This window comes from Schistosoma mansoni, chromosome 1, assembly GCF_000237925.1.
Source record: "Schistosoma mansoni strain Puerto Rico chromosome 1, complete genome".
NCBI classification, from domain to species: domain Eukaryota; kingdom Metazoa; phylum Platyhelminthes; class Trematoda; order Strigeidida; family Schistosomatidae; genus Schistosoma; species Schistosoma mansoni.
The window spans coordinates 36,548,302-36,620,390 of NC_031495.1; the positions used below are offsets into that span (position 1 = coordinate 36,548,302).

Genomic DNA, 72,089 nt, shown 5'->3' on the forward strand with positions numbered 1-72,089 from the left:
GATCATATAAATTAAATGAATAGAATATTGAATTACAAAATAAATTGTTGAATTTAGACATTAACACCGTTGGATGCCGGCTCAGTGGTCTTCCAGTGCTTCCAGGTTTTCCATGGTGGTCTAGCTTCAATTGACTCATGATTTCAACTATGAAAATAAGTTGTGTCATGTTCTAAAAAAATATCTTATATAACAAGAAATATATTCATACTTTTGAATCTAATTAATTACTTTAACTGTACATTTAATATTTATTTGTTATGTCCTTTGTCGACTGATAATTCACGTTCACATTGATGATTGAAGTGTTACATATGCTTTTTATGTTTTGTTAGTAATTTTGATGTTTATCAGTTTAATTATTTGATTCTATGATTAGAATCTATCAAATAAATCGATACATTTAAGATAAGCTGTAATATGGAAAATAAAATATACAGGACCAACAGTTGTTATTCTTACTTACTTACGCCTGTTACTCCCAATGGAGCATAGGCCGCCGACCAGCACTCTCCATTCCACTCTGTCCTGGGCCTTCCTTTCTAGTTCTATGTAGTTGTTGTTCATTCTTCTCATATCTGTCTCCGTTTCTCGGCGTAATGTGTTTTTTGGTCTTCCTCTTTTCCTTTGGCCTTCAGAATTTCATGTAAGGACAGTTGTTATTCTATCATAACTAAATCAGGTTCTAAATATCTTACAACTTTGTAACTCAGTAATGTCATTATACATGATTCGTAATAGAAGCCAATAGCGATCCTGTTGTATTTTTCTGATGCAATTTTGAGAAAAGTCAAATGAACCTGTAGAACTGAATAAGATTTCTTTTGGTTTTATATTTCTAACTTTTATCTTGTAATAGATATTATTCTTGTCCATTTGTTTGTTGATTGTCTGAATTTTCCCTCGTCTATTTCCTTCACGATATTATTCATTCTACTTTTGTGTAGCACATTCATATTGTCATCTTATAGTAACAGAAGATTTCTTATGTTATGAATAAATGAATAGTAAAATATTGAAGACTTATGCTAGTGAATGTAAGATAACAGTTAAGAAAAAGAATGGGTTAATATTTATAGTGTGTTATTTTAAAACAAACATATAAGATGTCTCCCTTCTGAACCACTGTCTTGTACTTGTTAATACTAATCGACAAAACACTTCTGTTTGCTGGAGGCAGTTCACATCACATCAAAGATTCAAATTCACTCCACACAGAAGTATGTACTACATTCAGTAAATACTATAGTTTATCGTTTATTCAGAAAGTGATTTATCGAACTGTTGTATATCCATTTACCTTATTGTACTTCAATTGAAAATTTAAAAAAAATGATAATATGATTTTTTTCTATTCACAGGTTTACTGTACATTGGAGGGAGTCAGTTGTTCTCTCGATGAAATGCAAAACTACCAATGAAAGCCTTCTAGAGTTTTCTATGAATGAATGTATATAACATTTTGTCTTTTGTAATGTTATTTTACCTCAAAATAGTATTGTTTTCCAACATTATTTTTCAAAATTAACTACGTTACCTAACTTTTTTGAATAAGTGTATTTATTATTATCATGTGAGACTTTTAATCAATATAATTGTCATATATGTATGTGAATATTTGTCAATATTTGAACGACTAGTGTTGTGGTCTATGTCTCGACAGAATACACTTTATGTACTAGTGGAGTATGCAGAGTAATGTAACTGAGGAGAGTTGGAACAGGGAAAAATAGAAGAAAGTGTGTGCTGACGACCCACCGAGCGTACAAAATGTATTTACGTTTAATAAAGAAAACCATAGGCAACAATCATTAATAACATAAGACTCAGATTAAGACAATCTGGAAATCGAATTTTTATTCATTTATTTATTTAAACACATAAATATTGGTACAAGAAAGCACCAGATATATATGCGCCGCACAAATCTCATTTGATTTCTGTGAGGGCTGTGATACTGACCAGATGCCCAGACCAAAACAGGTGGTTTTCTTATGGGGCGACATCCCGAGCTTTTGACCTGAAGGTCTAGTCCACAAGGCAGTGGAGCATTGTGAGGAGATGCAGTCCCATGGTAGTCGGTGACCAACGATTGATTCATACGCCATTTGTTCCCTCAGGATACTGGAGCCCATGTGCACCTTAGGTTTGGAATCAGGGTTTTCCCACTCCACTAGGTGGACGCACCGTGTCCACCGACCCGGTTAAAGCGCCAAATATTCGCTTTTCGTCCTCTCACTTTCGTAAACAACACCCCTGCTACGAGAAGACAGTGAGTAGGACTTCCCTGACAGAGGCTATATACGCGTGGCCATGTGAGAGCATTTGGAGAGGGAGAGCGGACTCTCTCCACTCTCGGTCGTACCAGGGCATTTTTAGACAGATAGTTTATACGAATATTGGACAATATTTTGGCGAATAGTTTAACATCGTTTGAGTACTAAATATAGAAAAGGCATTATTTATATAAATTATATTTTAAATTATCACAGTGAAATTATCCAAAAAGCTTGTTTGAACTAAGTAATAAAAAAAATCGAAATTATCAATGAATAAAGTTTTTCAGATGAAAAAGTTTATTCAATCATTTCTAGATATTGATTTTTTATCTGATGAGGAAATATAAGTCATAAGATATGGAATAACTTTATAATACGAAACAGAATGGGTGTACGTTTTGTGTGTATCTTTATGTTGTTATTCATTGAATAAATATAAAATCTCTGCCTACCACTAAAGTCATGTTCATTTGTTTTTGTTTTTATTAAAAATTAACAGTACAAATCAAAAATTTAAATCATCAAAGTTTGTGTAGAATGGAAAAAATTAAATAGTTGTGATATTAAACATTTTTAAAATTATTTTCTTTGTTTAAAACAAGTTACTAATGATATAAACTGAGTAGATCATAATAAAGTCCGATTATTCGTTAATTAGTATTTAACAAGAGGTAACTAATTGAATTACATCTTATATGTTTAGGCTGTTTTGTTTAGTCTGCCCTGGTACGGCCGAGAGTGGGGAGAGTACGCTCTCCCTCTCCAAATGCTCTCACATGGCTACGCGTATATAGCCTCTGTCAGGGAAGTCCTACTCACTGTCTTCTCGTAGCAGGGGTGTTGTTTACGAAAGTGAGAGGACGAAAAGCGAATATTTGGCGCTTTAACCGGGTCGGTGGACACGGTGCGTCCACCTAGTGGAGTGGGAAAACCCTGATTCCAAACCTAAGGTGCACATGGGCTCCAGTATCCTGAGGGAACAAATGGCGTATGAATCAATCGTTGGTCACCGACTACCATGGGACTGCATCTCCTCACAATGCTCCACTGCCTTGTGGACCAGACATTTAGGTCAAAGGCTCCAGGTGCGGCCCCCTGAGAAAACCACCTGCTTCAGTTTGGGCACCTGGTCAGTATCACAGCCCTCACAGAAATCAAATGAGATTTGTGCGGCGCATATATATCTGGTGCTTTCTTGTACCAATATTTATGTGTTTAAATAAATAAATAAACAGTGATTCTGATGTTATTTTTTCCTTCTGTATGCCAAACCCTTCCTGTAGTATATTGACTACTTTAAATTTGATATTGTGTCCTGTTGCTAATAAATGCAGTGCTATTGCTGATCTATTCTCAGGCTTATCGAAGTCAACCGAACATTGGAGAACATTTTTGAACATTATTCGCATTTTTTAAACCGTATATCCAGCTGCCTAGATATTTCTCCCACATATACTACATCGCATTCGTGAAAATTGTTCTCATGGACAAGATCCTGTTGTTCTTGGTTACTTATCCTTAAATTCGGTAAGCACCGATCTCATGGTATCATTAGTCCGGAAATAAATTTTTATTACGAGCATTGGGTTGTAGAGATTGTTGAATTTCATTGAAATCAGGGACTGATCTAAGTCAGACCACAACTGAAGACTCGGAAGAATTGAGCTCCTCAGCAGTGTGCACCCACTATCCCGCACATAGGAATCGAACAAAAGAAGTCTAATCTCGCGTGCGAACGGTTAACCTGTAGACAACTGAGCTATTATCTGATGGTGTTAATATCTAACCTCGATCAATCTGGAACGCTGAGTGACCATCTCCCATTGTCTTTGGTGGGTAACTGCCTCACACCTGACATGGTTTAGCTCCACTGGTCACGGCTTTTCACTATAACTCTGGAGATTTCCTCTCGATGCTAGTCACTAGTGAGCACATGATAATTTTCAATATGGGGTTGCGGAGATTGTTAAATTTCGTTGTATTATGGTTATTGAGAATTCCCTTAGTTTCTTGCGATGTTTCTACACGGTGTGGGTTGACAACAGATCTTTTTATTCTCTCGCTAAATACTTTAATTCAGTTTTCTTAAAAACTTTCTGAAGAAATGGTTTTTAGAACGTTTTTTTGATAATTTTTATGTTAATTATTACCAGGAATTAGCTCAGATAGGCTAGACGGAACACTGGTATTATGTAGATTCCAATCACTGAGATTATTTCAAATGTAATTTTTATACACAATATAACTAGAATTGTTTTATGTTTTTACTTGTAGATAAAAAAATTATTATTCGTTTGATCAGCTTAAGTCGACCGTCCGGTCTCATAAAACCCACTTACCTATTTAAAACATGATGGGGATGCCAAAATGTTTAGTTATCCTGTTTACTAATCACTCATCGACTGATATGACTGGGCCACGTGTTACGTATGCCTGAACACCGATTACCACGACACTCTATGCTGGCTAGTGTAGGGGATGGTTGGAAGAAAGTTAGGGGCGGCCAAACCAAAACGTGGCATCAGTGCTTGAAGTCACTAACTTCTAGTCTGAGCCATGTTGTTAGATGAAGACTACTTGGTTGAGGTCCGCGTGACTATCGTAACCAATGGTTGGAGACTCTGGGCGACATGGCCCAGAATCGGTCACAATGGCGTAGGTGTATATACTCTTTATCTTCCCTTAAACCTTGAGTTTAAAATTGTTTCATATCTGCCTTTCTTCCTGTACAATATCCTTATATTCAATCTTCCTTTTATATTTTATATATTAACTACTTCTATGAATTTGGTGTTCATCTTGTTGTGCTAATGAGGTATGGCAACTTGGACGGATGCATATATGTGCCTGGTCCTACGTTGTAGCTGACTGACTGATTAATCAGTCAACTCATAAATCTTTAGTGGCATTTCTTTTCTTAAAACCAATAAATATAATGCTTGGTCTAATTCTTGTAATTACCTAGACCATGTCTTTTAAATAATACCGATGCATTCATAATATTAAGCTGTCCTGTTTGATGAATCTTAGCTACACTTCAGGTTATCCATTCATTCAGGCTTCACTCTGCTGAAAAGGTTGAATAAAAGTAGTAAGGGACAAGCATGTACAATCTTTATGCTAATTTTGTCATGATGTGTTGAGAGAAAGAATGAAACTGTACCTAATGAGCTGTGGCATTTTGTGTTAGCAGCATTACTGGATAATCACTCAGAATTATCGGTTCTGAATTCTGCAAACTTCACTTTGTCCCATAGTCTTGCTTTGTAGTTGTAATATACTTTAAAGCACAAACAATACTTCTGAGAAGAAAGTTTATAATGCCGATCACGAGGCTCTAAAAGTACATGATTCTATTGATTCACGTTCTATTACATTTGCTTCACGAACGTATCGGTTGATAAGGTTTTAAGGAAAGAAGGTAACTATTGACCAACACACCTTTAAAGCAGTAATCCACTTTCATCATCATCAACTGCTTCTGCACTTATTTCTATTATCTCACACCAGTGGTTACAATGAACTCAATCTAACAACAACTTTATTCAACGGGATTTCATCCCCGTCTGCTAGATTTCACAAAATTAGAGTTCGAACTTGTTCTTTAGACTGAAGGTGTACGTTGTGTTTCTGAGAAGCACATGAATAATCCAAGTGTGGACATACTGTTGACATTATCTATGCAGTGTGACAAGAATGCTGAGGTAATTTTAAACTCTTTAGTATCTATTTGTAGTTTGATCTTCTACAACTTAGATAATGTAGTGATCGTAAAGTCCCAGTGAAGCGTAGTAGTATCTTCAGTCTGACGTAAAGAAAGCTACAGAGATGTTGAAATGTAATATTAGAAGCAATTTATAGATCTTCACAAAAACTGACTAGTTAACGATTACGGATATCAGATGAACAATTCCAAGTACTGACTAGTTATTTTATGAGGAAGGACAAACTGATCACCCAATATCCAATGAGCAATGATTCTAATCTATATATTCTATAAAGCCTTAGGATAAAAGAGTATTTGATGCCTCTGCAGTATTGAATATGAGGAAACCAGTAGCATTTCTACCACGATATGTTACTGGGTTCTTAGCGCTATATTTTCTTCAATATGGGGGGTTTCAGTTGCCACATTCATTCTTTTTTGCTACGGTTTTATCCGTTCGCTCCAACATTCACATTACCAATGTAGTATATGTTTCCAAAATTCAGTGTCGGTAGTCGCTTTTAGGTAATACTACGTACACTACTTACTTACTTACTTACTTACACCTGTTACCACTCATGGAGGAGCATAGGCCGCACACCAGTACTCTCCATCCAACCCTGTCCTGGGAAATCCTTTCCAGTTGTTAACCTTTTCATATCTGCTTCTACTTCCCGGCGTAATTTGTTCTTTGGCCTTCCACTTTTCCGCTTCCCTTCCGGATTCCAAGTTAGGGATTGCCTCATGATGCAGTTTGGTGATTTCCTTAATGTATGTCCGATCCACTTCCAACGTCTTTTCTTAATTTTCTCTTCAGCTGGAAGCTGGTTTGTCCTCTCCCATAAAACGCTGTTGCTGATAGTATTGGGCCAGTGAATGTTGAGTATTTTGCGTAGACATCTGTTTATAAATACTTGTACCTTCTTGACGATGTATGAAGTAGTTCTCCGCGTTTCAGCACCGTACATTAGGACTGTCTTGACGTTCGTTTTGAAGATTCTCACTTTGAAGTTAGTTGACAGTTGTTTTAAGTTCCATATGTTGTCGAACGGTAGGAATACGGTCCTTGCTCTGTCGATCCTTGCATTTATATTTGCTTCATATCCTCCTTGTTCATCAGTGATGCCTCACAAGTACGTGAATGTTTCTACATCTTCCAGAGTTTTGCCGTCAAGTGTGACTGGGTTGGTGTTCTCACTGTTATATTTAAGAATCTTGCTTTTTCCTTTGCGTATGTTGAGGCCCACTGATGCAGAGGCTGCTGCTACATTTGTTGTCACTACGTACACTACTGTATTAAATTTCAGTAGTATGGCCTCGAAAATGCACATAAAATGCTCCCAAAATCGCTAGGTGGTGCCATTAACTGGATTTTCTTTCCTTTCTGCATCATGTATTTGTTACCTTCAGTGGATACGTTTGCTCCTAAACTGGTTTTTAAAGTGAAAAGTACGATTGGTTTATCTCGGTTTGTTTGTGATTCACCTCTCTGAGAACTTTCACACTGGATTACTAGTTGGGACATATTCTGTGTTAGCAACAGAGTAGCATCAGTCAGAATCTCATACTAGATGTGTTTTCTATCTGCTAACAAAGATTTGCACAATGTTTTCAGATTGAACTTGACATAGTTTGTTTCCATACGTCAAAATACTGACTGATTGATATCTAATATACTAATCTGTGATTTTATAAATTAAAAATCTATCTAACTTGTATTAGTATTCTCATTCCTTTGTAAAATATTATAATTATCCCGAAAGAGCACATAAAAAAATTGAAAATAGTGAAGCTCTTTGGTCGGAAAGTTACTATGTTAACTTTAAATGATTTTAGAAAGTGACTCAATTAGTATACCGTAATGCTTGGTGAATTCAGAATTAGATAAGAATGAATAAATGTTAGTAATCTGTTGGTATAATCTGTTATGTGGTATTTAATTACCTACGTAAGCTATTATACTGGAGATATGCTACGTTATGTAAATGAGCAAAAGGGCTTGAGACGACTTCTCAAAACCTAATCTTGATTGTTTACTTCACAGAGTTTCATTTTAGTACTGACCACTTAGATGTTTCACTTAACGAATAATAATTAAATATAAACGTAAGGTTGGCTTTTTTCAAATAAACTGTGTCGTGATGTATCCGTATAATTTATTTGGTTACAACACAATGGTGATTAAGTCTTCAAAAATAAATGTTAACCAGCTCTAAAACTTTTGTCTGTATATTGGTATACTACTCTTTCTTGTACACGAATATTACGTTCTCCGGAAGATCGTTTGGGTATAATAAATTGAGTGGACAGTATCCACTTTCTTTATAGTCAGCCGGAACTGTCCTTTCAAAACATTTTAATAACTCACTATTCACCATTAAAATTTCATTGATTCTTTTTGTTAAAATAACTTCTTTAGTGGTTTATATGAATCGTAGCTAAAATGACACTGCTTAATCTGGTATATAAAACATCAGGTGTATGAACAAGTCCAGATTGTCAGAGCAAAACAGATGGGGGGAGGAGGTTAGTTACTTTTTAAAAGTTGTTATTTATACCATCCATTTTTATATCAAGTATGGTTATCACTAAGAACAACGGCGTGTAGTTAACTGTTGAATATTACAGTTGGGTATGGTCCCTACTTTTGAATAATACCAGGAATATATATATATACTGGTGGTTTAGAAGTTGTCAGTCAATACGTATTCTTACAAGGTTATCTCTTTCAACACGCAATTTGACGATAATCAGAATAATCCACTTGATTCTGATTATAATCTAAGGCTCCATGATCACTGAAGTATGATACGTATAACATAAACAGTATTGAATGTCATGATTAAAACACATTTCACATTTGATGACCTAAAATCATACTGGAAAGCGAATCCAACATCTGAAAATGACTGAAGGAGTGCAAATTACATCTTGATGACAAGTTCCAAGTAGAACGAAATGGATCCCATTGCCAGCTACATTCCGTACATTCTATACTGACTGAGCAACGATTTACTGATGGATTATTGATGGCTTTATTTACATTTGATAATCATGGCTTTAATTATTTCTGTGAATCAGCTAGAACCAGATTTTTAAGTGAATCATTTGAGCTATTCAATTTCATTTGTTGATATTTTCACAAATATTATTATGTGTTTAATTGCTTTTATAATCATCAAATGATTTCATTTTATTGATATTGTCTACCCTTACAAAGAAATGGACCTAGAGAAGCATACAATTATGCAATTTGATGATCAAAAACAGATTTTACGTTTCACAAAGCTGTATAGGGCACCATTTACCATTATTCCTTAATCCCAATTATGTAAGACCAATGCAGCTAACCAGCAACCTATTTACATAACTTTAAAGACCACCTATGACAAGTCTAAATAATCAACATAAGTCTTTCTAGAACAAATTATAAGGACAAATAATAATATTAAAATCATTACCTAAAATGAAATACATTAATGTTATTGTATTAGCATCGTTAGCAAACTATGTTTCGTATTAGTTTAAATACAACAACTATATTTACTACCGCTCACATACTGTTTCCTACTCATATTTCACTTATTTCTGCAATTACAATATTGTTGATTACTGAGAATCATGGTCTTTTCTGTCTAAAATATGTTTAGCCAGACACATTAAGTTAAACAATTTAATTGGTTAACTTTGTTGTATCGATTTGACAACCAGTTATGATTATGTCTATTGGTCTATGGTAATATGGAAGAAATAGGAAGAACATTTATAGAAGCAAAGAAATAAAATCTGTTTATTGTTCATTGTTTGATAAACACATAACACATGGCTTGGATATCACGTGTAATACAGTTTCATTGAATTATTTTATTTTTGGGTGAAACTATGACTAATTATCAAAAGAATGTGGGAATCCAACCTTTGAAAACATTTTTAGCTCGTGCAATATATGATAATCTGTCAGAAAATCCAAAAGAATTAAATTTTTCTCGTGGTGATTTAATCACAGTTTTGGATAGAAATCCATCTGGTTTAAACGGTTGGTGGGTATGTAGTATTCGTGGTCAATTAGGAATTGCACCAGGTAATCGTCTCGAACTAATAGGCGTTGTAAATGTAAGTAACTTATTATCTATATAATTTCATTAGTTCGAAAAAAATACTCTCCCTCTGAGTTTGATTTTTGCAAATCATTTATTTATAAAGCAAAGGAACAGCCTGTCGGTACTTAAAGTAACAATGCTCTTTTATTTATAAATTGTTACTCTTGGCTCCTCTTTCAGATGAACTAATTAAACAAAGCCACAACTGTTACACAATTAAAGTGCTTTATAGATGTACTTGTTTTTAGTTATTTTAGATTTTCCAATGCCATATGAAACAGCTTTAATGTGTTCGTCCATCATTAAAATAATTGCAGTAATAGATTTTTACTATAACATTATTTGAGGTCATGTTATTGGCAAAGACTATGAGGCTAGATATCTCCTGTTAATAAAAATGAATTCTACTTTAGTTCACACTCGTTAACCATGGAGCTCACTATCAGCCATAATGGTGGCCCAGATTCAGCATAAAACACAACTGCACAAGGGTCTTGGATATTTCATATTTTCTCAAGTCATTCAAATGCACCTGGAATTCAAATGGACTAGAATCTAGATTGTCATCTCAAGACTACTAAATTGCTAAGGAACACTAGATTTTCCTCAATACCTGTTTGAGTAGAAGTGAAACTTTAGAGTTTCTAGTGAATTAGTTGCCTGGAAATATATGCCTGTCTGTCTTAATGAACTCAGTTTTTTCCACTGCTATTGGCTCTCATCGTAAAATTATGTGGTGATTGTTTTCACTGTTTCAATTTGCTAAATTTGACTAGTGTCAGTCAAGATTTTTAACATAGTAAATTATCAGAAATGTGACTTGCTGTTCATATGTCTATTATGTTTTGGTCAAATAGTACCTTGCTAAGTCACTCAAAGATGGTAATATAATAGTATCTAATCTGCAGTTCAACCAAATATTATTTTATTACAATAATTGAGCAAAATTCTGTTTGTTCAAAACCGGTATCTATACCCTCAACCATACTTAGTCAATTATTCTCACGTGACTCTCGAGTTGACAACGGAGTTTGTTATTAATTATCGTATTCACACTTATCATTTTTGTTGCCACTTTAACACCCAGTAGTAACAATAAATTATTTATTCATTTTAACTGATAATCATTATGAGGAATGTTTGGAACATTGTTATACATTGCAGGAAACAGAGCAACCAACCCTTTCTTTAGGGAGCTTTAAATGATTTCGATTATTTCAGTGATATTTTTTTTACAATTACCCACATTAATAGGGAGACTTGTTAACTTATGTGAGCATATAGGGACTTCCTTTTGACTTCTACTGGTTTGTTGATTGTTTGTTACCCCACTACTTCAACTAAACAGATGACAATAAATGATCATCGTATTTGTTGACTCTTCAAAAATACAGTTACTTAAATTGTATTGGGTTTTGTATGATCTGGGATTATATTATCGTAATTGTAATTTATTCTTTGTATGTACATTTATGATTAGGACAAATTGTCCAGTTAACTGTATGAACCTATTGCCATTTGTCTTCTTCATTAATGTCATTGTCGTTAGCGATATTGGAATATAACGGGAATTCTCATTCTCTTTTCAGCCATCAAACATTCAAGTATACTCTCATCTGTGTTGAGGGTGATGGTTTGAGGGAGGAGGGCGCTGGTTTCAGATCAAATTTTGTCTTAACCCCTGATTTCTATTTAGACAATTTGAATTTCACTTTATGTGAACCGGTTCTGCTATGAAAGATTATTTATGATTTTTAAAAAAATGTTTCCGAACGATTTCAGTATTATCGGAGTCTGTCTTGTAGCCTGATACTATAGAGTGTAGACTTGTGACCTCGTATTTTACAAGACTCTTTGGATTTCTTGTTAGTCGAACAGAAAGACAATCATGCTCACCTATGTCGACTTTTGTTTCCCGAGAAGGTAGTTCGATGTATGTTGAGTCACGAATCGAAAATTTTGTTTTGTTGACACAATTAAATTACGAATCCTTCGGTATTATACCTTTCATATGAATTAGATTCCAATTCAATGTGTCTGATGTTCTAAACAATACTCTGATGTTGCATATATTGAGTACCCATTTGATCTCATCGGATATGTGTAATCTGTATACAACAATGACACTAGTGTTTCATGTTGTTGGAGTAAATTTTCATTTACGTTTATTATTTTCTATTTTTTAGACAAAATTTTCGGAAAGTTATTTAGTTTAAATATTTCCGTGATGTTCGTTAGTTTCTTTATCATTTCATTTACTTTTAATACGTGTGTCCTCCTAATAAAGCTGGAGAGGAATGATACTTTACGTTAATAGGTTTTGAGGATTTAAAATCAAAATGTTTTTTCTCATGTGTTATCTTTCTTTAAACAGTCATATTAACTTATCCGTTTCCTTACCATCTAATTAGGCGATGAGAGAAGGTAATTCACTATTGTCTGATTCTGAAGTAGATTTGATGTAGGGTAACTCATCGTTTAGTTTCTGCGAAAATGAGTAGTGTACGTCATGTCGTGATATTTCACAATTATGGCCGACGTATCTTAGCTGTATTATTGCTTCAAGGACGTTTATGAAGATATTTTCTTTAAATCTATTTATGAATAAATTTGTAACTATAGGTGATACAGGTAAACTCACTGCAACTTTATTGGTCTGTCGATAATCTATAGATAATATTTATATTCTTGTCTATTTTTCAATCTTTAATTATTTTTATTTAGTCAGTTATATGGATTATTGCTAACACATATTAGTAAGGTTAGTATTACTTTTACCTCTGTTGAAATTATTTGATCGTGTTTGCTTTTTTTTTAAAACAAAAGTTGTCTGGAAACACTAGTTGCCATGACAACGCCCCAATACTTTACATTATATATGCTCTAGGTTATTGGTAATTATTTAAATATTAACTCCATCTTTTGATGTAGTTTGATCAATGAACTAGTTCAGGAACACAGAGTGGTTGAATTAATTCATTTCATTAGTTTAAGTAACAAAAAGAATTCAAAAAAGTCATTGCTACAAGTAAGTATTATTTATTTTAGAATTATAAAAGTAAATATCTTAATAATTCAGTAATAATAATAAAATGTAGCACCAACTACTTAGAGGAAAATACATATGTTATAATGTTTTTCAATGTAACCCAAGTCAAATGAATAATTTACATTTTAGTTAGCTTGTTTGGTTAATATTATTTATCCAGTTAGAAAGAAATTAGGTATACTGATTTGCATAAAATGGTTTCAATTTCTTTCTCTTACTTACTTATTTACTTACATCTTTTACTCAGAGTGGACTAGGATTCTCCAACTAACTTTGTTGTGGATTTTCTTTTCCAGTTCTTTTCAAGTGATATTCATTCTTTTGAAGTTTGTCTCCGATTCCTAGCGCAATATGTTCTTCATTCTAACTAGTTCCTTTTCCTGCTTGATCAAAATGAAAAAGAGAGATTTCCAAATTCCTTATCATGAAGTGTAGTCTTTTATTTCTGATTTTTGTAGGATAATTAGCTGTAATCCTTACATCAGTAATAACACTAAAGACATTGTTTCTTGTTACCCTTCCTTTCCTATGTTACAACTATTTCTAGTAAACTATCTCCACATTTACCGTAATTCTTATTCTTAATCCACTAAAAGAAAACTATGTTATCTTTAGAACGAATTCAACATGATTATTATACTGTATGACTCAACAAAATTTTATCAGATAGTTTTAAGATAAAAACATATGATGGTAAGACAACTCTTATGTTGTAGTTAAGGACGTATTTCCATTAATCATTACTAAGTACTCCCAGATTAATTATCTCAATTATCATTAATGGTGACTAACAATCACACTTAACTGTTAAGCGTTGAAATTAAAGTTGATTTTCAAGTGTTTCAAAGTTTCATTGAAATAACACTACAAAACATTTTTATTTGTAAAAGAATATTAATTTGATGTTTGTTTGTGATAGAAAATAACTACAAATTAAATTTTAAATAGTTGGATTCATTAGTCGATCTAAACTAGACCATCTTTAAAAACCTGGAAGCACTAGGTATGGAACTCCACAGCAATGCGCATCGACGATTCTGCATGCGGAACTCGAACCCAGGACCTTTTGTCTTGCGCGCCAACTCTTAACCTTTAGACCACTGAGACGGCATCTGACGGTCTCTGGTTCGAGTGCTGCATGTGGGACCGTGGATGCTCACTGCTTAGGAGTCCCGTACTAGGAAGAGAAGATCATCCAGAGCTTCCATATTTTCAAAGGTGCCCTAGCTTAGATCGACTCATTAATTCAACTTTTTAAAATTACTACTACCACCGCAAACTCCTATTCTGATAAATATTTAATCATTCCTTCAAATTACTGATTAAATTATTAAATATAAGATACTTTGTATTTATTTATTTACAATATCTTTATTCCTTCATTTAGAAAAATAAAGAACAAAATACTTCTGATGTCTATGATGATCCGACAGGATGGTGTATACCAAACGATTGCAACAACGACAACAATCCAAACAACAACAAGAATAGCATTTTATGCACAAAAAAATCTACACCATTTAGTCCACTTGAAGAAAATCGTCTTTCTATGAATCGCAACTCATGTTCATTATATGAAAACGTAGATTATTATACAAAGTATCCTAGTTCTGTTGGTTTGACAGATAGTGGAAATTTCTCTAATCAATCAAGTGATGTTTCTTTCAGTATACATTCAATAAATGACGGAATAGTTGATCAGAGAATGAATCCAGAAAATTCATATGAAGATTATGAAGTAGGTTAAATCAATAAATCTATTTATAAATAAAAGTAGATATTGTTTTGTTCTCTGAATAATGAAAATTTTACTAACATCAAACAACTTTAATTTGAATGGTATGAAAAAAAATCATATTTTTAACAATCATTGTAGCCATTTAGTTTATTTGGTATGTGGCTAAAACTAGAACCTAGAGCACCAATTTCATTCAATGTGGGACTCATCAAATAGAAGTTCCTCAACCTATGTTGATATTCACACCAAAACTGGAACACAAAACCTTTCTCTCCTAATACCTGATGCGTTAGCCACTGGGCTGCTTAGTTTAAGCAGCCACTAATTTGTTCAACTGTTATGAAGTTATTAGTGAGTTTTTTTAATTTTTCGTTATTGATATTCAGAAATGCGATTGACCAGTCTCTGTTACCATAGGTACATTCTGAACAGATTAAATCGATATAATGTTATATCACAAGCTTTGATACATCTAAAATATGGCTAGTAGTGGAATCCAGGGATTGAGTTCTGTCCAATTGTCTGTCCTATTGTAGCCTTGTCAGTTGTATTTACGTTTCCATAATTAAGATGTGATAAGCGGAATTGGTTAGCAGTTATGGAAAGAATAAATTTTTGGATGAAAATAAAAATTTTCTACAAGTCCATCATGTTTGTCTTTGTATTTTACATACTGAATTCATACCATTTTTACATTTTTTCTTTTCTAAGTACAAAGACTGTCAGACGAAATATCTGAAATCATTAGTCGCAACATTGTACTTAACTTTTTTAACATTTATGGAATGAGATTTGAATTTTTGACGATTCCTAAGTTTCATTTTTTTGGACCTTGAAGTCATGAACTGATCTTACCTAAACCACCATTTAAAACCTAGAATCATTGAACAGCTGTTGAATGCCGGCTCATTGGTTTAAAGGTTGGATGTTCACGTGTGATTTATGTATTCGCAACTGAAACCATATTAAGTTATTCCGGTCCATTATATTCAACTATACAATACCGAATACATAGCACAACTTAGTTGCTAGAGTTTAGTTTATTTCAAAATTCCTCCTGAGATCGACTTATTCCTAATGAACCTGAGTTTATAACTTACACATTCAAGGATTTCAGTCTATAAGAGTAAATATGAGTAATTAGAAAGAAAAGATGGATTTTTTTCTCTCAAAACAATTGAAACCATTAAAAATGTAAAAATAATAAAAACAAGTAAATATAGGCTATGTGTTTTGTTTTATTTCATACTAACTACTTTTGTGTTAAGATGGATACTAAAATATTCAACTATCTTAGAAAACAGTTTATTTTATTAACCAGAGATACAAACAAAATTCCTTTATTTTTATAGTTGAAATCATGAGTCACTTGAAGCTAGATCACCATGGAAAACCTGGAAGCATTGAATGGCCTTTTGGTCCTATTGTGGGGCTCCTCAGAAGTGCGCATCCACGACCTCGCCTCGCGAGATTCGAACCCAGGACGAAATGGTGGTCCAGTGCTTCCAGGTTTTCCATGGTGGTCTAGCTTCAACTGACTCATGATTTCAACTATGAAAATACTGAAATCTCCACAAAACCCCTTCTGAAAATTCATTTAGTTTAAAGAAAACTTAATACTTTTAGTTTTTCATAAGTGATTTATCTTTTAAGTTGTTTATACTGTTTATTCTTTATATTCTGTAATTAATTAAAGTGTAAATGTAAGAAAAATAAACTTTTGTACATTAAAATTAACTTGTAAATAACCGTTGTGGAAAATAGTTTCGTAATTTATTTTTCAATTAAAGTAATTGTTGCTTGGAATGAAATGTACTAATTATCTTATGTTTTTACTGACCACGTGACCTCTAGTGTAAACATCCCTTGTATATTATTCATACATTAGGCATTATTCAGTAGATTACACCAAATAAGGCCATGTGTAAATATCGATGAAATTTGTTTTATACATCAATAGGGATCTATGGTACCATAAGTTATCATATAAATCAACACTGAAAAGTATAAATTTATTAGAGCAAATTTTGTTTTAGGTTACTGGTTTAAATTATAAATCACCAGAAGTAAAGATTAAAGGAAGAAATGAGATAATTTGGGCCTTCACCACTTAAGTAAGCATTGAGTAATCACTCTCAGCTTCATATCTTGATTGAATCTATAGAATATAAGTAACCTTGCCAGTTAGAAAAACACTCATAGTAAATTAAATTACTTTCATTACTATGGAATTTTACTGATGGCAAAAGGTAGACTAACGTAAAGACGTAAAGAATAATCATTCATTTAAACAACACATTTTTACTATCATATTCTAATTGATTACTTTTCTAAGCTTTTACATTATCCTAAGCATTTTGACTAACATAAAAAACCTGTTATACATAAACCAGTTAACTGAAATTAACTTTCGTTGTTCTGACAAATCATGAATTATTATTTTGTCAATTTATAAAAAAACGCTTACCTATCAGTTTCTTTTCTTTAAATTCAATACAGGCAGTTGTTACTAGGAGTATACTTAAGGATTTGTAATCGTGAACTATGACATTTATACTAAATATAGTTAAGATAGATTACAATATTGTATTCATTCATTTTTAAGATGAATTGAATTGTGACAACTATTTGTAAATGGTAAATAATTCAAACTGGATGGTTTTAATTAAAATGATATAAATTAACAAAAATGATTTTCATTCCAAATGAATGTGTTTATATATATAATTGATTAGCACTGTCAAACTAGTCAACTTTTATATTCATTACATCTGTCGAAAGATAAACAAACAAACATGTCATTCGAAGGGGTTTTTGTGGAGATTTAGTATTTGCATAGTTGAAAGCATGAGTCAATTGAAGCTAGACCACTAAGGAAAACCTGGAAGCACTGGCCGGTCGTTTCGTCCTATTGTGAGACTCCTCAGCAGTGCACATCCACGACCTAGACTCGTGAGATCTGAACCCAGGACCCACTAGTCTTGCGCCTATGCAAAACTATGCAAATAGTAAATCTCCACATAAACCCCCCTTATAATCATTTGCTCACTAGTGACTGACTTCAAGAGATAATTCCTGGAGTTCTAGTGAGAAGCAGTGACAATCGGTGAACGGTTGCTCAACTTCGTGGAAACATGTCATTGATTCATCCAAACGAAATTGTTCAACTAATATATCACTATTATTTTGCTTGTTTCCATATGATTAAATGATGTTTACTATAAATCAACAGTATGATGATTACTAAAATATCTTATGATATCAACTAAATATCCTGTTTTTATTTAAAATGTTTTTTTAATGAAATTAATTAACTCAACGAAAATATTCATTATAAAATTAATGATAGATGAGCTCTATAGCAGAATAGTTAACTCATATTCTTTCTCTTTCTTTTTAGATTAATTTGAGAGGAATATTTAGTTTATTTGATTTGTAACTTTGTAGCCATAAATCAAGTTGACTAATGAAAATATTTAAATATTTACAGTTACTTTCGCATGAAACTAGATAAAGAGTATTGGTGCTGTAAACATAGATTGGATTATTTCATTTTAAAGTGAATTGTTTTGGTGAAATATTGGACGAATTTAATTAACTTAATTCAAATATTTATCAACTGAATGGAATTCAATCACTATGCATCAACTTCATTGACTACAAGAAAGCATTTGATAGCGTGTACAGGACAAAACTATGGAGGCTTCTTCGGCACTGCGGCGTGCCTGAGAAGATAGTCAATATCATACGGTATTCCTATGATGGATTAAACTGCAAAGTCGTTCATGGAGGACAACTCACCGACTCATTCGAGGTAAAGACCGGTGTTAGACAAGGTTGCTTACTCTCACCCTTTCTCTTTCTCCTGGTCATCGACTGGATCATGAAGACGTCAACATCTGAGGGGAAAATACAGTGGATAGCTAGGATGCAGCTGGACGATTTAGACTTCGCAGATGATATGGCTCTTCTATCACACACGCAACAAGGAGAAGACGACCAGTGTAGCAGCAGCCTCAGCAGCACTAGGTCTCAACATACACAAAGGGAAAAGCAAGATTCTCCGATACTTGCAATGTACATCAATCGAATCTCACTTGACGGTGAAGCTTTGGAGGATGTAAAAGCCTCTACATATCTGTGTAGCATCATCGATGAACACGGTGGATATGATGCAGATGTGAGGGCGCGGATCGGCAAAGCAAGAGCAGCGTATCCACAACTGAAGAACATCTGAAACTCAAAACAATTGTCAACCAACACCAAGATCAGAATTTTGAATACAAATGTGAAGACAGTTCTACTGTATGGAGTGGAGACGTGGAGAACTACGAAAGCCATCATCCAGAAGATACAGGTGTTTATCAGCAGTTATCTACGCAAGATAATTCAGATCTGTTGGCCAGACACTATCAGCAACAATCTACTGTGGGAGAGAATACACCAGATTTCAGTGGAGGAAGAAATCAGGAAGAAGTGGTGGAAGTGGATAGGACACACTTTGAGGAAATCACCCAACTGCGTCACATGCCAAGCCCTCACATGAAATCCTGAAGGCCAAAGGAGGAGAGGAAGACCAAGGAATACATTACGCCAAGAAACGGAGACAGACATGAGAAAAATGAATAAAAATTGTATAGAACTAGAAAGGGGGGCCCAGGACAGTGTGTGTTGGAGAATGCTGGTCAGTAGCTTGTGCTCCATTGGGAGTAACAGGAGTAAGTAAGTAAGTAATTCAAATATTTCACTTTCTGACAATTACTAGCGTTTAATATCGTTACTTAACTTAAATTGATATGGTTTGCGAAGTGTTAATCAACGAGTTCACATAGTGTTACATTTTTTAAAACCATAACAGTGAATGTTATTCTTAGCTATGATTACATGTATAACCAATGAAATTACTTTAAATATCTATCGCTTTGAGTCAGTTTTACTGTGATTTTATGTATCTTTACTAAAATGTAAATTCATGAACATTAAAATTTATTTTGAAGTACGACTGTTACTTATAATTTATTTTATTTATCACATATTACAATGCAGCTCAGTATGTGCATGTTTTGTTTATCTATTCTGACTATATTGACTTCCAATGTTTCTATTTCAATTATAGGACTTACCACAAAGTATACCAGAAGAATTTCGTGATACAAATAATCCAAGCAAATATGATACAACTAATACTAATTCTGATGAAAATGAATTGACACTAAATAGCGTACATCATACTACTAATTCTTTTCGACAATTAAACAAGGAAATATTGTTCTCTCTTAATACACAAAATAAATCTACTGATACTATAATGAATTCAATTTCACAGTTTAGTTTTTCTAAAGAAGTAGGTTCAGTAAATAATTTAAATCGTAAAGAATTTCAAGAAAATCTTCTTCATTCATCCACAGAAATTATCAATGAAAAACAATCTACATCATCATTAGAATTAACTCCAAATATCTTTAGAACGGTTAAAGAATTTACAAGATATTGGTTACCGATTCAAGGACGTATACATGATAAATGTTTAAATCTAATGAAAGCATTACATAATGATGATACAATGAATTCAACACATTTAATCGCTCCATTATATACACAATTAAATAATGAATTTATAATTATTAGTCAATTATGTACAGTTATGATTGGTCTTTCTAAACAAACATCATTAGATAATGGTTTAACTCATAAGTTTATAATATATCGTCAAAATATGGAGAATTTAGCTGAATTATTTATTAAATTATCAAAAAATATCAATGGCCAATATCAAAAATTTGATAAGCAATCCATCAATGCCATTCATTTAAATAATGATGACAATAGTATTGAAGAGAATAAAACTTTACTTGAACAAACTATTCAACAATTACTTACTGAAGTCAATTTATTTTATACAACAATTTTAGCTAATTCTAAAATTCTATTTCATTATTCAATGAATAGATCTCCTGAATCCAATCGAAAATGTTCTTCTTTAACAAAAGAAAAAACAAATATGTTTCATAAATTAAATACATCAATTCCTTCATTGTCTATACCTTCTTTTAATTCTTCATTAAATATTTCAAATAATAATAAACAAAAATTTTTATCAAAATCTTATGAATTTATTAATACTTTATCTAATTCAAATCAAAAAATAATACCGGGAAATTTAAGTTTTCAAAAATTATCAAAATTTTGTTTAAATTCATTATATATTATTGATAATTATTTAAATTATTTAATACAATTTCAAAATGATACTATAAGTGTTAATTCACCATATTTTAAAAAAACTAATCTTTCTATACAATCTATTATAGAACAAACTAAAATGGTAATGGAATCATCTAGTCAATTAATACGTTATACAATGTCTATTTGTAATCAATTAAAACCATTATCATCTGTATATAATATCAATGATCATAATCATTCAGATACATTAACATATACAAGTTTATTAAGAAAACTAGAGTATATGATTGATAAACTTTGTGAATCTTTAAAAGGTTTAGTAACACTTACTAAAGAGATAGCAAAATTTCTTACAAATGAATTTGAAATTATTCCATCTAATAAAATTATTCCAATACCTGGTCCATTATTACAACGTTTAAATGGTGCGCTGAAATCAGTTCAAAATTCAATTAAAACAATTCATGAATTAACAAAAAATGAATTTCGAAAACAATAATTATCAGTATTCATCTAACGCATGGATTAGAAAAGATTAGATTTATGAAATTCCATTTATGAGGTCATCTAGTTTTCTCACAAATCATTAGTGGATGTCATGTCTAAATGACGCATGTATACATAAACATATAAATAAACTCATATCATGAATACCATATCATTATTTAAAGAATTCATGAAGTAGTTATTCGTAATTTATCTTATTGTGTCTACAATTCAATTGGGGGCTTATATCTTGAATTGTAATTAAAAAATAAACGATTATGCATTTTCATTTCGTTTTTACTTCTTTGTACTAATTTTTTTCTTCAAAAATCAATCATTAGTGAATATAAATGAGTTAGTTTTCATTTTGTTGTCAATCATCCTTTATTTTTTATTATGACAACATTTCTCCATACTAACAAACACATTTTATACTGAAAGCCGGTGGTTGTATTTAAGCCCGATTCTTCAGTATTCTATCATTATTATTTTGTCTTATTATGCATCGGGATTTGTATGTTCGATTCTTACCTATTGTGACGCTTGAGCATGTGTTAGTCCTTAAAATTTTACTGAACAGAGGGATTGGAAATAACTAAATAGCTTACATAAAGCACTCTTGTCACACGGTTTCTTCACAAATTAATTTCAAATACCATGGCTTTAGTGGCGTATAAGATAGTTATGTTCAAAAGAGACTTTTTGGTTAGACATCATAATGCATGAAGTCAGCGAAGACAGAAGAACTACAGTAACAAAGGTGGTATTGTATGAGTACTTGGCTATGTCACAGATTGATTTAAGTCAGAATGTTGAATGATCGGATCATAACTCAGTAGTCGACAGGTGTCTCGTTTTCGATCAGACATGTTATTCATTAGTTTGATATTATGTGATATTGGCAGCACACTCCTTAAGAGTCCTCAAGTAGCTCATGTAGTGTGTTCTGTATCCCCTGGTTTTGCAGACAGTTCTCCGACCAACTTCAGTTCCTAATAAAAGTTATTTTCAAATTACCTATAATCTCTACAAAACCATCTTCGGAAATAATAGAGAAATCACAAAAACACGTTTTCTCCTCAATTAATTTTGCATTTTACTCTTGTTCTTTTAGAACTATTAAAGTTATTTTATTTCACAAATAACGTGGTAGATTCAAGTTGAAGTATAGCTCAATAAAGTGATAGCAGTGGTCTTCTTCTACACTTCTTTTTGGTTACTCAAATATGCTTTGAGAAAACAAATCTAAAATATGTAAAGCACATTTGTCTTAAGAATTTCCTACATTAACCCAAAAAGTGGTATTTTATATATATCTGACCAAACCTTTACAACACATCATCAAAAGGAAAGTAACTAGCCCGCAGAAAATATCCCCGTATCTGGTTGAAAAGTGGAGAAATCTAGTTAATACACAAGGGAGAACTTACTTAGAGAGAATAATAGTGGTTTGAACTGCTATATTTTGTCTCGATTATGCCACAGGTACAAAAATGACATCTCGTAATGCCCAGTAAAAGTCGATCGGATCTCTAAGTGGAGACAAAATAAAATAGTTCATAATCACTTTGGTTATCTCAAGTAGTAGCGGTCAGTGTAATCAGAAATGTCAATATGGACACTGACATTAGTTCATAATCACTGAAGGTTTAGGATCATTAGATAAGGGTTATTGAGAAGACTTCAGTAAGTCTTACATAATTTTCTTCAGAGGCGTCTAAAATTATGGCAAGGAATTACTAACCAGTGATAATGAATTATCAGCAGGGTTATGAAAACCGTAGGACATTCTGGCTGGCTTTATTGTTTCGCGAAATACATCTGAATTCTTCCTATATTTTACATATTATAATTGGTATGTAGTTTTGTATAATTGAGGTTCAAACAATGTGTCTTTTCACTTAATATTAAGTTTCATTTTGATTTATTGTTTGAACCTACTTATGTTTGGCAACTGACCAACTTTTGATTCAAGGTTTACATTAGTTTTAATAAGAAGTCCCTATTCGTAAGGAGGCATATTTTTAGTGCGTCTTGGTTTCTAATGTATTTTTCCAACTGATCCCAGTTCTTGATAAGACCTGCCTTCAGAAGACATCACTAAAGGCTGAAAGTGAAAACAAACTAATAGCTAAGCTAACGAATACGTCTGCAGTCGTCTTTAAAAAAAATTCAAAATTCGATTGACCTCAAACGACTCAAAAATGTTCCTAAACTTTAATACAGCTAGACATCACGCTTAGATTTTATTTGCATTTTTGAACTACTCATTAGTAGTGTAAATGCGTTTGAAAAACGAATAAGCCAATTGAAATGAGTCATCACAATTAATTTATAGATATTATAAATGTCCGATCCACTTCCAACGTTTTTTCCTAATTTCCTCTTCAGCTGGAAGCTGGTTTGTCTTCTCCAATAAAATGCTGTTGCTGATAGTATCCGGTCAGTGAATGTTGAGTATTTTGCGTAAACAACTGTTTATAAATACTTGTACCTTCTTGACAATGGATTTAGTAGTTCTCCACGTTTCAGCTCCATACAATAGGACTGTTTTGACGTTCGTATTCAAGATTCTCACTTTGAAATTAGTTGACAGTTATTTTGAGTTCCATATGTTCTTCAATTGTAGAAATGCTATCCTTGCTTTTCCAATCCCTCTTCTTATTACACGATCGAAATTTATCAAAGTGACTAATTGCTTCAAATTCTTACCACATAATATTTATAGTGGAAAGTTGCTAAGATGTTTAAAACTAATGGCAATGTAATTTCTTTAGTTTTAGTATAATAGTTTACTTCATATCAAAGTGAAAAAACTAAACTTAAATGAACAATCCTTGTTTTTTCTTATCCAGAATGTATTATGTAATAAAATTTCCAACTGAATTAAACCATTAGATATCCAGCTTATCCTTAGTTGTGATTATACTATAACTATAAAATCATATAATAAGTCATGATGGAATTGTAAATATGCGTTAATAATAAACATTAGGTAATTTTAGCAACCAATTATAATTTGAATTTCTTAAAAGATATCAGTTCCTTCAAGATTGGAAGTGGGCTTCGCTAACGGATGCTAGCTATTACAAAACCTTTTTTCATAGTTTTTAACAAACTAGCTCCGATCAAGTGTTATCAAATCATAGATCATGTGGTCTAGAATTAATTAGACAAGTGCGCATATAGTCATTTGAGTTGCAAAATTCTATCTATACTAATGACTGAGCAGACATTACACTAACTATTTCTCAGTAATCATTTAATGTTCTTATACTTATCACTTATGTTTCACTATTGTTGGAACACATGTTTGTATTTAGATGATAAATAAGGGGTCAGCTACTCAGTTAGAATGGACAATATAGACATGGTACGTTTACTAATGAGAGAAATTTTAGGCAAAACATTCTTGAATTTGTTTTCATCTACATCAGTGTAATTTTGAAGTGGAACGAAGTGTCCCTTAAATACTTTTAAAATAAGAGATAATACTGATTGATAATCTTCAAAATCTTTTTATGACAGTACTGACAAGGAGTTCTGTGTGAATGATCTATTAAAAATAACTATGCATGAAGAATCCTGAAATCACACAGAAATCGAAACTATTCGTTATTTTTATCAGTCATCAATGTAAGTCTACATTCTTTATTTGTTGCATTTGTTCCCAAGTGGCTTTCTATATGTTACAGTGCAAAATTAGACAACCATTAATTACCTAATATCTAATAGAAGTGCGCGCAAACACAAAATGATGCAAGTCACATCAGCACAACAAGAGTAGATTTAAAAAATAACAAGCCCAGGACTTGATGTAATACCAGTGGTAGAGGAAAACTAAGTATAAGAAATGAAGTTAGAAAGTTCTATGTAAAAAAACAGGAAGATAACAAGAATAAAATAAAGTATAACCAAAAATTTCGAAAACAGAATGACGATGTTTAATTTATGGTTACTGATTTCGGGTCAAGACACCCAAAGCCTGTAACTATTGACAACAATCATTTCATTGAATCCACCCAGGAAGTTTTTACCTCCAAAAACGACTCAGTTCAACATTTAATGACATGAACTTATGTCATATCTTAATGTAATGTAAAAAGTAAAGCAGAGTTCTAAATAAGGTGATTTTTGACTGGAAATCAGCAAATTATATCAGCTCTTTCTATCAGGTTCTCGTTAGTAATGTAATTAGATTCGTTTAATATGGATATATTTACATTAAAATAAAAGCTGTTCAAAACAGGGATATATTCGTAGCCACAGTATTTTGATAGTTAAAAGTAGGACATTAATTTATTAAACACCAAATTCTTAATGGATTGTTTTTGGCTGTGGTTTTATCTCAATGCTTAGTACTATATTTTATGTTTACTTTTTGTAATTTTGAAGTTAAATTTTCCTTATCAAACTCTTCACCTTCAGATGCTCATCATTTTCCTATCGACTGAAAGCATAATAAAAGGACGCTTCATTTAGTTTGTTACGTTTTTCTGAGATATCATTTTTGTATAGTGCTCTAAATGGGAACAATAAGTGTATTTACACTCAATGGTGTTTAGTTAAGCTCACCTTTCTATAGTAATCATAAACTTCGATTCGAGATTTCACCTCTTTAATGACTTTGAGGCTGAGAGAAGGAGCATAAATTTCTCCAAGTCCATTAGTCATAGAGACAGAAGTTATATGAATCTAGTAGTATAATCAAGACGGATTAATTGTATAATTTATATTTATTATGAATACAGGCGTTTAAATAAACTATTGTCATAAACATAATTTTGATCACATTATTCAGACTGATGCTATCAACAAAGATATTATCGATCAGAAGGGGTTTTTGTGGATATTTCAATATTTTCATAGTTGAAATCATGAGTCAATTGAAGGAGGAGTCCCATAATAGGACGAAACGGCCGTCCAGTGCTTCCAGGTTTTCCATGGTGGTCTAGCTTCAATTGACTCATGATTTTGACTATGAAAAAAACATTATCATTCGTTTTTTTAAAATTCGCTTAAAGAGTTTGATTTATACTATAGTTCTTGTTATTTGTGTAATCATTTCTTGAATTCAGAATCTTCTGTTATATGAATCGATACATTTCAGATTCTTTCTTATCTATGAAGGATTCTCTTAATTTTCTACACTGACTGATCATTTGAATTTTAGGTTAGAGAAGCCTTCTTCATAGTAAAAAAAATTCTAATATTCATACTAATTAGTTCTATTCTATAATTACTACTTAAAAACCTGCGAGTAGCCAAAAAAATAAAAACCTAGTTACTCGAAATGCAGTTAGGTTTAGAGTTTAAACTGTTTATTGTAACATGAAATTAAATTTCCAGTTTCTGATGAGTAGACAGTTATTTGACTTTTCAGATTTTTTACAATCTCACTAAGCTGAGATATTGTGTACATTGTCTTCATTCTATTACGTAGTCTATAGTAAAGTAAATTTTGCTCGATAATCAGATCCGTTGTCTTATCAGATAGATCTTTACTAGTCACCTCATTATTACAGCGTTTAAGTGTCGATGGAGTGGTATTACGTAGGCCAAGTGCTAGAATTTTAATCTTATTGGACTTACTTAAAGTACAACAACCGGACAAATAGTATACTTTATTAACCGAAGCAGCCTATTGAAAAGAATAGTAGTCTCTAGGGCGAGTGGTTTTAAAGAATTAATCGTTAGTGAAGTAGATTTATTTCAGAGGGTCATATCAAAGTCGATGAAATCTGATGTAGTCAGAATAGCAGTCTATTAATTTATATTGTATTCAAGGTTATTTAGCCGTGAATTTCTGACATCACTGCGATTAGTAAAACTGATCGTACACGACAAACCATTTACATTCAATGATGAATTGAATCCAAGTCAAAAATAAATTAGTTGATGAATAGGTACTAAGGTAACAAAAATCAATAAAAATTAGTATGATTTTTCAATATGATAAATCGTATTTTAATGATCTTCCCATCTAGTTATATAAGAATAACTATGAATAGTAAAATATAATCTATTAATATTATTTCTTATAAGTCAATCTGCTTTCCTAATAATAATCCTTTTTTAAGTAAACGTTATGGGTTAAGAATAAAAACCTTCATAGTTACATAAACTATTGAATCTATTAGGTCAGGAACAGTAAATTATTTTGATTCTTCATTATTATTTCTATTATATCACTCAATAGAATTATATACCATATGCTATTAAACTTTGAATACAGAGCATATACAGAAATTTTCTTACAAATCAACAAATTAAAATAACATAGGGATTTAAATTATTTCGTTGATAAACTTAGCTATTTTCTTTTTCTTATGAACTTTACAGTGTAGTATACTCGTAAGTTACTAGTATTTGACCACAGATGTCTTAGAAATATTACTCGCATCTGCTGGGATCACCGGGTCAATAAGTAATAGTGAGGTTAGACACAAGGTATTAGGGAATGATGGTAAATCAGTTGATGAGGTTGTGAATCTTCATCGACTGAGATGGTTGGGCCACGTGTTACGTATGCCTGAACACCGGTTACCACGACGAGCTACGCTGACTAGTATTGACGATGGTTGAAAAAGAGTTAGGGGCGGCCAAACCATAACGTGGCATCAGTGCTTGAAGTCACTAACTTCTAGTCTGAGCCATGTTGTTAGATGCAGATTACTTAGTTGGGGTCCTCGTGACTATCGTAACCAATGGTTGGAGACTCTGAGTGACATGGCTCAGAATCGATCACAATGGCGTAGGTGTATACGCTCTTTATCTTCCCTTAAACCTTGAGATTAAAATTGCTTCATAACGTTTTTCCTTCCTATACTTCCTATACTATACCTTTCTTTATATACTACCACCATTAAATTAACTATTTCTATGAATCCGATGTTCATCTCGTTGTGTTAACGATGTAAGGCAACTTGGACCTATGCATATATGTGCCTGGTCCTACGTTGTAGCTGACTGACTGACTGTAGTATCGTAATGTCACTCAAGAGGATACAATATTATATGTCATTCTGATCAACGTTTTTGCATTTCTGTTTATCCAGGTTCCAGGAAAATATTTATTCCAATACGACACATTATAATCAAAGATGGATAGTGGCTAACAGTGGAATCCAGGACGCGCGTTTCTTCCTATTTAGGACTCGTCAGCTGGATTTACCTGTATTTCATAGTTGATGTTTACTCCTGAATATCACTGCTAGCCACTATCCATCGTTGCTTATAATGCTTGTATATTAAGGCTATATCGAGGCAATACGCACAGTATGCACATATGGCCAATAAAAGACTGACCAGTTGCAATGGGAAGGTTCAAACAAACAATACGGAGTGAATTTAAAGTGTACTTTTTTCAGTATGTTATTTATATGTATAACAGCAGTGTATGAAACGTTGAAGACCATATAGTGTTTGGTTCTCCTACGGCGCAGGATTGAGCTGTACTGCTTAGGTCAAACCTGGGCAGTGTCTGGCTATCCTGTACTGTTTGGATTGTTGCACGAAAGTCTGGATGGTGTCTGATTCTCCTTAAAATCAGTTCAAAATTACCCTAGCCCATAATAGTATATATATATATATATATACCAACATTAGCTTCCCCATAAAATGTTCTAAATTAATAAAGTAAGTTATTAAAACAAATATATTTGTTCAAATATCATTTATATATTTGTTTATTTGTCTGACAAAATCAATAAAAAATGAATTAAAAATGTAAGTTCTGTTGTTGTTGTTGTTCTGCTTTAAATGATTAAACTAGACTGTATGAATAAGCGATAACAATGAGAGAAAAAAAAGAAAAGTAAAAACAATAATAATAATAACAGTAACAACAATGACAAAAAGAGAAAAAAAACAAGAAAACATTAATAATTATCTTAACATGACTTCATTTCTCTTTGTTGTTGTTGTCGTTGTTGTTTTATTTTCCTTCTGTAATTGTTATTTAACGAAATGAATTTTTTTGAAATATTACAGAATGTTCTATATCATAATTGATAAAAGAAACACCTTTTCTATCGTATCTCTTTTTTTGTTATTCAAATGAATTACTTTTATTTGATGAATGTTTTTTTCTTTTTTTTAAGAGGATGGATTTAATTCTTTGATCATGTACGAACATCGTATACGTTCATATTGGGGTAGTAATAAAAGATTTTCTTTATTCATGAATGATTTTAACATAGTTGTTTGAATGACTTTGTAACCTAATTGAGAACATACTTCCTAAAATTAATTATATAATATGAATAATGAAAATAAATATGGTATTAGATAATTGGACATTGAATAAAATTTAATAATGTAAGTTAATTATAAGTAAATTATATATATTAGTCATTTAATTTAATCCTTAAGAAAACTTTATCAAAAACCTAATCGATAGACCACAGAGCCGACATCGAACGGTGTTAATGTCTGGTAGGTCCTGGGTTCGAATCTCGAGAGGCGGGATCGTGGATGCTCACTGCTGAGGAGTTCCACAATAAGAAGAAACGGCCGTCCAGTCCTTCCAGGTTTTCCATGATGATCTAGATTCAATTGACTCATGATCTCAACTATATTAAATTACTAAAATCTCCACAAAACCCCCTTCTGATACTTTATCAAAAACGTTTATTATTAATTAATTTAAATGTGATAAAATGTTAAATTCACTTGATGTTGTTTGCTTGTATCTTCCTATTGGTGTTTAGGACTGCAATTGACCAATCTCTTGTTGGCATATGTGCATCCTTTGCGGATTTGCTCGATATTGCCTTAAGCCACAAGCTTTATAAGTAAAGATGGATAGTGGCTAGCAGTGAGATCCAGAATGCGCGTTTCGTTCTATTTGGGACTTGTCAGCTGGATGTACCTGCATCACTCCGAGGCTCTGAGATGCAGGTAAATCCATCTGACGGGTCTCAGATGGGACGAAATGGGGATACTAGATTCCATTGCCAGCCATTATCCATTTTTGTTTATGATAGAAAGTTAGTTTTCAAAGATAAAAAATGTTCGGCTAGGCTAACATAAATTAATTTTGTTCTGTTAACTTTTCGTTAACTACTTATAACTTATACAATTTAATTGTTGATATTACTGATTGAAACTGTCATTATTTATTTATGTCTAAAAAAAGCTAAATTATTAAAGCAACGAAAGGAATATGTTTTAGATTTTCTTCGATTCATCTCTGAAAGTTTGGTTATTAGAAAAATGTAAATTTTCAACAATTATATTGTCTTACTGTTAATAGGCACACAGTATCTAATCAGTTTGTATTTCAGGTTAATTAATAGATGAACAATGACAAACTATTTTTTATTTAATATCAGAAGGGGTTTTGTGGATGTTATAATAATGTCAATAGTTGAAATCATGAGTCAATTGAAACTAGACCACTAGTCTCGCGCCCGAGACTGATAGGTCCTAGGTTCGGATCTCGCGAGAGCGGGATCGTGGATGTGCACTGCTGAGGAGTTCCACAATAAGAAGAAACGGCCGTCCAGTGCTTCCAGGTTTTGCATGGTGGTCTTGCTTCAGTTGACTCATGATCTCAACTATTTAAATATTTTATATTTGTTCAAGTATTAGCTAACAATTGTTCAATATGTGAAATTTATTCGAAAAATGAACTCTTCATCAACTCCTCTTTATTTCGATAAGAGGATTACTCAACACTTTCTTTTTATTATTCACATTACTATATAACTCATTCCATTTTTAATTATTATTAAATTTTGAATTCAATGAAGCAAACTTAACTGAACACATTGTTAACATCGAAGTTTTATAATTAACAACTTATCTATTCAGTGATATATTTACTTGGTCACTCATCTGAAGCCCTGTAAAATTTTATTATTACACGACTTGTCTTATTTAGTCGCAATTAAACTGAATCTAATATCGTTTTATGAATTTTTATATTAAACTATATATACTTCTAAAATTCACATTAGATAAAGTTGGCGTTTGTGTTTATGTATATTAAAAGTCTCATAAATCAGCCCCTTATTTATTTGAAGAAAAAGTTAGTTGGTAAAAGTAAATAATATATAGTTCACTAATTCTTACTAAGAAGACTCCTACTATATAAATCCTTAAATATCAGTAGTATTTGTCTTTGATTATTTAGACGAAAACTAATGCCTACTTGTTTCTTAACTCAGAAAGTGAATTGTACATTTTAGATTTGGTGGCACTCAGAATGTAGCCTAGGAAATATACTTTCATGGGTCGATCAACAGGAGTATCTGTAAACTTACTTCAGTCACCTCATTTGTATTGAAGGTTATGACACCTGAATAACCCTGTTTAGCAGCAATTCTCAGCAAATCTCTTTCTAACCTGGTCAATAGCTTCAGTGATATTTTCTTCCAGTTAGATAACATATACTGTAAATACTTTGATTTACTATATGGGGATTGAGATGTAATGGCAACCATTTGAGTAGCAAGTAAATTATCCATTGAAATATCTTGAAATTGGTCTTTATTACTACACTCGTCAAAAAATCGTTGAACTAATGCTAGTTTCGGTGTTAGGTGAAGCGAAGGAACATGTTTAGCTGGAAGACTGATTATGACACCAACCAATTTATTTTTTACAAACGTATGTTCATATGGATTCTCATAATAATATCTGGCTGTCAATACGATCCCTGGATTAGATTTATGAGCATTCAAGAATACTTCAATCGCTTCTGTTAAATCTGTACGATCCAATTTTAGTGCATGAGACAACCGGTCTTTTTCAATAAATGCATTAACTAAAACATCGACAATTTCATGTCTTTCAGTTACACTGAAATTTCCATCATTCCACTGTTCGATAAAAATTTCGTAGCTACCCTGAGGACAGATTGTCTGCATAAAGAATAAAAAAGTATTCAAAATTAATTGCAAGCATTTGTTACAACTAGAAAAAAATGGTGAATTATTAATTAGTTTACAGCAAATCGTTTTTTTACAAATAGAGCATTTTTTTAAAATAGTTTAATTACATTAATGCACTCTGCTTATAAATTTAAAACTCAGGGCAGTTCAAAAGTATATCTAGTTTATTAGCTAATAAAAGTCAAATATCAAACTATAAAAGTGGTAACCAGGTTTAGTCAGCGACAAAACTAAGCCAAAAGATTGAATAATAAGATTTATGGCCATCTAATCAAACAGTTAACTCTGCATCAAGGATTGATGTTAGCTAGATATTTATTGGAAATTAGAAAGGACTTGAAAACGGTTTTGTCCTATTATGAGACTTCAGAAAAATGATCATCCATGAAAAACTTGAAGATCAAGCCCAATAACATAACTTATAAATAAGTTTTACAGCCTCTGTCTTGTAAGTAATTTGCAAACATTATTGTCTTAAACAACAAATAGAGATTACATTGAGATCATGAGTTGATCTAATTTAGATCACAACTGGGAACTTGGAGGCACTGGATAGCCATTTTGTCTAAGCGTGGAACCCCTCAAAAGTTCAGATCCACTACCCCACATGCGGCAATCGAATCTATGAACTTAAATCTTGAGTGCGGACGCTTCCAAATTTTCGGTGATGGTCTAACCTAGATCGAATCGTGATTTCAATGAACTTCAATGATGTCCACAACCTCATGCTGACAAATAGATATTAGTAACTAATGACCACAAATTGATAAAACGTAATTCGGAAGTGCATATTTTACTTTATAACTCCGCCTGGATCCCCTCTTGCACTACTGCCGGTTCCAAGCTCGGATAAAGGAGGAAGGTCAGGAACAGGGCTAGCAAGCCCATCCCATAGAAAACTAACTTGCTAAAAAACGCAAACCACAAAAACTAATTCAAACCATTTAAACTCTGCTCTCGGAGTTTGAAGGTTTTCATTTAGAAGAGTTATAACATTTCATGATGAAAGCTGAATTCGTTCGAAAGTCACTAGGCCGATGCCACTTCTGACAACCACAGCAACCATTAATTTGGGTTCATGGAATTTTCCTACAATGTAGGATACAGGGAGAGTCACCCAAGTAGCTTCAGAAATGAAAAGATAAAACCTGGAGGTGTTTGGAATCAGTAAAACCCTTTGAATAGATTAATGAGAAATGCTTCTGCACTCGGGTCACGAAGAGGGAAATGATCCACACACTCAGACAGTTGCTCTGATGTTGTCCAAGATGTCTCCAAGATGAAACTAAGACACTGGAAAACGGGGTGTACAACATCACAATAGTTTAATACGACCTTTCTTCGGGATGCTGCCATACTCAACGAATTCAAGATAGTCCTCAGCAATACGTTCCTGGCCTTTCACGATCTACTCAATGAAGAGGGAACTAGAATGGAGAAAAACTTGAAAGGTGTCAATCAGGCAATCACTTCAACATGTCATGAGTCCTCGGCCACAAGAGGCAACAGGGTCACGGTTGATACACTGGATATGATTCAAGAAAGGAGGAACAAGAAGGCAGCAATCAACATTAGCCGAACAAGAACAGAGAAAGCCAAGTCATAAGCTGAATACACAGAAGCAAACAAGCAAGTGAAGAAGGGCATCAGAGCCGACAAACGTAAATATGTGGAAGATCTAACAATGATGGCGGAAAAGGCTGAAAAAGAAGGAAACATAAGACAATTGTATGATACAAAGAGGCATCACTCTTCTCTCAATACCAGCAAACGTATTCAACACGGTGTTGTTAAACAAAATGAAGGACTCCGTAGACACTCAACTTCGAGACCAGCAGGCTGAATTCCGCAAGGATCGATCGTGTACTGACAAAATCGCAACACTATGTATCATTGTGGAACAATCAATTGAATGGAATTTATCACTGTACATCAATTTCATTGACTACGAGAAAGCATTTGGTAGCGTGGACGGGACAACACTATGGAGGCTTCTTCGGCACTGTGGCATGCCTGAGAAGATAGTCAATATCATACGGTATTCCTATGATGGATTAAACTGCAAAATCGTGCATAGAGGACAACTCACCGACTCATTCGAGGTAAAGACCGGTTTTCGGCGAGGTTGCTTACTCTCACCCTTTCTCTTTCTCCTGGTCATCGACTGGATCATGAAGACGTCAAAACTTGGAGGGAATCACGGGATACAGTGGACAGTCAGGATGCGGCTTGACGATATAGACTTCGTGGATGATCTGGCTCTTCTATCACAAACGCAACAACAAATGCAGGAGAAAACGACCAGTGTAGCAGCAGCCTCAGCAGCAGTAGATCTCAATATAAATAAAGGGAAAAGCAAGACTCTCCGATACAATACAATATGCACCAATCAAATTACACTTGACGGAGAAGCTTTGGAGGATGTGGAAACCTTTACATATCTGGGCAACATCATTGATGAACACGGTGGATCAGATGCAGATGTGAGGGCGAGGATCGGCAAAGCAAGAGCAGCATATTCACAACTGAAGAACATCTGGAACTCAAAACAATTGTCAACCAACACCAAAGTCAGAACTTTGAATACAAATGTCAGGACAGTTCTACTGTATGGAGCGGAGACGTGAAGAACTACGAAAGCCATCATCGAGAAGATACAAGTGTTTATCAACAGTTGTCTATGCAAAATACTTCGGATCCGATGGCCAGACACTATCAGCAACATTCTACTGTGGGAGAGAACAAACCAGATTTCAGTGGAGGAAGATATCAGGAAGAAGCGCTGATAGTGAATAGGACGTACATTGAGGAAATCACCCAACTGCATTACAAGGCAATCTCTCACATGGAATCGTGAAGGCTAAAGGAGAAGAGGAAGACCAAAGACCACATTAGGCCGAGAAATGGAGTGAGACATGAGAAAAATGAACAACAACTGGATAGAACTAGAAAGGAAGGCTCATGACAGAATGAGTGTGTTGAAGAATGCTGGTCAGTGGCCTGTGCTCCATTGAGAGTAACAGAAGTAATATTTTACTTTATACATAAGTGACATTAAATTTGAATTCGACTTACAAACCGTTTATACAAATGGAAGGAAATAAGCGAATTGACCATACAAAGAATAATGGAGGTTTTAATTTTTGAGCATTCATACCGATAAAATTGTAGGAAAATTTTTAACCCACTTACGGGTGATAAATAACATTCATCTTCCATCAGTGGTATTCGATTAATCAAATTACATGTATGCGATTTTTTCAAAACTTTATTCATCGAAATTTCTTTTACTGTCCATGAATCCGAGGTGAATGGCTCCTGAGTTTTTAGGAAATCCGATTCGGTATTTTGAAGACTTGTTAAAATCGACCCAATCTTCCCTGTCTTAGTGAATACATCAAGATTTACATTAAATCCAAGCTGTCTTAATTGTTCTGTAGTTAGGACAGTCTAAAAAATATTACGCAACAATATCAGTTACTAAGCTTATTGAGGTTCATCTTTGTTTTTCATTATTATTATTTTAAATCAAATAATGTAGAAAACAAAACCTTGAATATCTTAGGATGATGAGTAATACTTTTAGCTCGTGATGAGGATGTTGGAATAGTTGTGATCTCTGAACTGGATGGACTGGCTGTGAAATTCTCATTGTTATTCTGAACAATATCATCAGCAGGTACTTCAAAGAGAAGTTAGGTATTCGAATCTCTCCACAACTGACTAACAACTTGTTCTATTGATCTGAAATTTGATTGGTTGTTATCTACAACTCTGTGAACGTTGTTCATACTCTTGTTGTGGTAGTTATCCCTCCTGATCTGAACTCTGATCTTGTATTTGTTTATCCTTCTTCTTCTTGTTTGATAGATTTGGTCGATTCACGCTAGAGTTCCAGCCTTCTAAAAATCCTCTAGCATTCTTTGTACTTCTTTAATTCAATATTTCAACATTTATATGAGTGCACCTACGTCGTATCGTCTAATAGTTAACTGATGTTCATGTTAACATATCCAAAGAAATCAGTTACTTCGTTTTATATAGTGCTTTTAGCAGCTGGTACAATTTATCTCATGGATAATGCTTGCCCTTTTTTCATTTGTCGACAACTACATGGTCAGAGTTCAGAACAGGAGAGAAAACAACCAGAGCAAGAGTATGAGCTACGTTCACAGAGTTGTAGATAACAACCAATCAAATTTCAGATCAATAGAACAAGTTGTTAGTCAGTTGTGGAGAGATTCGAATACCTAACTTCTCTTTGAAGTACCTGCTGATGATATTGTTCAGAATAACAATGAGAATTTCACAGCCAATCTATCCAGCTAAGAAAGCTCCATCAACTCTAACACCTGGAATATCGAAATTTTTAGGTAGAAAAGAAATTCGTGATAAAGTTTATTGTTTTTGATTCAAGGAACTTAATTTCTCCACTACTCAGTGGACTAAGAATGTGTACTATAATCAGCTAAATATATCGTCTAATTATTTAGAAATCCGCGAATGTAATATTCTTTTATTGTTATGCGACAATAGCATAAATAATTAAATATATGATATCAATTAATAATATATACATTGCCTAAAATATATAAAGTGAATCTAGTTCTTATTGTTATTTATTAAATGATCAAAAACTAACTGATTCGATATCTTAGAACTTACTAATCTTAACTTTAAGTAGAATAGCGATTTTGATTGCTTAGATTATTCAAATTATTTTGCGAACATTTCACATTTTCGTTTCATATTGTTTGTTCGAATCTTCCAATTGATGCTTAGGATTGTAATTGGTTAGTCTCTAATCGGCAAATGTGCATCCTGTGAGGATTGTCTTACGTCACAAGCATTATGAACAAAGATGAGTTGTGGCTAGAAGTGGAGTCCAGGACGCGAGTTTCGTCCTGTTTGGGACTCGTCAGCTGGGTGTACCTGAGCCTCAGAATTGATGTTCGCTCCGGGGCTCGAACCTATTACCGTTTGCTACAAACGTCATCGCGTTACCCACTTAGCTCTTAATCCCAGATAACCACTTTCTTGTGCAATGGAATGAATTGTAAATTCATTTTGTATTGTCTGTTTGTTTAAATCTTCCCAATGATGTTTAGGACTGCAAAAGGTACTGGGGTCGATTCCCGAAGTGAACATCAATTATGGGATACAGATATATTCATCTGACGAGCCCCGGATAGGACGAGACAGGTGACCTAGATCCCACTGCTAGCCACCATCCATCTTCGCTCATAATTTCACACAAAGTTATCAGTAAAAGCTATCCTTTCCTCAGCATTCTCACTGCCTCCAAATGTTCCGGCACGGGCGACGATGAAGAGAGTTCTCTCACCCTCTCGAAATACACCTATACACCTGTGAGTTTATAGAATTCTCTAGGGAAGTCCCATTCACTACCTTCTCACGGCGAGGGTGTTGTTTATGAAGTTAAGAGGGTGTAAGGCTAACATTCGGGTTGGTAGATTTGAAGAAATAATTAGATTAAACTCCTTCAACATTCAGACTATTACAAATAGCGCAACGCATGGGTTTGGCTATGTTCTTGCAAAATCTTGACATTGATGCTTGATGGGCATTCAAGAATTGCGTACAAAACCATTCTCTGTTTATCAACTCGATAGGCTTGTTTCACGAACACTTATACTAAAGACCTGTGAAATCTTCCAGTTTGACTGAAATTAGTTTTGCTTTAAACCTCAGAAAACAGGTGATAATAATCGGTTGGATCTCCATCAACACTCCTTTTTATGCTGTTGGGTTAGAGAGCCTTATCAAACTGAGAAAAACTTGCGGTTTGGACAATGTGATTCCGTAATTTTTGCCTACAACAGACAGATTGCAGCCCGAAAGTAACTAGGGGTGAGTTCTGTCAACACCGTAGTAATCTCAGGAAGGTACTTTCGTCAGATACTATTGTACTAACAATAGCTTTGAATGAGCAAATCAAGCACCCGGGAACCCAATAGAATCGCTTGAGTGGTCAATGGGGATTCGTTGGGTGCAGGTTAGATAATAGTGACCGTCTTCCAAAACTTTGGGTAGACTCAAACCTGTTTAGAGCAGTAACAATTTCTGACACATTCATCGCTGATGTACTACTTAACATCCTCATTTTAAAACCAGGCTTCGACCTAGGTTGACTATATCGCGATCAACTACCTCTGCCTTGAGTGTATACAGCAATTTCACTCTTTTTGAGTGTTTATTTGAATTCTAATCATGGTTAGGTTTACGTCAATCTTATCATTAGTTTTAGTGGCCTCTAAGCGTCTCGTCTTGAGCGGATCAATGTAAGTAAATTGGCTATAGATTCTGTTGCAACTATATATTAACTCAAGTTAGCCTCAAGGATGGCTTTCATTTCAACGGAGTATGTAGATCGGTACTGGTTGAATTTATATGACGTAGGGGAAACGGTGATTCAAATTCTTTGCAGCTCCGTCAAATATCCAGCTTATAAACTCTGGCTTTATACAGGTTCGTTACAATTCCTTGAAGCGTATCGGTTTACCCCTAAGAATCACAAGTTTGATGATAATCTTAGATTCTCAGGTAAGGCTGTTGAGTAAAATTTGATTAAGGACTAGGAAACCTGGTGGGTAGAGCAAGTTAACGAGTTAAAAACAACACCCGGACTTAGTTACAGCCGGATGCTTTTTTAAATAGTCTCATTCACTAGAAACAAGAACCCTGATGTAAGTGAAATAATCTGTGAAGTCGATGAAACCCCAGGTTATAGCATACAACGACATCTTGGACACTGAGTAGAGTGTTTTGAGGAACAGTCCATATGGCCTGTTGCCTCATCAAGATCGATCAAACTCTCCCAACCTCTCTAGGCAGTGACGATTGACCCATTTAACAGGGAGAACCGTAAGGAACCACAATTTTTGAAGTACCACGAGTCACCAACCGTTAGAGTCGTTTTAAGGATGTTGACAAACTTTATCAACATTATCACTTAACTCAGTGAGAATCATCTGATAAACTGAGTTATGAATAAAAACTTTCCACATTATTTATAAACAAAGTCGTTTTAATTTAACATGATAAAGTCATGTAAACGAACCAACTTATTACATACTTTAAAAATAATAGTCTACTAGTAGCTACATTTTTTCTTACCAGTAAAGAATCACCTCCAAGTAAATAGAAATCTTCGTCATCTTTTGGTCTACCAGGTATAACATCACCATTTGGTCCACGAATCCCGAGTACTTCAGCTAGAACTTTTCTTGCACGTTCTCGACCTCTACTTAACTTAAAATCTCTTGAGTTCTTACCAAATGACTGATCTGATGTACTATTATTATTTTCTGTCATATGTTTTACTGGATCATTTACCCAACCAGGTTGTAAAACTTTCGTTATTTCAGAAATTTCACAATGATGTTTAGAATAATAGTACTGACGTAAATACTCTTTGTCAACTTTTCCACTAGTTCGCATCAGTGGAATGTGATCAATCTAATAAGTGTTTGAAAAAATTAAAAGCAAATTAATTGATAATTCATTCTATTTAAACATGCTGGTTAAGTGAAAAAATTTTAAGAAGAGAAAATTAAAAACTTCAGAAATTATACACTAAAAGTTGTTCAAAGAAATAAGCAAACAAAAAAACAATCTCGGAACATTAACAGCTGACATAGTATTAACAATTTTGATGGTCTTACGATATTCTGTATGAACTAAAGACTGTCATATAAAGTCTCTTAATTACTCAACATAAAACTACTTTTTTTTTTATGAAGTGATATTATTTTTAATATGCATTTATGTAAACTTATTAACCATGTGATCAGTTACGAAAACACGTTTCTAGGGTAGATTAGTTGATAGATTTAATTCATTGAAAATCAAAATAATTTGCTGAATATTTTTCAGTTATATCTACTAGGAAGGTAAAACGTAAATTGTTTGAAACAAAAAATATTTTATTATGAATAAGATATCTCACAACCCTTCTTGTAACACTTCTAGGGCTACTGTCATTCACGAACTCAAATAAAAGAGGAGGGTTGGGTACGCGGTCAGCATCACAATTACATGGAAAACAACTTTGCGAAGAAAACTTCAACTAGAATAAACAATATAAACCATGTAAATTTTACCCTCCAAGTTGAAAGAAGAGTTATGGCGCCCCAGGATGAAAGCCGAGATTCTTCGGAAGCCACAAGTCTGACACACCTAACAACCAAAGCGACAATTTATATGTATACATGGAATGTTTAGACAATGTAGTAGACCTGTAGGACCAACCAAATGACTGCAAAAATGAATAGAAACAACTTGATGGTTCTCAGAATCAGTGAAACCCATTGGACCCAAGCTGAACAGAAAAAGATAGTTTAGTGAGGGATGCTTCTGTACTCGGGTCACGAAGACGGAAATACTACACTCACTCAGACAGTTTCTCTGATGCTGTCCAAAGATGCCCGTAATGCACTTATAGGATGGGAATCTCATGGATCCAGGACCATCAAAGCGTTCTCCAAAACAAAGAAGAAGAAGGGAATCACAATGAATGTTATCGAATGTTGTGTACCAATCAATGATAGCAACGACGACAATAAGGATCAGTTGTATGGGTGGCTGCAATCGATCATAATGAAGTGCCCATGAAAGGATCTCACCATCCTGATGGGAGACCTAAACTTCAAAGTTGGAGTGTACAACATCGGGTATGAAGATATCGTGTGACGACATGAAATGACTGGAGAAAAGATGGGGAGAATGATGAAAGATTTACAAATGTATGTGTATTCAACAAGATGGTTATAGGTGGCACAATTTTCACACACATATGCATACACACAGCTAAATGTGTCGCAACGGATCACACTACACAGACACAGATCGATCATATTTGTATCAATGAAAAGTTGAAAAGGACGATGGAGGACGTTAGAACCAGGAGTTAGTGGAATTGACATAGCTTCAGACTGCCATCTATCTGGTGGTTAACAAGATGAACCTGAAGTTAAAAAAGCAATTGACAACTGGAGAATCAACAGTGCAACGTTTCGATATATTCTTCCTTCGACATACTGATAAACTCAACGAATTCAAGATAACTGTGAACAACACGTTCCAATCCTTACAAGATCTACTCACAGAACAAGAAACTAGAATGCAGAACAACTGGTAACGGATCAAAGAAGCACTAACTTCAACGTGTCAGGAGATTGTGAGCTGCAACAAGCATCATCATCATAAGGAAGGGGTCTCTACAGAAACCCTGTTGAAGATTGAAGAAAGGAAGAACAAGAAAACAGAAATTCACATCAGTGGAACAAGAACAGAGAAAGTCGAGGAACAGGTCCAATACATTGAAGCAAACAAGCAAGTGAAGTGGAGAATTAGAGCTGATAACCATAGATGCTTAGAAGAGCTAGCAATGACAGAGGAAGAAGCTTCAAGAGAAAGAAATACGAGACAGCTTTTTGACAACGAAGAAACTATCGGGTGAATATAGAAAACCAGGGCATTCAGTCAAAGAGAGAAAAGGCCATTCAACCACTGAGATTGATGAACAGCAGAACAGGCAAGTAGAACTCATTGGAGAATTATTGAATAGACCAGCTCCATTGAATCCACCAGAGATCGAAGCAGCAACTACAAATCTCCCTATTGATGTCACTCCACCAACGACCGAGGAAATCGGCATAGTCATCACATAGATCCAGTGTGGATAAGTAGTAGGTACTGATAATATATCAGCCGAAGTACTAATGTCATACATAGAATTAACTGCAAACGTGCTCCACATTCTATTGAGGAAGATTTGAGAGGAAGAACAAGTGCCACTGACAGGCTGGGAAGAAGGACACTTCATTGATATGTACCAAAGAATTCAGATCTGAATAAGTGTGGGAACTCAGCTACAGAGACATCACACTACTGTCAGTACCAAGTAAAGTTTTCAACCTAGTGTTACTGAACCGGATGAATAATTCAGTAGACGCCCAACTTTGTAATCAACAGGCTGGATTCTGTAAGGATCGGTCGTGCACAGACCAAATTGCAACACTACGGATCATTGTTGAGCAATCGATTGAATAGAATTCGTCACTATACATCAACTTCCTTGATTATGAGGAAGCATTTGATAGTGTGGATAGGAGAACATTATGGAATTATCGGTGAAACTGTGGTGTACCTGAGAAGATCGTCAACATAATACGAAATTCATATGACGGTCTACACTACAATGTGCTGCATAGAGTCAATCTCACAGATGCATTCCATGTGATGACCGGTGTAATATTATACAAGACTTAATAATTTGTAGGTAACGGATCCTAATTACTGATATCTAATTTAGTTTCAAACTATAAATTGGAAGTTATAATTTATACTTTAAGTGTTCACACAAAGGTACATGTTTAGTGAAATTCAAATAATAATGACTGTTGAATTAGTTATCAAGAAATCTCTTCAAGATTGTTACTTCTTTTATAAGGGGATACAGTATACCTAAACTAAATCAAAGAAATCATGTTTTAATAAATATTTTACAAATATGAATCTGATATCCTTTTACATATAAGAATGAATCAATTGTTTTTGAGTTAAATGTACATTGAAATGTAAGATATAATCATATTGAACTTACATTTATGAAAGTAGGTGACAAGTATGGTGGTAAATAATGACTAAATACAGCAATAAAATCATCTTGTTTAGGTAGGTCTTCTAATTTATCATAATTCTCTTTGGGTTCAATATTCATTGTGTTTTGATTCTCATTCATATGAAGTACATAAAAGCATACTAGTTTTAAATCACGTCCATGAACAGTTTGTATTGTTAATGTAACTGTTTCTGAAACTTTATTTACAAGTAACTCTTCTCTAGTACAGTTTGTCATATTTTTGGCCTTCCAGTTTTTCTTTAATTCAATAAATAGATTATCTATATCATTTGCATGAAATCTTATTCCATTGATTTTGATTAATTCATTAGTTCGACCACATATGTATAAGTGATTGGTTTGAGGATCAATAAATCCTAAATCTCCTGGCATAAACACTCTAATTTCTTTTGAACTATTGTTTTCGCATGACTCTACATCTGACTTGCACTTGTTTGTATCCACACAATTCAAGTCTTCTGGCAAAGACTCAATACGTTGACATCTACTTGCACTGTCAGAAACTTGTTGTCCAAGTATACATACATGACCAATATGTCCTTTAGGCAAAATTTTAAACGGAAATTTATCCCAGTTAGGTTTTCGGTCTACTGATCCAATGATCGATAATGATGGATTAGACCATTTGTCTGGTTGATTTTCGTTGTCTTTTTCGTGATGAAGATGATGATCATCATCATCTTGAACTATAAAAATAGCTGTTCCTTGAATTACAGTTCCAACGGATAACACTGGTTTTCCAGATTTATTATTTTCCCTTTCTAAACCACATGGTACAACTTTTGTGTGCTTCTTCACGTCTATTTCACCACGAAATACTAAACCAGTTACGTCGCCAGCTACCTCTGTTGTACCGTATAGATTTATTAGACGCATTTCTGGGTTTTTGAATAACTGAAAAAATTCACAAGCCATTTTGGGATGAACTATGTCACCACTAACAATCACAGTTCGCAAACTGGACAGGTGACTTGTTACGATTTCTTTTGGTTTCAAACGTAACTGTTTCAACCACAGGTTCATTTGGGTAGGAACTGTAGTAATATGACTAATTTTAAAGTGTTTGGTAAGGTTTATCAGTTGCTGGACATCAGTTATTGACTTTTCGCTTGGACAAGCTGATCCACCAGGAACAACCACCGGTATTCCAGCTAAAAGACAGCTGAATAACTCAGTAAATGCATCTACGAAACCCCAAGCTGTTTTAGCTAAACCAATGCGCTTAACTGACGTATTTGAGTTACATGTAGCATTTTCGAAATTCGGCAAATCCATATCTGAAGTTGAGTCCCACTGCCACTCTAGGCGATTGAACAACTGAGTTGTTCTCAGTTTTACGGGTTTTGGACCAGAGCTTGTACTAAGAACAAAAGAATAGAATCAATCAATATTGATCACAATGACAATGCGGTTATTTGTGAAATTAATTGATTATCCTATGCATTAAGTTACTAAGAATGAAAATTTCGTAGATTTGAAATATTAATTCTGAAAGTGGTTTGAAGACTTTTGAATAACAGTTTGACAATTCAGCATTTATCAAGTTCCAATCAAAGTTCTTAAGAATATTTCTCCTAATACATGTGAAGATAAATTTACATGCTAACGATTACATTTGATTCTTAAGTAAGTAGTCCGGAAATAAAATTGCTCATGAACTTATTTCTTAATTCTTAATCCTACTTTAGATAAACTCTTCAGGCCAAATGGATAATGGTATGCCTCCAAATATTTTCATGAAATGGTAAAATCCCTTCAGTTAATTTTAACAATTCATAAGTAAAAATTTATAGTACATTCGTACATCTGTTGAAGAATTAGTCTAAGCAACCAGATCAAAATAAACATCGGTCAAAATCACCATATGTGAAGTCATACTTAATTAAGAATGAACCAGATGCTTAACAACAGCGTTGGGTCATAGAGGATCGCGTCCTCTTTCAAGCCGGTTGAAATGACAGTTTTGCTAAGTAGCATCAGTTTTACCTGAAGATGTTGCACTCAATCCATTACCAGGCCGTTTAGATGTATTAATGAAAAGTTGTATATAAGGAAGAAACAATTGTTCAATAGTTTCTCATTTCGAGTAGTCTACAGTGTGATATATGCTACTTATGTTGACAGATATAAGTATGTAGCACCAATCGGAAGCGAAATGCATGTTAACAGAAGATTGAGAAGATTCAGATGAGAAGAAAAGAAAGGGAAACAGAGATTGATTGTAATAAAAAGACAATTGAAAGAATCATAAAACATGTAAAAGACAACTGATGGAAGATGTGCAAATTATATATCGAGTGTATGTTTTTTTTTATATTTTATGAAAGCACTCTGTAATTTTGTATTGAACAATAAACTGATGTAAGATGGTGGTCAGAGATAGTCAACAGGAAACCCTGCACCCGGGTTTCGTGCTACTTGGCACTCGTCAGCAAGGTGTACTTGTAATCTTGAGGGAACTGGTGCCCCCTGACGGATTCGATCCCGTATCACTCAGCTTCACAGTCAGAGACGTTACCTGTTGACCACCTCTAACCACCATGTTATCTCAACATCGTGCACGCAGTGTCGAGCCACCTAGACTAGTGGCCACATTGCAACTTGATCGATAGCATTCTATCAGCACTAAGAAGGACTTGACATGCATGACATTGATCACCAGCCAGTGATCAATCAATTGTGAATAAACTGATGTACCCACTTGAGTTCCCGTTCACTACAACAGTCATTATCAGTCTAGGATAAAATTATTAGCAAGTTTTCTAAAATTTAAATATAACCTTCCCGTTTATGTATGACTGACTATATAAAAAGTATAAAGCTGAATGTACAGTAATCCTTTTATCTGGTTTAACTGAACAATTACTTGTTAAATTTTACTATTGTCTAACAAATATTCCAAATAAACTCGAATAGTAAATTTAATAACACAATTATTTTTCGACAGATAATCTATTGTTAATGTACATTTAAATTGGGTTATTTTTCCTAGATTTGAACATTAGGCGAGACTATAATCTACGGACGAACCAATCAGATTTGAGAAAATCAAGTCTTGGGTTTTGGCGCGAAATTCATTCATCCATTTGGTTAAATAGCGTTTCGGCCTTTTAGTTGATGTCATTTCGTGACGAAAACCCTAAATCTAATTCCTAACTCTAAACATCAACTTTAGATCATAATTCTTACTCCTCACACTGGTTTATAACCTTCATTTAGTCCTAGTTAGCAGGTGGACATCCTTGAGGTTATCACAAGGGGGTTTTGTGGAGATTTCAGTATTTGCATAGTTGAAGTCAAGAGTCAATTGAAGGTAGACCACCATGGAAAACCTGGAAGCACTGGACGGCCGTTTCGTCCTATCGTGGGACTCCTCAGCAGAGCGCATCCACGATCCCGCCTCGCGGGATTCAAACTCATGATCTTAACTATATAAAATTACTAAAATCTTCACAAAACCCCCTTGTAATAATGATCATATACTCACCAGTGACTGGCTCCATGAGGTAATTCCTGGAGTTCTAGTGAGAAGTCGTGGCCAGTGGAGCTAATCCATGTCAGGTAAAGACAGGTATCTACCTCAGTACAACGAAAGTTGGTCGCACAGTTTCGTGGATTGGTTGAGGTTGGACATTAACACCGTCGGATTCCGGCTCAGCGGTCTATCGGTTAAGTGCTCTGGTGCGAGACTGGTAGGTCCTGGGTTCGAATCTCGTGAGGTGGAATCGTGGATGCGCTCTACTGAGGAGTCCCACAATAGGAGGGAACGGCCGTCCAGTGACTCCAGGTTCTCCACGGTGGTCTAGCTTCAATTGACTCATGATCTTAACTATACAAAATCCTTAAGGTTACTTTATCGTCGCTCAAAGGTCATTCATAAATTACAGTCTCACCGAACATTCTATTAAGTTCGAGTAAATATTCCCATAAGATATAATAAAACAATTTTATTCCACTCTTCTCTATCTGTATTGTTAATTCTAGAACAGATAAGAATAAAATATTTGAATTAAAATTTGTCATTACCTTCCTGAAGTGAATAATACCAATACAATTGGATCTGATTCAAATGGGAATAAACAAACTCTAATTGGTATTGATGCAGTATAAATATCTGATCTAGAATAATATTTTGATAATTTCATTAATTTAATATATTCGTAGACTTTTACATCAAATAATTGAAATGTTAGTTTTAATTGATTTAAATTGCCAATTATAAAGTCATTGGATGATAATTTTCGAGATAATAGTGATTTATTATTATTATCAATAGATGATGATAGATCACTCATTTTATCATTATCATTATGATCATCATCATATATGAAATCATAATAATCTTTATCAATTAAGATTAAAATAGGTTTTAATTTATGTAGAATTTGTGTAATACGTCCAGCTGGAACATTACGATCAAGTGGCATATATGCTAAATGCAATTTCATACATGCAATCTGGAGAGAGGAAAAAAAAATTAGATAACAAAGACAATAATTTTTTTCATTTTCTAATATTTCATAACATAAATGAATAAATTTTTTTTCGACATAACCAATTGACTTAAGTTAGGTAATTATTGAAAACCAGGAAGTATTGGACAATTGTCCAGTCATAGAATTTACAAATGTAAACAAAATTGTGTTTAATAGACTAAACAGTATGACTAATTAGTGTAAATATCTTCCTGACACAAGTGGAATACGATGATGTTAATTTGAACACCCAAGAAAAATATCATTTCTTCTAAGGTTCTTTTACTAGTGCCGATTGGCACACAGTGGTGTTTATGATAGTCTTAGAAGTTGAATATATATATATATATATATGAGACTATTAATTAGTAAATATTCATGTCACATAAAGGTAAATGATTTGAAAAATTCTTTTTATTACGTTTAGCTGTATAACTGTAAAAACAGTAGTCTTTTTATTATCATTTTAATGTACGTCAACACTACTTCGGTTTATCATAACTAGTAACACAACCTAAAAGTGTTATTCAGTTAAGTGTTTTTCTAGACTGCTTTTGTAATCAGAGATGTTTTCTATATTGTACTTTAATTTTAAGTTGTTGTTGTTTTTTGTTTGACCAACTGGATTCCTGTTAACGTTTACTTACAGAAATTAAGAAAAGACAATTATTGTTCCAGACAAAATAAACAATCTGAATACTTATTCATACATGACTTTATTATTTATCAGTTCTAAACAAAGTAATGTTGACATGACAAGAAATAAAATAATACTAACATTTTTGTTTGATGATTCATAAATTAATCATTTGCTTACTAATAGCAAAGTTTTAGAATTCAAAAATATTTTTTGGTTAGTTGAATAGTATTGATAATTGGATTACATCAGAGGTCATGAATGTATACAATGAATGTACACTTCTAAGGTATTTCCTGTATTCAATTGGTATTCTTCTTGATTTAAATTTGTAGTGTACACTATCCTCAAAAGTTACCAATTAATCCCAATCTTTAATATTTTGACTGATTATCTAAATTTATTTACACTACATAATGATGAAGTATTAAATCTATTTTACTATAGTAGATTATAAACTGACTTAGTGTATAAAATACCTAAATTGTCAAACCGGTCAAAAAATATAAAAGAAAATAGTTTCAGAGTGACACATTACTTATTTTTGCGATAAAATAAAGTTAGGGTTAATACATATAGAAGCAACTGATCTTAATTCATATAACCTAGAGTCTTTACTCACTAAGAGATATTCCTACAAGGTCTTATGTCTTTTATTAATCCCGCTGTAGTTTTTGTTTTTGTAGTGTTTTACGATGTGCCTAAAAAGTAATGATTTAATATATTTATTCATCTCTCTAAAAAATGGCATAAAATAATCTGACGAATGAGTTTACGTCCAAATTATGAACCCACAATAATTTTCACTCAAGTAACCATTATTAATTCGACAGAATGGAAAGCTGTACGTCCGTAGTTTCATGATAATCTAACTCCAATAATGATTTTGCGTAATTTCGTTAATAAATAGTTCATATTAATAAAGAACCTTATTCGCCTTTTCTAAGATGTTGGGACTAACTGGGCTTGCCCATCCGTTCTTAATTCTCGTTGATGCTAAGGCTGTGGAGCTTCACTTTCCAGGGGGACAATGGTGCACACCAATCTTGAATTATTGTGTATTGGCTTTAAAGAAATATTTTGGTGTAGAATAATGATTTATGTATATTATTTTATCAAAATAGAGATCAAAACAGTTAAAATACAAAGAATATTTTTCATATATTTCGTCATAACAAACTACATTAAACTTCTCTAAAGGTTATACTTTTTTCCCCTAAATAATAACCTTTAACAAATCATATTTATATTAGAAGGGGCTTTGTGGATATTATGGCAATTTTAATAGTTAAAAATCATGAGTCAATTGAAGCTAGACCACCATGGGAAACCTGAAAGCACTGGACGGCCGTTTCGTCCGATTGTGGAACTCCTCATCATTGCACATCCATGATCACAACTCGCCAGATTCGAATCCAGGACATATCGGTCTCGCGCACGAGACGGAATCGTGGATAAGCACTGCTGAGGAGTCGCACAACACGAAGAAACGGCCGTCTAGGGCTTCCAGGTTTTCCCATGGTGGTTCTAGCCTTCAATTGACTCACGATCTCAACTATTAAAATTATATTTAGTTATAAATTCAGAAATTGAATTTTTAGTGATTATTGCGGCCATAAACATTGAAAATTATGATGGTTAACATACCGTTTTTGACATTTATCATAATTTCTATATGTATCTATTTGTAAATTACTACTTTGACTTTTTTTTAAATATACGTTTGTTTTCTAAAAAGACTTTTAAACTAAACTCAAATCACTTATATTATTACAGTAAACAGTACTAATTAAATGTTATTGTTCACATACTTGCACCACAATACGATCTATTCCTGGAGGCATAAATAATGCAATCACTGTATCTGATTGATTTCTAAGCTCAATTGGTTCATCTATTGATAAACTATGTTGATTTAATTGAGTTCTATTGATTTTATTGGTTATACTTGACCATTTACGTTCTAAATAATTAGCTAAATTCATTGCTACACGATTTGCTGCATTATTTAATTTTAAAAATGTCATTGTATAAATTTCATTAGATTCTTGATTTGAATTTATCTCTTCATTTGACCATTGTTCCTGTTGTTCATAATCATAGTTAGTATTTTTATGATTATTGGTTGAGACATCAGTTGTTGTTATTGTAGTAACCGAGTTATTTTTATTATCAAATGAATTTTCATTATGATTACATACAAAATTTACGGGATTTGGAACATGCCATATTGCTGTGGAAGTACAAATTGATGATTGAGTTAAATTTTCTAACAATGTATGAAGAAGTGGACTTTTTAATTGGGCAGTTGACTGGGGCATTAATACATGAAAGTCTGCATAAATAAATGGATACGAAAACAAAAAAAATATAAACTAGTCATATAAAAATGACCATATTGAAAATTGATCAGGTTATCAACAATAGAGTAAACTTATAGAGAACTCAAAAGAATACTTTTTATTCCATTTTTCTAATTCATTTGATTGGAATTATCTTACGGATCGATGTGAACTACATATACGTTGAAGTGACCAACTTATGTTATTTCACTCTCTTTGGAATTATGAGCTTCAGATCAAAACTTGTAACTAATATCTGATCTTTGTATTGAGGAGGAACCAGAAGGTCAAAACTTCGATTCTACTACACATGGTTCATTGATTACTTCGCACACCTTTGAATGATAGACTGTTATTCCACCTTCAACTAAACTTTGAATAAAATGTTGTCTACCAGTTGCTTTCATAAATTTATTTACTTCAAAGAATTGTTTACGGTAAAACGAATTTTAGCACAAGAAGCGAATACTTTGATATCGCAGGAAGAAGTCAGAGATTATTGGTTGTTTTATAACATTCATTGTCAGCCTTGAATAATCGTTTGCTATTTGATGAGTTATATTATACTGAATGAATAGCTTGTCTTTAAATAACACTTTCAACATCCTGATATATATTTAGTTAATTCACTAATGATTTTGTCTTCTAAACTTCATTATAGTAGGATTAAGTTACTGATTCCATTAGTAAATTCAGTAGTTAAGTAACCTCAGCCATTCTAATTTTTATCAGTCATTTGTACACTTTCATTTAACTCATGCTGAATTATTACTATTGTAAAATAATAAATATGAATGTTTACTATTATCGCCCACATCCCAAATATCTACAAAAGAAGTTAATCATTTTAAAATGGCTTAACAGAAACACTGTGAAAATGCTTTATTAAAAGAATTTTATTATGTATGCTTAATAAAGTACTATTGTCTATTTGTATTCTGACTTTATATTACATTATAAAAAGTGGGTCTAACATATATTGTTTTTTTACTTATATATACTCAATTGTCCAGGTGACTAATAAGCTTTTTAACATTCTTTGAAATTTTAAATTGTTGGATTTCGTAGGTTATATCACTGACTGATCTTAGTCGCACATTTATTGAAAACTGGGAGGCATAGAACAGCTATTTCATCCTTTCATAGGACCCATCAACGGTGCGCATTTACGACTGCACCCAGGCTCTAACTGGGGTCAATCCGTTATGTAATCCATGATGTATACATACATTACAAATGGTACGAATAAGAATATCTAAGAGCCTAGGTAATTATTTAATAAAATATAAGGATAAAAACTGATCCTGTTGCCGATAAATTTATATTCATTTATAAATAAATAAGTGAACTTTTCACCTTCCTTTCAAAAAAATCAATATTGAGAAATATATACAAATATGTAAATGACAAATGTCAACAAATAAATGGTTCCTTATAGTAAAATTCAGACAAACATATTCATATAATATATCACTAAGGTAACCATTTGAAATTATTATAGATTCACCAATTACTTTGATCTGACTAGACATCACGAACAAGTGACCTGTAATTATGTATATATGTATTCAACACCTGTATTTATCATAATAACTCATATCTAACTGTATATAAAACTATTAACATCTAATATAAGAATGTCATAACGAATTATTTTGGTCATAATTAACTAGTTATAAGGAAATGTTTTTCTCATTTCTGATCAAATTTTCATTGTAAAATGTTTTGAGAAATTAACTAAAATAAAGATTAACATAACATGCATTTCTTTTTCCAACGTATTCGTACGACAGTTTAAATATCTGAAAGTTTAACAGTTATATATAGGGATAGGCATTTGCGAGCCATACCAAACGCTCTAGGCTCGATTCCTGGTGGGATCGTAGTTATACGTTTCTGATGAGTCTTATATTAAAACGAATTGATTGTCTAATGTCTAATGTCTAACGTTTTTTACGGTTGTTAACTAAGATCATTGTTTAATGTTTTGTAAGAAAACTCATTATTCTCCACCACCTTCTTATAGGATGTATATATATATATATATATATATATATATATATATATTTCGGTGGCTTTATGATGAGATTAGCATAAACTGAAGTTCGATTGTAAAATGAAGCCAAATAATAAACTTTTTCATGAACGCGGAATGGTGAACATCAATTTATCCGAATCTGGTTCACGACAATAAACACAGAGCCATTTATGTTATGCAATATACATAATAAAGTAGAAAAGTCGTCCGAGATTTTTATTGACCTCGCGTTCTTATTTGTTCATCAATTGATATCAGTTTCCATTGAAAATTAACTCTATAACTTATATTAAAAAAGTCGAGAATATTTAAATCTATAACATTATCACTCGTCATTCTAGTACGCTTTATTTACCTGAAGTTGACTTTTACCCGAAAAATATTATCTTTTTTAGTGATCTATGTAAAATGTTAATTATGATCTAGTTGCATTGAGCTTTTCTGGGCCGGTTATTAGTGATCAAGGCGAGTCAAGTGCAAATTCGAAGTTGTCTAACAAATTTAATCATGAAAGTGATTGGTGTAAAAAGTGACACTTTCTTTTTTTGAAAGCGTCCCAATAAACAGGACTAAAATTTGTTTTCTTAACTGACAAATCTATTATATTTTGTTAGCTATCTACACTAAAGTAACAACACTTTCAATGTATTTGTAAATAAAGAACTATTAGAAAAAAATCAGGTATCTTTTAGTCAATAAAATATCTTGATCAAACAACCAAACATGTTGGCGAACAGGCACAACTAGTCAAATAAAACCGCATTACATGTGACCTCCTTGATAAGACCGTGATCAGTAGTATAAGATTGCATTTGCTTAGATAATCTTTCGGTAATTCAATTTAACTTCATTCTTGTCGATGCCTGTAAAACTGTGAAGTATTTCCATGTAAATTCGCAGGTTAAAAATTAATGGTGAAACATATGTTCACTAATTCATCTCTTGACGAGAACCCTAAGTCTAATTAAAATATCCTTTATTCCCTGAAATGCAAGTTGAATTGAAAGTAAGAAATGCCAGCATCTAAACAAAAGTGCCATAAATCTATCATATGGAACAGGTTTGAACACGATGTGAATGAATGGTGAGTCCATAGCAAAACTATGGGAATTACCTAACAAATTCACCAGCACTGAATCTGTAAAATCTGACAATTAATGGGAATATGCTGACATTCAGGTTGAAGCAGCTGACGATACTTCTAAAGCGAAAATGTGTTACATAAGGAGAATCAATAGGCCTTCCTAAACAGAGTCACTGGGTATATCCATAGCTAAGTCAGTGCACTAAGTAAGAAGTGTTTAAATATATTCACTTGGCATCCTTCAATGTCAGAAAATACTCACAAAGTAATATATGACGTTACGAACTAGGTTTTCATTTTGTATCAGTACTTAACTTCAGAACTATTTCTATAGAGTTATTTGTCGGTGATATCATGTTCCACCAGAAACAACCTAATACGTAGACCGACTAGTTTGTATAGACTCGTTTTGATTACTCTATATTAACTCAATATACTTTTTTTATATAATCTATTTTAATTCATTCCTATGTAGGGGGTTCGTGTAGATTGTTGAATTGTGTAACTAAATTTTGGAACTGATCGTAGTTAAACAGGCACTAGGAATCAAGAAGCACTAGACAGCTATTTCGTCCTGATTTGGGACTCATTAGAATTAGGAATCCATGGTCCCACCAGGGAACAAACCCAGAACCTTCAAGTCTCGTGACTAACGTTTAGTGTTTAGACCCCTGAGTCAAAATACAATGGTTCATATTTTTTGACTTCATGAAGTTCACTTTACAGTGGTACCATATGCTCACGAGTGACTAATTTTGAGGAACATATATACCAAATGATATTGATTTTTTCGATTCCAAATATTGATAGTAGGAAGATATAAACCTTTCAAGTGATAGTAGATTTTGTATAGTTTATTTACTTAAAATGATGACTATTGGAGAATCTAAGAACAATCATCCTAATAAATGAATTACAAGTCATCAGCTGGATCTGAATTTTAACCTACGATGAACTTTGATTAAAAACCTTTGGGATGAGTGATTATCTCGTTATTCTTAGCTTATCTGAGAATCTCATTACACAGCCCTCAGAGTTTTTTTTTTACCTAGAACACTACTGTATTGTTAAGAAACATAGATTTTGCTTTATAAAGTAAAATTTAATACACTGCCTTGGTTATTAACGCTAGAATTTATAATTTTATAAATAACTCCTTTGTTATATGCTTATTACGCTGTTCCCTAGATGAACTCTAAAGCAGTTTATGAAAGGTATTATGATTACCTGATGCATTATATATATATATATATATATATATATATATATGAGCATAAAGAATTACACTTTATTAAAATATATTCTTCATATTTCTATTGGCAAAGGAACTCACACGACTAACGAAACGTCATTCATTCTCTTGATGAACACAATAGCCGAAAAAGTTAACTAATAAGTTTGTTAATCATTTCATTGTGTGACAACTACGTGATTACCCTTTAAGTATTTCCTAAACTTAATACAAAATTTTAATAGAAAACCATGATATCACTCTAAAAAAACAACCAAGAAACTTATCAGTAATATAAACTGAAGCAATGATCTCTTAAACAGAGTACTTGAATAAATAAAAGAAAAACTAAGTTGGTTATCAGTTTGGCTACTTTTGATTGATGTAACATTATCTGATATTCGCTACTTCTAACAATGACAGATTTAAGGTCAACAAGAACCAATCAAAACCGAGGTGTACATGACAAGCTAAGAACCGAATGTGGGGAAATTCAAACACTTCACTTCTACCCGAACTTTGTGCTGATGGTATTGTTCAGAATAACAATGAAAGCTCCACCACCAAACCATCCAGGTCAGAGGACAAAACTCTATCAAAATCATCCGCTTGAGCTACAAATCTTCTCCAGTACATAAATTCAGTATTTTCTATCAGTTATTTAGCAACAGTTAGACAAGCTTCATTATCGTTTATTTAAATTTAAGTCACCTATTCAAATATAAAACATGTCACTTTTTCTTAAAGTATATATTTTGTAAATCTTTGGTCTTTTCTTCAGAGAAAAAGAAACAGTACTACAATACAAATAAATGGCATATATGTACACTTATTTGACATTTTTAAATTCATCTCTATAATTATTAAGCGGAAATATAAAATGATCGATCGTACATTAACTATTATTCTAAACAAGTAGAGATGATGGTGGCCAGCAGTGGAATTCAGGACTTTTCATCTGAATCTTCCTGCATCACAGAATTGATGTTCATTCCAGGACTCTAACCTAGTACGGTCCACTTCGAGAGTCATCACGTATTCCACTTAGCCACTGACGTTCGAAGTGGGCCGTACTAGGTTCGAGTCCTGGAGTGAACATCAATTCTGTGATGCAGGTACATCCAGCTGAAAAGTTCTAAGTATGGCGAAACGCCTGTCCCGAATTCCACTGCTGGCCACCATCCATCTTTGCCTACAATGCTTATGACTTGAGGCAATATTGAAGCAGTTAGCACAGGATCCACATATGAAAATAAGAGACTGACTGATCCGCTGCAGTCCTAAGCATCAATGGGAAGATTCAAACAACCAATACAAAAATGCATTATTCTAATTGTTTGTAATTATTTGTTGTAATTAATTAGCTAGACATTTAACAGATAACAAGTTATTAATTCTAAACTATTTGTTGTATATCGAGTGATCATTAAAAGAGATATTATTTGATTATTACACAAAAGATGCTTTATTGTCCCTTATTTCATATTAGTTTATACTATCAACACTTTATAATTCAAAAAATAATTATAAAATTATTCTGTTGACATTAATTTCTAGTTATGTACTGCTTGTTTATCGATAATATCTAATTTCCCACAAAGATGATTTTTGAAAAGTTAAACAAGCAGTAATAGTATGACTCCATAAAAAATATTTTTCTATATGTTAATCACTACAGTGCTTTTATACGATACAACTTTACTTGTTAAATTATAATTTTATCAATATTCGATTCAGTAATACATTTGATTGTCTGTGAATTTATTCATAAGTTCCCATATAGACCTTCTACGTTACTATCGGCCTCAAGCTCGGATAAAAGAGGGAGGTCAGGCACAGGGCTAGCAACCCCATCTCGTAAAAAACAAACTTGCTAAAACAACCCTCACCAGAAAAAATCATTTAAACTCTATCGTGGGAGATGAAGGATATTCATTTAGAAGAGTGATGATGTTTCGGGATGAAAGCCGAAATTCTTTGGAAGCCACAAGTATGATAAACCCTCTAACAACCAGAGCAACAATTAATATAAGTACATGGAATGTCCGGACAGCGTAGAAGGCCAGGAGAACCAACCAAATGACTGCAGAAATGAAGAGACACAACTTCACGGTTCTCAGAATCAGTGAAATCCGATGAATCCAAACTAGACAGAGAAGAATGGATTAGTGAGAGATGATTCCGTATTCCGGTTACGAAGAAGAAAATGCTCTACACACTCATAGAGTTTCTCTGGTGCTGTCCAAGGATGCACGTAATGCACTTATACGATGAGAATCTCATGGATCCGGGATTAGCAAAGCATTCTCCAAAAAAACAAGAGGAAGAAGGAAATCACAACGAATGTCATCGAATGTTATGTACCAACCAATGATAGCAACAACGACGATAAAGACGATCATCATCAAGGCCGCAATCGATCATAATGAAGTGCCCATGAAAGGATCTCACCATCCTGATGGGAGACCTAAACTTCAAAGTTGGAGTGTACAACATCGGGTAGGATGATATCGTGTGACGACATGAAATGACTGGAGAAAAGAAGGAGAATGAAGAGAGGTTGTCAAATATATGTGTATTCAACAAAATGGTTATAGGCGGCACAATATTCACACACATGCGCATAAACGAAGATATAAGGGTCTGAACGGATCACACTATACAGAACCAGATTGATCATATATGTATCAATGAAAAGTTGAAAAGTACGAGGGATAACGTTGGAACCAGGAGGGACTGGATTTGACATAGCTTCAGACCGTCATCTATCCGGTGCTTAACAAGATGAAACTGAAGCTAAAGAAGCAATTGACAACTGGAGAATCAACAGTGCAACATTTCAATTTAGTCTCTCTTCGACATACTGACAAACCCAACGAATTTAAAATAACTCTGAACAACAAGTTCCAATCCTTACAATATCTACTCACAGAACAAGAAATTGGAATGCAGAACAACTGTTAAAGGATCGAAGAAGCACTAACTTCAACGTGTCAGGAGATTGTGAGCTGCAACAAGCATCATCATCATAAGGAAGGGGTCTCTACAGAAACCCTGTTGAAGATTGAAGAAAGGAAGAACAAGAAAACAGAAATTCACATCAGTGGAACAAGAACAGAGAAAGTCGAGGAACAGGTCCAATACATTGAAGCAAACAAGCAAGTGAAGTGGAGAATTAGAGCTGACAACCATAGATGCTTAGAAGAGCTAGCAATGACAGAGGAAGAAGCTTCAAGAGAAAGAAATACGAGACAGCTTTTTGACAACGAAGAAACTATCGGGTGAATATAGAAAACCAGAGCAATCAGTCAAGGAGAGGAAAGGTCATTCAACCAGAGATCGAAGCAGCAACTAAAAATCTCCCTATCTATGTCACTCCACCAACGATAGAAGAAATCAGTATAGTCATCACACAAATCAAGAGTGAGAACGCATTAGGAACTGATAATACATCAGCCGAAGCATGGAAGTCAGACAAAGAAGTAACTGCAAACATGCTTTACATTCTATTGAGGAAGATTTGGGAGGAAGAACAAGTGCCACTGACAGATTAGGAAGAAGGAAACTTCATTGATATATCAAAGAAAACAAATCTGAATAAGTGTGAGAACACAGCTGCAGAGACGTCACACTACTGTCAGTATCAGAAAAAGTTTTCAACAGGGTGTTGCTGAACCGGATGGAAGATTCAGTAGACACCCAACTTCGAAATCAACAGGCTGTATGATGTAAGGATCGGTCGTGCACAAACCAAATCGCGACACTACGGATCACTGTTGAGCAATCGATTGAATAGAATTCTTCTCTGTACATCAACTTCCTTGATTATGAGGAAGCATCTGACAGTGTGGATAGGAGAACAGTATGGAAACTGTGGTGTACCTGAGAAGATCGTCAACGTCATACGAAATCCATATGACGGTCTACACTACAATGTGTTGCATAGAGTCAATCTCACAGATGCATTCCATGTGATGATCGGTGTCATACAAGGCCTCTTACTCTCATCTTTTCTCTTTCTCCTGGTTGTTGACAGGATTATGAAGACCTCGACACTTGAGATGAAGCATGGAATACAATGGGCAGGTTGGATGCAACTAGACGATTCGGACTTCTCAGATGACCCAGCTCTTCCATTCCATATGCAGCAATAAATGTACGTGGAGATAACTGGTGTAGCAGTAGCTTCTACAGCAGTAGACCTCAACATACACAAAGGAAAATGCGTGATCCTCCAACTGAACACGGAGAACACAAATATAATCACACTTGATAGAGAAACTCTGGAAGATGTGGAAGCATTCACTTACCTATGTGGTCAACATGATCGATGAACGTGGAGGATCTAATGCAGAAGTGAAGGCGAGGATTGGCAAAGTAAGGAGAGAATTCCTACAGTTGAACAACATATGGAACTCAAAACAATTTTATGCAGGCCAACATCAATGTGAGAATGTTCAATAGGAACGTCAAGTCAGTTGTACTGTATGGAGCTGAAACGTGGAGAACTACCACAACCATCATCGAAAGTTTACAATTCTTGACAAACAAATGCCTACAAAAGATACTCAACGTCTGTTGACCAGATACCATGAGCAACAGCTTAGTGTGGGAGAGAACAAACGAACTAGCACCTGAGGATGAAATTAGGAAAAGATGTTGAAGGTGGATAGGACATACATTTGAGAAGTCACGAAACTGGAAAGGAGAGTTCAGGACGGAGTTTGTTCTTTTGTTGTTTATAATAATACTAATAATAATAATAATCGTCGCTACATTCAACACCATAAGTTTAAGTGCAGTAATGAACTCTTAGTACAAAATATTCATTGTTCCAACAGAATTCCAGATTTACAAGCATACGTTTTGTGAATATTTGAAAATATACGTATACATAGTAATCAATAGCTATTTCATCCACCATAAAATTTTATGATAAGTCTTCTTACTATGAAACCTCTCTGTATTGCCTGACATATTTGGTCTTTGAATTCTCTGGTAATCGCCTCTCGTTTCTTTAAGAGACTGAGACATAAAACATACTAACCACCATGTTGTTTCAGCATGATTTACTGGTGGGTCCGATTCACCAACAGTTATAAACATTTCTGAAGCCGTAAAGATACAACTGGTTGACAGACATAATTAGTTAATTGGAGTTAATACAAAAAACAAATATCTAAAGGCAAATCCATGGTTACAAAAATTGAGAACCAGATTTTTGAGCAGGCAGTGGTTCCTCTTATTAAGTATCGTATTTTTATCACTTTATTTATTTGATCTTACTTGTCTTATATATAAACTCTGTTAATAAGTAAATAACTTATCGAATTATTCAAAAACTTTTGTTCACATACACCAAAATTTGTTCCCACTACAATATCGCAATATTTTGAAACATTTGAATGAAATATTTCGACCAAGATAATTTAATTCATTAATCATGTATTTATACATGTAGGTGACAGTTATTTTACAACACATGACGATACTACTTGAATATCTACATTAAACTCCTCGTAAATAATTTTCTAACTTCTATCTTTATGTTTTAAGGTCAAATCCTTCCACCATCAGACATCTTTCCTGCTGTATTCTCTGAACCCGATGGTACACTCCTACGTGAAAGAAGCATGATATCCAGAATGATAAGGTAAGTATATCAATTAAATCACTGAGCTCAGAGAACTTGAATCAACCAAAATTATCAACCTGAGTTATAAATATTCACCACTATTTTAATGAAGTATTATATTATTTTTACATAATAAACTTACTCTCAAAATGAACTATTCACTACATGTAAAGTTCATACTTTCTTTCAAGTCAAAACTCAGAATAAAATTTATCAATATTAATTGTTGTCTTTACTTTGCTTAACTGTGATAGATGTTCGGATTGCATATCAGTACCGGTAGGCGGCTACATCCAGCTGACGGGCCCCAGATAAGACGGAATGTGCCACTAGATTCCATTAACCAAAACCGGTAACGCTTCTGATATACTTATTGTACTATAATTTAAATAATTGAATTAAACTCAGTAAAACATTAATTGATGTCACCTAAGAATTACGACCATTATATTTTTTTTATAGTATAAAATGTTTCAATTTTAATTGTCCTTTTTATTTATATGATTTATTTTGTTTTCATCAGTTGGCAACTTTCATTTGATGCATTCAAAGAAAAAATAAATAATCGTCTATTATGAAGGTTTATGTCTTATATAAACTAGTCCCATTGAACATAATATTCTAGATTACTTAGAAATAAGTTATGAATGAATGCTGTATGATTAAGGCTTACGGAAAGAAAGGTGTAGGGACCAATTATTTACTACTTATATTTATAATAAAACTAACCAGATGTCTCACTGACTGGAAGATTAATCAGACTTTTAATGAGCAATAAAATTATATAATTTAAACCAGTACTAAGTGTACCAAAAAAAAAATACCGAGTTTGCATAATGCAACGAAATACTAGAAGAAACTATCTAGTATATATGATGAAAAACGAGTAACTAAACTGGATCTTTCAAAATGAAAACAACATTCTTCCAGCATCATTATTTAATCGGTAAGTAGTTTATTTAAACAATTAAAAGAAAATACATTTATCAAAGGTAAAAATAATTAAGATCTGCTATTCATCAATTAATTATCTTATATAATCTTGTTTAATTCTGTATTATATTATAGATGTTTCCTTATGAAAAATAATCTAAGCAGGAAATTCAGTTATCTTTATCAGTATAGTTTCTCATGGATACATGGTCTTATTATTAGCACTTGTGGCAAAAATTATTTTTAGATGAGAAGACAAACTCTCTATATCAAAATATTTTTTTCTAAATGAAATTACAATAAATGAGACGAAGTTTTGTAATAGCTGACAATTTTCAGACAATATGCATAGTTTTCATACCATCATTAGTCTTTTTTTTCATTATCTTCAATGTAAAAGGTCATTTTCTTCAAGTGCATACCAAAAATGTTATACATCACTTTATGATTGTTCATTTGGAATAATCAGAAAAGGACAAAAAAAAGAGTAGAAAGGATAAGTAGACTTTCGTAGTACAATATTTACATGTTACTACTGTCTAATTACTTCCCTTTGTATATGAAATAATATGCAAAATAGACACCCTTATCAAGGTATAAAATGTTCAAAAAAAGAAAAGTTAACAGACTTCATAGTTCGTAGGGATTTTTTTTAATTTTTCACTGTCCTGGATTTCACTGTTAACCATATACTAACTTTGTTGAAAAATATTTCGACATTTTGCAAACAAAAGAAAAAAACAAACATGCACATATCAACGAACTATGTCATATAATTTTTTTTTATTTATAGATAAATCGGCAAACATGGTTTATAAGCTTAATCATTTCTTTGTTGTTATTACATTTTCTTTACTTGACACTGAATATTCTGCCTGTATATATATATATATATATATATATATATATATATTCACTAATGAATGAATACGTAAAAACATTTGTGAAACCAGACAAGAAAAAAATTTTCAAATGTTTCTCCCCCCATTCATTCTTTCAAAATGACTCGGTTACAGTATATTTTTTCATTTAAGTTTATTTGTTAATTCAATTTTAACTGTGATATGTCACGGTAGTGTGAAACACAGTAATCATAAAAACAATGATAACAATAATATTTTAACATAAATAGTAAATAAATGAGAAGACATTTATAATACTTGAAGTTTAAAATAAGATTGGTTGAGGTTAGACATTAACACCGTTGGAAGCTGGCTCAGTGGCCTATCGGTTAAGTGCTCTGGCGCGAGATCGGTAGGTCCTGGGTTCAGATCTCGTGAGGTGAGGTCGTGGATGCGCACTGCTGAGGAGTCCCACAATAGGACGAGTTGGCCGTCCAGTGCTTCCAGGTTTTCGATGGGGGTCTAGTTTCAATTGACTCATGATCTCGTTTATAAAAATTACAAAAATCTCCTCAAAACACCTTTCTGATAATTTAAGATGTTGGATAGTAGTTTTATTAGATAGAATAATTAATTATCATAACTCATAAGGACAAAGTAGTTAAATCAAATAAAGCATAGGAGTAAATATTTAGAGGAGAGAAAGGTAAGTACATGAGATGTATTCAACCAATTGATTTTTATAACAGGATTATTGAGTTTGAGGTCAGAAAAATAAGAAAAGAGCCTAAGCCTACCACTTTTTTAATCACAACTCGTTCCTGATGATTATCAAACTGAAGTAGACATTTATTAAGACGGTTGCTTAAATTGCTATTAACTTAATTTATATACTATGTCAGTTGATTATAAAGGCTTAATCTTCAAGTTCTACATTTAAGAAGATATAAATACTGTTACATTTAACAAACTATCAAAGTGTACAATATAAACTTTCCAATGGAATTAATTAACGTTATAATTTGAAAATAGATTTCATATCAATTGAATCTTAAGTTCTAACAAAATACAAAAAATATGCATCATCAGTAAAGTATAAGGGGTATTGTAACATATTCGATATCTTATTCTAATAACTTACAGTTTAAATTTCCGAATTTCTTGGTCTTACCCTTATATCATTAATAGTTACTTTCACTGGCTTTATTATTAGATGTAAATATATTTTACGTGGTTACTGAGTGTTGACATTTACTTTTATTCATTTTTCTTACACCAAAACACACTACGTAACTTTAGAATAGATATGAATCGTTACATATTCGCACGGCATCCTTTACCAATCCCAAATATCTGATTAATCAGCAAACTATAATGAGAAAAACTGTATCTTAAAGTAAACATCATAAGTATACCATTTAGTTTAAAGACTTTTGTTGGTATGAATATTTTTTAATTAACCGAAATTCTTCTCGGTTTTTTTCTTCAATACTTTAACCTTTACACAAAAAAGACACTATATATCACCAGTTATAGAAGAATTCTATAAGTAAGTTTAATATACAGAAATATATAGGACAAATTTTATATCTAATATCATAATAATAATAATAATATAGATCTCTAAATATTACTACTCTATCTGAATTTAAGAAAGTAATACTTATATTACGATATATATATATATATATATATATATATATATATATATATAGTTGTTATTACAATATTAAGCTACAACAATGACCTCATAATACATTATAACAAGTATTATCTAATATAATGTTCGCCTACAAAATGAACTGGCAAAATGATTAACCAAAGTGTTAAGTACAATCAAAAATATTTTTAAATAATTTTTTTCTTTTTCAAATAAACATTTGAGTTTGTTCATTGTCTCTAATGATTTTAATGTTAGGAAGGATACTCTTATTGATATTTTTCAATGTAAACATTTTATTGATTAATATACTCTTATCAGAAGGGGGTTTTGTGGAGATTATAGTAATTTTATATAGTTGAAATCATTAGTCAGTTGAAGCTATACCACCATGGAAAACCTGGACACATTGGACGGCCGTTTCGTCCTATTGTGCGACCCCCAAGCAGTGCGCATCCACGAACCCATCTTGTGCGCGAGACTGATAGGTCCCGGGTTCGAATCACGTGAGGCGAGATCGTGGATGAGCACTTCTGAGAAGTCCCACAATAGGATGAAATGGCCGTCCAGTGCTTACAGGTTTTTCATGGTGGTCTTGCTTCAAATAACTCATCACCTCGACTGTATAATATACTTTTAATCAAGATCATTGATATCATTTTTGTGATCATATTTTATTTCTTCTTTAATCAATCAACATATATAGAATAAAATGTTCCTATAAAATAGTAAAATAATTCTTATTCGGTATTTACGTATTATAAATTGAAATTTCATCATTAGCATTTCTTTTCATGGAAGATGAATCAACAATATATTAATAATCATTTCATATACATTTTGATGTGATTAAATTTTCGAATACAGTTAATAGTGTAAACAAGAAATTAATAATAATCTGTCTTTTTAGGTTTAGTTTTGAACCGGAGATAATATCGATTGATGAAACAGTCTGTTTATTTTACACAAGCTTTTACAAATTTTATGCATTTTTTTGTGAAAGTGGTCTAGTAAAGTATCTATTCGACAAAATTTAATGCATATCCGCTTCAGGTACTATCGAAAATACTGATTTTCTAACGAGAATATCAATATTATGTGGATATCACCTGATGTTAGTTTAAAGATGCAAAAATTACAAAATATCATAACTCCTTCTCTAGTTTGTACCAAAGAAAGAGTTTACACGATACTGAGTAGCTGGAACTCAAAAACTTACCAGTCTATAAATGACCACATTATAGGGCGATGTGTTGAACTGCTCATGTATGTATAAATGTAAGTGAAAATGATTAATTAGGCTTTGCATTTGAAAATGTATTGGGAGTACGTTGAAATGGCTTTAAAAACAGTCAGGATTAAAGCCTCAGATAATTGTAGTTGTCAGGTGCTAACCTTTAAATAGCCAAGGTAGATTTCTAGGCTTCACATTTTTTTACAACAATACTCCCTTTGTTTCTTATATCTCTTATTATCACTATTTATTGATTGATGTTACTTAAATTTATCCTAAAATTACTCGACAAGAATTATCCAAGACATCTAATCTTTTGAACAACAGTTGTTTCACTATCTCAGTGATGAAGATTGGGTAATGTTGTTACTTGTTAAAATTAGTGTACAAATTATAACTTGTTTATGAGAACCCAAATCCGTATAATGACATTTCTCATCCCTGAAATAAATCAGTTAACAACCCACAGAATTAAGAAATATAGTTCACAATTCTTTCCAGATTCCTTATTGTTGTTCTCCTAATGAATATCTGTAATATTAGACTTAAATTATAGTTTTGATTCGATAGTATAATAATGAAAGTAAGATAATTATGCTAACTTTTTTTCAAACAATAGTATACTTATAAATGTTATGCATGATGATCAAAATCATGTACTTGAACAGATTTCTCATTTAATATTATATTACAAAACTGATAATTAGTAGTTATATCACAAATTGTTTATTACATTTTGGATAATATATAGATATATTTTCGAAAACACTATCTAAACAATTTTGATTCGCAATACTGTTATATGTTCTTATACACTAGTTCTGTCAAAATTAGGTCTGCTTGAAAAAGAAACAAATGTCACTGAACTTCTGGATAGGTTTTTCTAAAAAAGTGACAAATACTTCCTAGAAATGAATAAATAATATGGAACCAAAAACACAAAACGTCATCCTTGCAATACACCCGGGAATATTTTAATGGAAAACATCAAACTACTAACAAGTAGTATCATTTAGTTACCAGTAGACTGACTTCAAAAGTCGCCTAAATTAAGAATGTTTTTGTTTATTGAAAACGATTTAGATTATTTCTTGGTGTAAATGATTATATTGTATGTTCGAAAAACGTACATGTTTCTACATGGGAATATATTCATATACATGAGATAAATAAATAAATAGATAAGCAAAGATGAATAGTGGCTAGCAGTGGAATCTACAACGCGCGTTTCGTCCTATTTGAGACTCGTCAGCTGAATGTACCTGCATCTCGGAGTTGGGGTTCACTCTGGGACTCGAACCCATTGCCTTTCGCCTCAAACGCCATCGTATTATCCACTCAATTGCAGTCCTAAACATCAATGAGAAGATTCAAACAAACAATACTAAATGAATTTAAACTTCACCCCATTGCAAAAGTAAGTGGCTATCAGGACTCAGTAGCTGAGTGGATAACGTGATGGCGTTTGAAGCAAAAGATACTAGGTTCGATTCTCAGAGTGAACATCAACTCTTAGATGCAGGTAAATCCAGCCGACGAGTCCCAAATAGGACGAAACGCTCATCCTTGATTCCACTTCTAGCCACTATCCATCTTATAATCTTTGTGAATTAAGACTATATCGAGGCAATACCCACAGAATGCACATATGCCAATAAGAGACTGACCAGTTGCAGACCTAAGCATCAATGGGAAGATTCAAATAAACAATACTAAGTGAATTTAAATAGATAGATATTCCTAATCCAATTGCAGCTATATTGAGAAATATATTTATTGGTAAAAAATCAGCAATTTAACTCAATTCGACTTCATTCATTAAGCTTAAATAGTTATTTTATCACTTCGCATTACTTATCCATTCAGTTTTGTGACATATTAATCTAAATTTATCATTTCAAAGATGCTTTTTTAATCATTTGTGGATACTCTTAAATTACAGGGGATCTCATAGACTATTTGTCCTCCAATAATATGGTATGTGAGACATTATAGTCTCACCTCTAAGTAATACAATATGATTACTGCAATGTTACTGATATTACACATTGGCTGACAAGAAATATCAGATTAAAGTTGGATATCTTACACTAGTTGATAAAGCTCATTATTGATGATTAATAAAAAGTAATGTTTTATTGTAATATACGTCAACAGCTTTTGTTCATTTGTTCAATGTTTCACAAGTAATACAATAGTCTTAGAATGTCTATAACACTTCACAGAAAATATTTATAGACTTACTTGGCTCGTTCTTCTTTCATACTTTTTTAAAACAAGTATTACATAACATGAATCCATTGTAATACTATTTGATTTGGTTTAATAAATAAATCCTACATAATTTGTCATTGTGTTAAATATTAGTTTCTTTTAAATATAACGTTATACATCCACGAAATATCGATTAAATTACAAACTTTCGGTTCATAATTTACTTAACATATGACTGATGATTAGTTTAAAAAAACAATGATAAACACTTAGCTAAGAAATTATAATTTAACTAATTCCCTTCTTTTTGCACCATTCATTTTAGAAATTATAAGATATTACTAAGTCAACATATTTTCATACAAAAATAAGTTTATCTAGTTGAAATCATGAGTCAATTAAAGATAGACCACCATGGAAAACTTGAAAGCATCCATGATCCCACCTCGTGAGATTCGAACCCAGGAGCTATCAGTCTCGCGCGCGAGCGCTTAACCACCAGACCGCTGAGCCGCACTTTTGAGGAGTCCCACAATAGGACGAAACGGCCGTCCAGTGCTTCCAGGTGATATAGCTTCAATTGACTCATGATTTTAACTATATAAAACTATTAAAATCTCCACAAAACCCCCTTATAAAAATAAGTTTGTTTAGAAATAGTAAGAATTCAAACTGTTATACAACATGTTGGTTTGTTTTTTTGTACAAGACTACTAAAATTTTGTAAAAAATTTAATGAATAAATATTTAGTAAAAGATATAATGATGTTAGAATAATTAAAAAGAATATATATATATATATATATATATATATATACTCTAGGGTAAACACTGATGTGGCTTGAACTTCATTTAAGTTCTATCCAGTAACTCAAAAAAACTTTATTTCTGACTCATTATGTTATCTTCTATGACATCATATTAAATGTAATTCTAGAATCATTGGTGACCGGTAGGAGTCATTTGTTTTGACGTTGTTTAGAACCCTTTTTCAAGCCAGATTCATGACAATCTCAGGACCTGCAGGACACCTTTATATCAATGAGATGACATTTAAGTGTTTACATTTTTTTACTTTAATGGATTTACGATATATAGACGATATGTAGTGTCATCTTTGACAGATTAACGCTTGTCTACATGTTACTTGTGTGATTTTCACTTTCCGAACGATTGTTCAAAAGCTATGAAAAGAAACCAAAAATGTGAGTCCCAACATACTGAAAATGAACTGGCTACGAACATATATGGTTGGCCGACTGTCAGTTCATATTTTGAATAAGCAAAAGCTGGAATCGTATACCATAAGATTTCGACCCGCTGGTCATCAAATTATATTCATTAGAACTCATATATTTTGAGTCCAATTTAGTATCGAATTGTGTCCGAGTATTTATCAATCGTTCAAATATTTGTCTAATGCTCTCTGGTTTTCCTAAAATCTTTGGAAAATTTCAATCCAGAATAGGAATTATTTTCAAATCATCTAATTTTTAACGAGTGTTATACATCACTTCTAAGGATTTAGATATTTTAAAATAAAATAAGATAATGAATGGAACCTTTTCTCACAATAAGTCCCAATTGTTTACTTCATTTATATTAAATATCTATATTCATCAAATCCATGTTTACTTCCAATAAATACTGATTTGTACTATATTGAAGTAGTTAACTATTGTTTACCAACGACATAACTGTATTCATCACTTTTGCAAAAAAATATATCAAACAAACGTTGAATTTACAATGACAAGAATGTAATTAATTCTTTTAAGTAAGAGCAATCAAAGGGATTACAATCACAATAATGATAACCATGTTTATATAACCAAAATCATGTTACCAATGCTACCAATGATAAATAATTTCAATGAATAAATCCAAACACGAAAAAAAAATCAATATTTTCGTATGATGACTTTTATTCATCTTTTTTTAACCATTTTTTTTTCTATCTACATGTTATTAATTTAATTAGTTAACTGTTTTGTCTGTCAATATTGAAAAGTAACTATTCGCTACTACTATTACTACTACTACTAATAATAATAATAATAGTAATAATAATAATACTATGATTACTACCAATATTAAGCAATGACCTTTCTTATGTAGGTAATTTTCCAAAAATGAATGCTTTAGAAACATAATTGTTATGATGATAATTATTTTATTGAAACGAATATATATATATATATATATATATATATAAAGAGATATATGTATATCAATAAATGAACTTAAGACACTGGATAATATAGAATGATTGAAATAATTCATATACATGAATATATATATATATATTCATATAATTTAATTGTATTTCACATTAAAAAGGTAGACCTTTATCAACTAGTGAATTTTTATAAAAATCGATTAATTATATTGAATAATATTGAAATATGGTAATTGAAAATTGAGAACTTTTCATATTTACATACTTACCTATACTATTAAGCTGTTTTTTTGTTGATTAACAACCAAATCAAATAGTTTCTATTATATACTCATTATTATACTCATATTTTGGTTAGATAATATAAGATGAAAATTAAAAATGGGCATTTCCCTTTATTTAAGATAAACTTAGTTTAATATTCCATTGAACTTCCTAGCACTTTTGTAATTTAATGACAATCTTATATCTTCTTAACTTAATTCTATTACAGTTAGTAACTATACAGAGGAGAGATATGAACACTAATGGTAATAATAGTTATCAAAAAATTTACTATTCTAATTTCAATGGTGAATAATACAAAAAATTAAAATTAGTTTAAACTGAACTAACTGCGGTTTATTTATGTTACAGTGTGAATCGATAGATTTAAAAATAATAAACGTAACAAAATATCAGTTTAGATATCTAGTTGAAATAATTTCTTCCATAAACATGACGTTATGATAAAAAGGAGTGATATTTACTACCATCCTTCGTTAACCATATGGTTATGTGATAAATCAAACTATTTTGACCGAATGTTTTGTATATATATATAGTGCTTTTGTATTCTGAAATTAAGTTTACCAGATTTGGAGATAACTACCTGGGGTAAATTATTAATCTTGGGTATCTCAGACACTACAGTAATTTTATCAAGTAAACGAATTGAAATAATAAAAACGTAAGTATAATTTTCTGACTTTACATAACTTCAATTCCTATCAACAGATAGTAAGTATTAGATATGATGTACCTTAAAAGCCTCTATTATAAGTTAATCTAAAAGAGTATTATGTAATACAGAGTTACTTTTCTACAAATCGATTAATATTGTATTATGTAACATTTAATAATAATCATCAGTAAATGATGTAACCAAATTTTATTTCCCTTAACTTCATATACACATATAAAAAGATAAAGATTATTTTGATATTACATAATTCAGTACATATTTATGCATCATCTAATTAGTAATTATAAACAATTCACTTACTTTATGTTTTGTCAATAATAATGTTTTTATTGTTAATAACCTATTGAATCTTAAAAAATAAATTTATATATTTATTATTACTCCTCATATAAATTTTATGAACCTATTTATAGTATTTGTCATTTGAAATGGTCGCACTAATTGAAGGTCATTACTATTATCTTAATATAAATCATGTCCCACAAAATTAACCAATCATGATATTGTTTGTTTGTTTTTTTATTTTTAAATATTAAAAAAAACTGAATTTATATTGTTGCTCAATTTGAAAAAAGGTAAATTATTTATTATTTTATCAAATATAAAAAACGTAGACATATCCGTTTGTTTGTTTTCATTATTTTACAAACCAAAAAAAAATTTCATAATTTACGAAAATTAAAGAAAATTATACTCATTTTTTTTCTTTATAAGACTTTTATTAATATCTAATTAGAAGGGGTTTTGTGGAGATTTAGTATTTTTTTATAGTTGAAATCATGAGTCAATTGGAGATAGACCACCATGGAAAACCTGGAAGCACTGGATGACCGTTTCGTTCTGTTGTGGGGCTCCTCAGAAGTGCGCACCCACGATCCCGCCTTCGAGAGATTCAAACCGAAGACCTACCAGTCTTGCTCCAGAGCACTTAACCGATAGACCATTGAGCCGGCATCCGATGGTGTTAATGTCTAACTTCAACCAATTCACGAAGATGAGCAACCGTTCAGCAATTGTTTTCAGTCAGTTCCTATCTCGCAACAGACGTGGTTTGAACTCCACTGGTCTAATTATTTAAATTGTGTAATCCTTAAGTATTATAATAAAGATAGGAATAGTGACAATAATGATAACGATAATAATGGTAATAATAATAATAATAATAATAATAGAAACTTTACTATTTGAAAACGAATGAGTACATAAAGGAATCAAGCGATAATAACCTTTTATGACAAAAAAAAATTCACTCATATTTGAAGAAGAAATAAAAAATATGTTAAGCTTTTGAATACTTCAACATTGTCAGTTCGAGTAATGTATATTTTGAGAATATATGATAGTAATTGTTATTACATTTTTTAGTTCATCACGAATTTTTAGCTCAGGCGGATGATTTTGATGATAGTTTTGGACACAGAATTAGAGGGTCAGGACCCAAAGTTATCATTAATCTACAGAAACAGGCCATCTAGAAACAACGAGAGGAGACATCATGTGGAATAGAGACGAA

At 32.6% G+C, this 72,089-nt stretch overlaps 3 protein-coding genes across 3 annotated transcripts; 1 reads left to right on the top strand and 2 right to left on the bottom strand.

Moving 5' to 3' along the window:
* Window positions 1-9,867: 9,867 nt before the first annotated feature.
* Smp_158460 (hypothetical protein) lies at window positions 9,868-21,557 on the top strand (the record flags this gene model as incomplete). The annotated part of the gene is made up of 4 exons (XM_018794269.1): window positions 9,868-10,098; window positions 14,522-14,872; window positions 19,989-20,553; window positions 21,184-21,557. 4 exons carry the CDS (start codon window positions 9,868-9,870, stop codon window positions 21,555-21,557), a joined length of 1,521 nt encoding a protein of 506 aa, XP_018648698.1.
* A 3,776-nt stretch (window positions 21,558-25,333) lies between these two features.
* On the bottom strand, window positions 25,334-26,218 carry Smp_158470 (hypothetical protein; the record flags this gene model as incomplete). The annotated part of the gene is made up of 2 exons (XM_018794270.1): window positions 25,334-25,384; window positions 26,120-26,218. 2 exons carry the CDS (start codon window positions 26,216-26,218, stop codon window positions 25,334-25,336), a joined length of 150 nt encoding a protein of 49 aa, XP_018648699.1.
* A 631-nt stretch (window positions 26,219-26,849) lies between these two features.
* On the bottom strand, window positions 26,850-60,021 carry Smp_158480 (putative amp dependent ligase; the record flags this gene model as incomplete). The annotated part of the gene is made up of 9 exons (XM_018794271.1): window positions 26,850-27,185; window positions 31,813-32,412; window positions 35,635-35,892; window positions 39,580-39,921; window positions 43,070-44,468; window positions 45,810-45,844; window positions 47,281-47,565; window positions 50,032-50,555; window positions 59,865-60,021. 9 exons carry the CDS (start codon window positions 60,019-60,021, stop codon window positions 26,850-26,852), a joined length of 3,936 nt encoding a protein of 1,311 aa, XP_018648700.1.
* Between the last annotated feature and the right edge of the window lie 12,068 nt (window positions 60,022-72,089).